The following is a 72,089-nucleotide window of genomic DNA, read 5'->3' as shown; positions in this document are numbered from 1 at the left end:
CACCTTTAATTGACAGGATAGTTCAGAGAGAGACAGGAAATGGGAGGCAGAGAGGGGGGGAATGACACGCAGGATCGACGCGGGATGAAACAGCCCATATCTTACATCTACTGTCTTATTTTGTTATGGCTTGGTACCAAAATGGTGGGTGTGAAGCTACACCCAGTGATCTTGACAGCTGTTTTTAATGACCCGCTGCAGTGATTTCACAAGGTGAGAGTATTGCTGATGTGTAGACCTGGACACCACCTAAACTGCTATGCCCACGATGTAAAGTGGAGGAAGGGGGGTGGTTGTACTTCCTGAAATCCACAATCAGCCTCTTTGTCTTCACCACATTTATGCAGAGGTTGTTGACTCTGTACTTGCCAGATGTAGCCTTGAGGAACTGGCGATCAAACCAAACTCTTCTTCCTCCTCTGTCTTTGTAGGGCATCTTCCCAATTTATACCTTGACCTCGTCTTTTAGTAATACAGATTAATATATAACCTGGTCATGATTAATAATGAATAACCTGGCATAATGTGCTCTCAGTTGTAAGCCTCTTGTTTTGCAAGGCACCGGAAGTGCTCATGATGTTATAAGGGGCGTACAATAAAACTCAGGTGTCTGTTGATTGACAAGCTTTTTGTTCCCTCCGTCGACAATATGTTTTTCTCTCTCTCAGGTTTACACTGCTGGTGACGAACAACTCTGCCAACAGATATGGAAATCCAGCTCCATACCCTGTTGACCTTTAAATGAGTCCAGTCCAGCACCAGCAAATGTTTCAGGATTAATCATGACATTTAAAGGTTTTCCCTTGTTTTCTGTCTTTATGCTAAGCTAAGCTAATCTTAACATTTCCATGAAGCTGATGCCTCTCTTCTTCATCTGACTCCGAGTGCAATGGCACATTTCCCGCACGGTGACTGCTCCTAAATGTTATCAGGATTACTTTCTGCAGAGTCACTCAGAAGTCAAGGCTCCGTCCAATCACCGTTTATCCTGACAGCTGATGTCAGAACAGATTGTAATGATAAATGCCTCACACGCAGTGACTCTCTGCTCTCTGCTGTCTCCTTGGACTGAGTTTATGTGTGTGTGTGTGTGTGTGTGTGTGTGTGTGTGTGTGTGTGTGTTTATATAACGGTCTCTATGGGCGCAGTAATAAGTGAAAAGGTGAATAAAGCTGGGGAGGGGGTGAGGACACAGGATGAATGTGGAGCCCTTCTCTCTGTCATTGCTGTCCCTCTCACACAAGCTAATTAAATTAGCGGGTGCTGTCGGGCCTGAGGAGGCTGCTCACTGACCTTTTGACCGTGGACAAGGTCAAAACTGAAGTTAATCATGAGGTGAAAACAGACGGATAGAGAATTCCAGTCTCTCCGTCAGAGGAGCCCAGTCTGACTGTCTTTGGTGAATCACGAGTCACAACGATTGTGACTGGTTGAAAAAATTCCAAACGGCCGGAGCATTTTTTTCTCTGATCGCAGAATCATAGGCGGACCAGCCAGACTCTCCTTCTTCTTTGGAGGAGGGTCTGGCGAGCGAGACTAAGGTCACAGTGACCTCGATAAATCCGTTTCTGGTCTTGTGAACACAATATCTCTGCAACACACTAAAATGGCGACACCAAGCGGCTACAGTCTCACTCTTGTGCAGTCCGTTTTTTATGTGGACGTGGCCAGACCTCAATCCGCTCCATACCTGCTGCACGCCACAAGTCTGAGCTAAGTTTAATTTTTACATTTGGGAGCCATGTAAACATGACATCCTGCACGTCTTTTTCAGGTCAGTCGTCCCAGTTTTAAAGGGCCCATATTATGCAAAATCTCCTTTCTACTGATTTTGTAGTGGTCCTATGTGTTCCCGTGGCCTTTCTATGACGCCTGGAGGTGAAAAAAGTCTGTTCACTCCCTTCATTGATTGCTACACTTTTTGAGATCGTGGCTAAAGGTAGCTTCCGCTGTAGGCAGTATTTGTCTGCAAACCTCTCAAAATGGTTTCCTGCGCTGGCTGAACAGCCTCCAGAAATAATGCGTGCGCACAGGGTTGGTGCACCAAGAGATTCTTCTTCAAAACCTCGACCACTAATCCTAAAGTGTTTGAGATTCACCGACCGGGACAGAATCCTCAACGAGTCTAGAAGGCATCCAGTCACGGTAGCTGGTCATCAGATAAAATTTGCGCCAGACTACAGTGAGGCCACATCCAAAAGGCGCAAGCCCTGCTACCCGGTCCTGAACAGGGCATGCCAGGCCGGCTTCCAAGCCTTCCTGCTTTACCCAGCGAGGATCTCTCTAAACCGGGGAGGTGAGCGTTACATGTTCGAGGACGTTGCCAAAGCCTCAGCGTTTCTGGATTCCGAGGCCGCAGAAGGATCAACTGGTGTGGAGTAAACCTGGATAAAAGGGACCGAAGACGCGCGCCCTGACGCAGCGGTAAGACTGTTGCTGGACTTCTCGCTTAAACTATTGACCTGACCTAATCTTGTCACACTAAGTGTGGACAACGATAAAACGGAATAACTATAGACAATAATCAAGGTCAGGAATTTTTTTTTTTTTTTTCCTCTCCCCCCCGCCTTTTCTATTTTATTTTATTTTTTAGCCTATTAATTATCATTATTATTATTATTTTTTGTTTTTGTTTTTGCTTTTTTGGGGGGGGGGGGAGCATTAGGTGATAGCGACTCTTATCATGGACAGCCGAGGAGAACAGATTATGGACGATATCTTTATGGACACTTTTGTGTTTGTTTTTTGTTTGTTTGTTTTCTCTCTGTTTTTTTTCTTTTATGTGTTGTTGTTTGTTTGTGTGGCACCTTCTATGTACGTGTACGGGTGGGTGTGGCTTGAGGGAGGACGGGAGGGGAAAAGAGAGGAGGGAGGGAAGGGTGGGAAAATGGAAACTAAGAAGGCTGTTTTTTGTTGTATCCTTATGCATTTGAAAATGAAGAAGAAATATATGTATCTTGTTTTGCACTTGATTTTTAGGTTGGTTTAATGAATAGTACAAAATTAAGAATTATTTCTTGGAATGTGAATGGAGCAAATAATCAGGTTAAACGTGGAAAAATATTAAAGCATTTAAAAAGATTCTCCCCAGATATCGCCTTTCTCCAAGAAACACATGTAAAAACAGAGAAACTCAGTCATCTAAAAAGAGAATGGGTGGGTGAGGTACTTGGTGCTGGACACTCTACAAAGAGAGCTGGTGTTGCTGTTCTGTTTAATAAAAAATTAAACCTCACAGTTAACAATGTATTAAGTGACCCTTTCGGGAGATATATTTTTATTAATGTTTCTGTGGAGTCAAACAACTTTACTCTAGCAAATGTATATGCACCTAATGAAGACTGTCCAGGTTTTTTCAGCACAATTGAGAGTAAATTAGTAGATTTTGGTGACTCAACAATTATATTTGGGGGAGATCTAAATTTAACATTAAACCCACACGTTGATAAAAGTGGGAAGATAAATCAGCCGAAAAAATCTGTATTTACGTTATCCAAGTTAATGAATGCTGTTGGGCTTGTTGATATCTGGAGAACACTACACCGTGATGTAAGAGACTATACTTTTTACTCCCATAGACATCAAACTTTCTCAAGAATTGATTTGTTCCTAATTTCTCAAGATATTGTTAAAAATGTGACACAAAGTTTAATACATCCAATTGTGGTATCTGATCATAGTCCTATTCAGATTTAGCCTGGCTCTCGCCAGACCCTTGTAGTTCCGCAAAGCTACGCTGAGCTCCGCACAAGGGTCTGGGACTGCTCCATAGGCGATTCATTTCAGAAGACGGGGCCTTGTAAAAAAAATCTTGTATGTGATTGGATAAACCACTTGTCCGTTATCTTGAATGACGACTCCTCACTGCGAGCCGCCATTGTTGTTTGACTCAAACAGTCGCTTCAGTACGGAGCCCCCAAAGGGACATGGAAGGAATTTTTTTTATTGCGAGATCTCGCAATACTTTTTGCGAGATATCGCAAAAAAAGTGCCCTGTCCGCTGTCTCAGTGCTGAAATATGAATGAATGACAGCGTGTCACTGCCCGTGAAAGAGAGAGAGAGAGAGAGAGAGATGGTCAGGTTATGTCAGATGAATTAGTCCTCTAACACAAACTACAGCTTGACTTGTCAGTTTTTCTAGGATGTAGTTAACGGACAGCGTATCATAGGGTCTGGGTTGTTTGGGGAGCTCATCCATGCTGATCGCCCACGGTGATTTAATTCGGGAGCGTGCCTATGTTCCCTCAGCCCTATGTTCCCTCAGCCCTATGTTCCCTCTGGACTCTCTCTACCTATCTGGACTCTACCTATCTGGCCTGTCTAGCCTCTACCTGGTCTTTTTACTAAACTTAACCAACTCCTTTCTTCATTGCCTAAACCCAACCAATGGTGGGACCAAAGGGCTGTGGGAATAGGGCCTAATTTTCAGTGACAACAAAAGTTAGATATGAGGGAACATAGGGCTGAGGGAACATAGGGCCTAATTTTCAGTGACGACAAAAGTTAGAAATGAGGGAACATAGGGCTGAGGGAACATAGGGCTGTGGGAACATAGGGATGACCCCTTTAATTCAACAGCGTTATTTTGCATCGGACTGATGTCACCACCATCTCTCCGTCATATTGTCCACTCCCAGAGCGCAGGAGGAGGAGAGGACGGCGCGGCTGCATGGGATAAAGCATCCGGTCCTATCGAGAGTCAATTAAATATCAAAGACTGGGAAAAAGCCACTATCACAATCGTTACACTCTGTTTTCTTGTTATCAGTCCTACTTAATGCTGTTCATCACAAAAACCGAGAGAAAATCGGCATAAATAAAAGCGTCATGTTAATTCTGAAGAATATATTTCAGGATGGAGGACCAGGATCACTAACTGACTCAACAAGTTTTATCGATCAGTGTAATTACTGTAAATAGGCCTATATACAGCGGTGAGCCCCGTGCGTAATGCTGCACCACGGCACCGCTGGAGGAGAATAAGGAGGGAGAGGGTCTTCAGGGACCGACAACTGCCTGGCCCATGATGGTGACTGGTTCATATACAGACTCACTAGAACTGTTGTCATTGTTGTAACTATGTGCCGAACCAGGTCCAGCATTTGAGAGGGCAGTGCACCAAAACAACACAGCGTGCGCTCCGTGCCGCTGACGCCGTTAACAGCTGCAGCAACATGTCACGTTGTCACTTAAACACCTGCAGCTAATTCACAGCACAGACAGAACAACAGAACAACAGCACGTCAGGTTCATTTACATGCAGATTACATTCATGTGATGGTTTGCATTGACCATCTAGGGTTAAAACAGGGCGTGTACAGGGCGGAACGTGAAGCTGATTCAGCTGCGCACACTTGTAGGAACTCTGCGATTTATGAAGGGAAGTTTGCTTGCAAGTGTGCGTGTGCAGGGTTTTATAGAGCAGCAGAGATATAGCCTTACTGCTCCACAAAATGACACAAGAAAGCTGGTGGCAAAACTCTCTACACACTCTCTCTCTCACGGGCAGTGACACGCTGTCATTCATTCATATTTCAGCACTGAGACAGCGGACAGGGCACTTTTTTTGCGAGATCTCGCAATACTTTTGCGAGATCTCGCAATACTTTTTGCGAGATCTCGCAAAAAGTATTGCGAGATCTCGCAATAAAAAAATTTCCTTCCATGTCCCTTTTGGGGCTCCGTACTTCAGCGCTACGTCACACCTCAGAAAGTCCCGCCCAGCGATCCTGATTGGTTCATTATTTTTTGCTCCGGGGAAGAAGTTTGCATTGGCCTCGAGTCCAGACCCTTGTGTGAAGCTGAGCGTAGCGCCTCTGGTGGAGCTTTGCAGAACTACAAGGGTCTGGCGAGAGCCAGGCTAATTCAGATTGACCTTGAATTAAAAACAGCATCAGTGTGCTTTAAACAGTGGAAGGTCAACGATTCTTTGTTCAGAGATCCAGAAATTAAGAAACAAATAAGTGAATACATTCACACATTTATGGATATTAACAAAAACTCCATAAATGATCTGCCAATGATATGGGAAGCATTAAAATGTTGCCTTAGAGGAGAGTTAATTAAGATCGGTAGCTTCAAGAAGAAGACACAGCAGCAAGAGGAAAGCAAATTGTTGTTTTTTTTAAAGTATATTTTTTTTGGCTTTTCATGCCTTTATTCGATAGGACAGTTGAGAGTGTGACAGGAAATGGGAGGCAGAGATGGGGGGAATGACATGCAGGATAGGGCCGTCCGACGCGGGACTCGAACCGGGGCCACCTGCAGCGAGGACTATAGCCTCAACACATGGGGCGGGTGCTCTACCAACTGAGCTAAACACCGCCCCGAGAGGAAAGCAAATTGTTAACCAAAATTAAGCTGTTACAAAGTTCATTGTCCAACGAATACAAGAATGAAATATGGACAGAACTGTGTAAACTAAAAATGAAATATGATGACATTATAAGAGGAAAAATTGAATATAAACTAAAGAGAGCAAAATTGAATGAGTATGAAAGTGGGGAGAAGGCAGGAAAGCTGCTAGCCTCAAGACTGAAAAAACAGATGACAAAAAATAAAATTTCTAGTATTAGATTACCAAATGACTCGATATCCTTCGATCCAGATCAAATAAACAAAACTTTTACTGAATTTTACAAAAACCTTTATGAGTCTGAAGGTGATGATAACCCTGAGTCATTAGAAAGTTTTTTTAATAATGTAAAGCTTCCCTTCTTAACAGAAGAGGAAAAACATACATTAGAGCAGCCCATAACTCTATCTGAAATAAATCAAGCCATAAATTCTTTTGCAAAAAATAAATCTCCAGGGCCTGATGGTTATAATGCAGAGTTCTATCAGGAATTCAGTGGGGATCTATCACCTCTTCTTTTGCAGATGTATCAAGCATCATATGAAAACGTCAGTTTTCCACCGTTATTTAATCATTCACACATTACATTAATCCATAAAAAAGGTAAAGACCCTCTTTTGTGCAAGAACTATCGTCCAATATCTCTAACCAACCTGGATAATAAAATCCTGGCCAAAGTTCTTGCAGCAAGATTATTTAAGGTAATTGGAAAGCTGATACATAGTGACCAAACAGGTTTCATGAAGAAACGATACTCATCTGATAATACAAGGAAATTATTTAATATCATACAACATTCAAAAAAGCTCTCTCTGTCAGCTGCACTGTGTACTATTGACGCTGAAAAAGCGTTTGACCGCATTGAATGGTCATTCTTGTTTAATGCTCTACAGAAATATGGGTTCGGCACTAACTTTATACAGTGGATCAAAATGCTCTACCACAATCCTATGGCTTCAGTAAGAACGAATGACTCCCTTTCAAAACCTTTCACTTTACATCGAGGCGCAAAACAAGGCTGCCCAATTTCAGGTCTCCTTTTTAATTTAGTTATTGAGCCTTTAGCCGAGAAAATAAGATCTGAAAATAATATTAAAGGAATATATATTGGAAGTCAAACATATAAAATATCACTGTACTGTGATGACATAATTTTGTATTTAACAGATGTAGAATCCTCTCTTCTTCATCTTACACAAATCATTACTCAGTATGGCCTCCTGTCAGGATATAAGGTAAATTGGGAGAAATGTGAATTGATGCCCTTAAATAATATCTGTACTATCACATGTATACGGAATACCAAAATAAAATGGAAACAAACAGAATTAACATATCTGGGACTAAAAATTACATCAAGTATCTATCAAACAAGAGATATTAATCTCACTCAAACCTATAATAAAATAAGAGCAAATATTGACCGCTGGTCAAGCCTTCCCATATCTCTGTGGGGTCGAGTAAATATTATAAAAATGAACATTCTCCCTACTGTCAACTATATTTTGAGAATGCTTCCCATTACCATACAAAAAGCCTGGTTTGATGACTTACATAAAGTAATTTTAGCATTTATTTGGCATGGTAAAAAGGTGCGATGCTCATACTTGAGGATGTCAAATCCATACAAAAAAGGTGGTCTGCAGCTCCCTAACTTTTTTCATTATTATTTATCATTTGGTTGCCAGCAAGTAAACATGTTCAACCATTGAGGAGAATATGTTACAAAGCTTAAATATTGACTCAGGATGTCTATATTACATGAAAACATTACCAAAGGTATTGACTGGAAGACCTATTGAAGTGTCATTTAATATTTTAAAGTCATGTGTAAAGGTCTTAAGAATTGATTCAGATACTTCAATAAATCAGCCAATATGGCAGAACCCAAATATAACAGTGAACAAAAGGGTTATTAATTGGAAAAAGTGGAAAGATAATGGAGTAACTAGGCTTTGTCACATACTCTCTAATAATAATTGTAACTGTTTTAAAAGCTTTGATGAGCTAACCACTGATTATAATATTCCAAAGAGTGAGTACTTGAACTATATTACCTTGCGGCACTCTATTGAAAAATGTGTGTCGAGAGACAAGCTGAGAATTTCTGTACACACATTTGAAAAAGTTCTTTACAGTCATAACCTGCCAAATAAAAATGCAGTTAAATTATGGTATTCAACTTTGAATGATAGTATTGGCAATCAATTTGATGTCTGTGCAAAAAAATGGGCCAGAGATCTGCATAAACCAGAGGAAGAGCTGTCCTGGAACGATATATGGAAAAATGCAAGACAACCATTTCGATGTATAAAAAATAAACTAAGACAATTCAAAATACTCAATAGATTATACTACACACCATCAAAATTATTTACAATGGGCTTCCAAGAAGACAGTAAATGTCTAAAATGCGGTAATACTGATGGAACTTTGTTTCATTTACTTTGGGATTGCCATAAAATAAAAGAAATTTGGTTTGGTACAACAAAACACGCTATGAACTATATTAACATAACTATCCCAATAACACCAGAATCATGTATATTAGGAGATTTACATAATTTCACCAAGGTTCCACAAAAGGACAAGAAAGTGTTCCTCTCTTTATGCATGATCACAAAAAAGGTGATCATGAACAACTGGATTTGTTCCAAAACCCCATCGGAGAGGGAGTGGGTCACCGATGCGATGGAGGCAGTGAATTTGGAGAAAGTCGCCTTTGGTTTGGAAAATAATGATGTGGGTTATGTTGAAATTTGGGCTCCAATGGAAAATTATTTGATGTCGTTGTGATGTACATGTTTTTGTCCTCTTGATATTTCGTTTGAGGTCACTTATGAAGTGTGTAGTTATAGCGCCTGAGACCATTTAAGGGGTGGAGGGGTGGGGGTTTGGAAGGGACTGGAAGTGTGCTCTATGTTCGTCCCCTTGTGTTTTGATTTCATTTTTGGTTCTGTTGTTATTGTGTTGTTTTTGTTTTGTTTTATTTTTGTTATTGTTTTCTTATTTGTCTGTCTCTTCTCTTTATAGTGTTATTATTATTGTTTGGAATATGTTTGTGTGTTTAAATAAATTTAAAAAAAAAGAAAAAAAAGATTGTGTCTCCAAACGGGCGAATTGAAAGTGCTGTGCAGCCTGACGTCACGAAGCACCGAGCTCAAGTGACTCCACCTCCCGGTACTTCCTTATCCTCCCCCTGGGCCAGTCTAGAAAAACGTGAGCTCCGCCCGCTGAGATGTAGAGCTGCAGATTGATTTGGGGACAATACAATACAATATGGCTGGACAACTTAGACCTCTGTGAAATGGTTGAAAAACAGCATAATATAGGACCTTTAAACATATACTCATCACCATGCTAACTTCTCTCCACACTGTTGTTGGCTTCTGATACAAAATCACGCATACGTGCAGATGAGTTTTCTGTGAGTAGAGGGCGGGGGGTGAGACTGAGCAGGCTGCTTGTTTGTGTCTCATCTGCAAACACAATCTGTCTGACTTGATTGACAGATGTAAACGCTACGGCAACACACCTTTGACCATCCCATATCGCACATAATGCTGAGTTGAAGTGAGAGAGACAGATACTTGTGTCGCTTTGTTCTGAGGCGTTTGGCTTTTCATCGGGCTGCTGCTCGTCTCTTTGAACCCAAACAAGATGCCTTGTCCCCCTCCTCCTCCTCCTCCTTCTCTTCCTCTTCCTCCTCCGCTGTCATGTCTCATTGAGGACTGTTTTATTTTTTAATTTTTTTTTACAATTTTCTCTTTCCAACCGTCACATCCCCCCACCTCTCCCTTCCTCCCTTCTGTAGTGAAGGAGTGAAGCATCGTTTCCCCTCTGGGTGCTGAGGCCCTTTAGAGAGCGGGGGAGAGAGAGAGAGAGGGGTAGAGAGACTTCCCCTCCGGCCAAGCTAATAGGACATGCCATCATAATGCTGCAGCTGTGTGTGTGTGTGCCTCTGTTAAAGCTCCATATGACCTTACTGAGCCGTGCTTTTATATCTCATGCCTCTGTGTCTGCGGCCGCCGTCTCTATCTCCTCCTCTGAGGCCTTTTCCATCACTGCAGCTGGACTAAACGCTGCTTCAGTGGAGGATAAACCACATTTCACTCATTAGAGCCTTGGATAAGATAAATCGCCCAGCCTGGAGTTTGTGTTTGTGTTTGTGTGTGTGTGTGTGTGTGTGTGTGTGTGTGTGTGTGTGTGTGTGTGTGTGTGTGTGTGTGTGTGTGTGTGTGTGTGTGTGTGTGTGTGTGTGCGTGCGTGCGCGCGCATGAGCTCACCCTCTGTAAGATGGACGCCTGCGTGGAGCTGCAACACCGAGGCCCAATTTGACACAAATCCACAGAGCTTTGCATCAAAGCCAAAGCCATTTCCAAGCAGCCTCCCCTTCAAAGACTCCCTAACTGGTGAGGCAGCTCCAGGGTTTTCAGAGGGGACGGAGGATCGTATCAGCCCGGGCCCTGATGATGGAGATGAACGTCTAAAGGGCTGAGTCATCTAATGACCATCTCTTGACCCCCACCATGTAATCTCTGGCACCTAATTGCTGTTTATTATTTCCAGAGAGAAAGCAATGGATTCACAACAGCATTTTCCTGCTTCTCTTGTTTGACAGCAGGTAGTTTAATACAGTATTTTAGTGGAGGTGAGGCGAGGGCTAATGGACAGCTCGTCTCTCTCCCTCTCTGTCTTTGTGTGTGCGTGCGTAAGTGTGTGTACTCTACCTCTCCGGTCACGGCAGTTCACTCACTGACGCAGGAACATAACTTGATGGAGATTAATGATGCAGCTCCTCTGTTCTGGCTGTATTGAGTTTGCAGCGGTTGGTCGCTGCTTATTTAAACTACTCCATTTTTTCATTATAGAGGAAAAAAAACAGGTGTTAATCAAATAGTGGGTGTTTGTAATTAAGTGAGAGCCTGTGACTGTGGCTGGGAGTGTTTGCAGCCTGTTTATGAAAGGCTATTTAATGTAATGAAAAGCATCTTTGTGTTTCAGGACACTGAAATCTATTTTTGGGGCGATTATGTGTGACAGTGTTTCAGTATTTAATAGAAATACAAGCCCTTTTTATTTATTTATTTTTATTTTTTTGGGTAGAAATGGTAATACCCGTGTGGTTCTTTATCGGGCTGTTACGGATACACTGCAGACTCATTGGGTCTCATTCATGAAACGTGAGTAAATCTGTGTGTAGATTTGCACATAAAAGCTCACTCTACTAAAACTCTACTCCGGATTCATGAACGGTGCGGGAAACTCAGATTTGATCGTAAACACGTGTTCATGAATGCCAACCCATCGTAAACTAACAACACGCCCCCGGTGATCAGCAATTAGCATAGATCTCCATACATGAATAGCCATATAAGGAGATCCTGACCACCATATTAGGAGGTAGGTGCACCCTACTCACCTGCGGCCATGACACAAACGAGGAAAGAGGGAGACAGAGAAAAAAAGAGAGATCACGGATCGAAGTCATTTTGGGTGAAGTGGAGTCCAGAAAAATATTTTATTCTCTTCTGTCAGTAGTAGTGTGACTGGGACAGGTCAAAGGCTGGAGGGAAGAAACAGATTTAGTGAATTAAGTAGGCCTATCCTTGGTTGATTAAAGAACCGTTTAAGAAGTAAAGCCAGAATAGTTCGATATGAAACATGGAAAAAAAATAAAAAAATAAACACAACTACAGAGCTACAGCAGCGACGGGAGGAGGAGGTTCTTCACAGCCTCAGCTGTAGAGGAGCATGGTTGTATGAACACATGAAGTTCTATAGGCAGGTTATATTGTTACAGAAGCACCAGCCGTCTGTCACAGCTCCATCCAAACCGGTGCCGACTGCGCTGCTGCGCAGGGTGAAGTGTGCGCCCACCGAGCGTATACTGTAGCAACACAAAAAAAAAAATTCCGGTTTTATATCAGATTATTATCATCATAAAATGGAGCCTTGACGTGTTTGTGCGTGTCCAATCCCTAAAACGTCTCTCTCTCCAAATATTTCTAATTGTTTGTCATGTTTAAATTACATGTTTCAAAGGTGTCGGCGTATTTTGAACATGAGAGAGAGTAATACGGATTAAAATTGTAATTTTCAACAGTAACAAGCAGTATTTATTTGCATTCCTACATTTACACAAGCGCTACACACAGTCAGGAGCAGGTGTAGATTTTGTGAGTAGCTACGAAAAAATCAGCGCTGCTAAAAGATTGATGAATGCGGAAATCCATGTAAATTTGCGCTGCTCAGGGTTTACACGCAAATCCGTGCTGCTCACGTTTCATGAATGAGACCCACGTATGGAGTTATATTTGTCTCATATATATCTGTAAAGGCACAGAAGGTGATCTACAAATGTTCCTTGGTTTGCACACGTGTTTTGCTATCCACAAATACAAATTTCTAATTTGTAACTTGTATTTTGGTTTTTACAAATAAATGTGTTTTTGTAAATATATTGTGTATTTGTAAATGTATAATTTTCCATTTGTAAAAACAAAAAAGCCATTTGTAAAACCGAAAATTCTGTTTGTGAAGTGTAACTCTGCATTTGTGGATCACCAATCACACACACGCATCTCTTTCCGCAATGACGTATTTCTGAGACATTCCTGCCGAGATCCACACAGATCCACAAACTCACAGCTGCTGATTCACAAAGGGCCGCTCTCCTCACCAGGAGGGGCAGTGTTGGCGAGTAGCTGAATGAAAACTAACGAAGAAGACTGCTACTGGCTTATCTCGAGAAATTATTTTAATTCCCACTGTTATTGCGTCACTTTATTAAGTTTTAATGTTTTTTCATGCGATAAAGTAACTGTTAAGACCCCCAATATGCGGTTAGTTTATCCAAATGACGCCTGTTTGGAAGTTTGCTCCGCCGTTCGCGGAGCAGTGAAGCTCCATCTGTGGAGCAGCTAAGCTAACTAGGCTACCACCGGACGAGCGGTCTATCACAGAGGCTACAGCCGGGCTGCTGTGGTGGTCGGCCGGCTAAGCCGCGGTCTCCTCCCAGGGGAGAAAACGACCTGCATTGTTAATGTCAACTGACTGACCGTTTCATTGTAAAACATTTATTTATTGATGTAGCGGTGGTGACTGTACATAGCCCATTATAGACTAAATAGTTTTGTTTGTTGATATAGCCTACTACACCACTGAATGAGACAACATTTATCTCCTAAAAATAATTCATCCAGCCGGCGGTAAACCTCTAAAAAACTGCCGGTAGATTGATGGGCTCCTTTTCTTCCCTGGGAGGACGACGCAGATTAGCCGACGGACCACCTCAGCAGCCCGGCTGTTGCTTCTGTGATGATCCGCTCATTCAGAGGCAGCAACCGGGTTGGGGCTTGGTTTCTCCCCTGGAATGACGCCGCGTCTTAGCCGGCGGACCACCACAGCAGCCCCGGCTGCTTCCTCTGTGGTGATCTGCTCATCCAGAGGCAGCAACCGGTGTACTGAAGTGCTCGTTTTCTCCCCCGAGAAGACGCCGTGGCTTCGCCAGCCGACCACCATAGCAGCCCGGCTGTAGCCTCTGTGATAGACCGCTCGTCCGGTGGTAGCCTAGTTAGCTGCTCCACAGGTGGAGCTTCACTGCTCCGGCGTCATTTGGATAAAAATAACCACATATTGGGGATCTAAACAGTCTTAACATCTAAACATCTAATCAGATCTAAACAGCAGCCGGGCTGCTGCGGTGGGCTGGCTAACCAGCTTCGTCATTCCGGGGGAAAAAACGAGCCGGGAGAGACCCGGATGACAGCGGAGGTTAGCCCGCCGACCACCACAGCAGCCCGGCTGTAGCCTCTGTGATAGACCGCTCGTCCGGTGGTAGCCTAGTTAGCTTAGCTGCTCCACAGATGGAGCTTCACTGCTCCGCGAACGGCGGAGCAAACTTCCAAACAGGCGTCATTTGGATAAACTAACCGCATATTGGGGGTCTTAACAGTTACTTTATCGCATGAAAAACATTAAAACTTAATAAAGTGACGCATTAACAGTGGGAATTAAAATAATTTCTCGAGATAAGCCAGTAGCAGTCTTCTTCGTTAGTTTTCATGCAGCTACTCGCCAACACTGCCCCTCCTGGTGAGGAGAGCGGCCCTTTGTGAATCAGCAGCTGTGTGTTTGTGGATCTGTGTGGATCTCGGCAGGAATGTCTCAGAAATACGTCATTGCGGAGAGAGATGCGTGTGTGTGATTGGTGAGCCACAAATGCAGAGTCACACTTCACAGACAGAATTTTCGGTTTTACAAATGGCTTTTTTGTTTTTACAAATGGAAAATTATACATTTACAAATACACAATATATTTACAAATACACATTTATTTGTAAAAACCAAAATACAAGTTACAAATTAGAAATTTGTATTTGTGGATAGCAAAACACGTGTGCAAACCAAGGAACATTTGTAGATCACCCTTTGTGGATAGCAAAACACGTGTGCAAACCAAGGAACATTTGTAGATCACCTTCTGTGCGTTTACAGATATATATGAGACAAATATAACTCCATACCCACTGAGCCCAGGACAGAAATAGTCAGAACTGCTCCTCAAGTTCAGTCTAAACTTTCACTGATGTCATTCCAGCTCCGAGTGTGTGTCTCTCCTGAGTCGGATTTACAGGTCAGAGCCCCAGACATTTATAGCATCATGACCTCTGAGTAAGTGAGTAAGCCTGTCTTTTATTTATCTATTTCTGTCTTAATAAGCATGGTGTTTTATTAAAATGCAAATATGGCCCTTTGCGATTAGGGAAACTGCCAATTATAATGGCTCTCTCATTTTACAGCTGCGTCAGGATGACATTTTCAATTGTACGCAGACAAGAAGTATGTGAATCTAAAGAAAAGCTGCCAGGACATGAACTGATGCTCCCCAGGGGATGAAACCTGTCTAGAAAAATGGTTTTCCAATAAATGTGTAATTTGTTGTTGTTTGTTTATGCTCCTCAGAGGATGTTGTGTTTATATTCAAAATGCAATCATTTGACATGTGAATACATACTTGTCATTTACACAAAAGCCCACTCACCCTCCCATCCAGGTCTTACACAAATAACCAAAATAAGAGAGAAAAACAAAACAAAAGCATAAGGAGAAATAAACCACTGCTGTGACCACTGTTGATCTGTGTGTGACAGCAACAGGTTATTCAAATGATAAGGTTTCAAAATAGATGAGAAAAGGCAAGCTGTTTCATTGACCTTCTCTAGCTGTAACACTGCCAACAACTCCTGAATCTATTGTTTTAAACCTTCTAAACTCTTGTTGGACCAACCTGAGAACAACAGTGAGAGGATTGGGTTTAATAGTTGTGTTAGGGATGATTAACTTTCATATATTGAGGAACTAGAAGCGACAGAACCAGGACGTTTGCAATACAGATATCGTGGCACTGATGACATCCTGGATGAGCGGATGGATACATTTTGTCCAATTTTTTTTAAATATTAGACGAGGAATGAATTAGTGTAATGATGCCAGTCCACAGTGTTCCTGACATTTCTTTTCCCGCATCGGATTGCCAAGAAGACTTTATGTTATCTCAAGTGGGACGACATACTTTGTATGATCTCATATTAATCCCAAATTATAAGGTCTGAAGTTAATAATTTGCATAAATTGCATCTTTTGCAGTTAGGGTAGGATGAAAAATGTGTAGAGGCAAAGTTACTACCTGAATTTGACAATAGTAGTGACTTGTTGGGAAGTTGTGTGAGAGTGAATGATCTAAAGGTGTTATCATCTAATAAATCAGCGAAAAACACCACATCAACCAATTATCATGTAAAAAGTATGTAGCAAGTGTAAAAAAAAAAAAAAAAAAAAAATCACATATACAGTGGATGCACCCACCCACAGTTACTTTATTTAATAATAACAGAAGTGCGAGAAAAAAAGTTTGAGGTGCAGCCCTGTGCTGTGCTGTGTGTGCATGCTCCTGGCTGGTACCTAAAGAATTTATAGAAGAACTTTGTATCAAAGCAAACAGTTGAAGCCTATTCTTTTCTTTATTGTGCTTTCTGCAGGAGTTTGAACCTGTGTGTGTGGAGTCCCAACTCCACAGTGAAGTGTGTTCAATCTACAGCAAGGAAAACACTGTTTTTATTGACTTCACCTGCTGAGCTCATTACACTAATACACACCTGTGTGGCAAAATCATTTTATCTTCACTAATGCAGGTTCATAGAAGACTGCTTTTGATCATTCTATTTTGCACCCATCTATTAAAGCAGAAGTAAGCGGAATGTTTGTGTTAATATAAGTCTTAAGACAACGACTTTATTTCAAAAAAATATTTGTAATTGCACAATATTTGTTATGATATTTGTTATGAATTGAAACGTAGGCTACGGGCAACGTTTCAGTGGGCTCATAGTGCAACATAATTGCATTTGTCTCATATTGTGAATTAATCATGGGTAGAGTGCAACATAGTTACAGTAACACACACACACAGCCACTCACCGGAGACAAATGGCCAGGCGCTCCTCAGCTGGGATTGAGCACCTGTAGTTGGTGTCCAACCGGGCAATCCTGCCTCCGATTCTCGGCAATAGCTCGTCAAACTGGGCCGTTGTCAGCCGCGTATACCGTTGAAAACGGTTGGCGTTCAGACGCAGCCCCTGGAATAGCCGGTGGTATTCACCGAGATCGGTGGGCATCTTGAGTATGTCGTGGACCCAAAACCGACGACGCTTGGTTGTATGGCGCTTGTGGGATTTCCACAACAGGTAAACGGCAGCAACAGGTACAATATCAGCCATGCTAGACCAATACAAATGGGAAGAAAAGAAAAGTGCGACTCCGAGCAACGTGAAATTCACTGGAATCGCTTGAATGACGTCATCAGAGCGACGTGTTGAATTGTGCCAAATTGACAAGCGACTGCAGCTGAGCCACGGAGCGTTCTCTTTGGAGCGATACGAGCGACAGCGACAAAAATAAAAAGTCCGGTGTGAACGCACCTTTAGGGCGCGTTCACACCTAATAGTCCGGACCAATATCAGCCATGCCAGACCAAGGTCCGGACTTATTCATTTATTTTTTGTTACATTGTTTCCATATAGTCCAGTAAAGTTCGCTTTCACACTGCTATTATGCCAGCGGACTAAAGGATCTACCTACGTCATGACGTCATTACCTGCAAGGGCTGCGCCTGCTTATAATTGTCAGTGATTGGCTTGTGGATGAGCGTGCGTCTGACGTTAGCGTGTAGGAAGTGCTCTGAAAAAAATAAAATAAAAAATAAAAAAATAGTGCTGGGAAGCACGCTGTGTGTGAGTGTGAGAGAAATAAAAGCTCTGACTTGCTGGGGCAGACGTTGTTTGGTGTCACCCGCTGATAAATATCCGTCTTTTTCAGACTTTTTTTGACGGAAAAAAATATATTCGGGTCAATGTATAATAAAATAGGCTATAGCCTATAAAAATGCATGTATCGTTTGGGGATTTATATTAAACACTCTACTGTTTAATTCCGTGTAAACGTTTACAAGTGTACACTGACACACCCATCCCTCTGACCAAATCCGGATATAATATTTGATCTCCTCTCCCCAAGTGTCACCGCAGCTCATCCTTTTTTTCTGTTTATTCACTTTTTTCGGCACGAGCGAGTGAGACGGGCGAATCTGACGTGACTTCCTGTATTTGGTCTGATAGTTCGAACCTTCCTGTGAGGGACCCAGCAGTTGACACAGAAGTAGCAAAAATAGCTTCAATTTATTTTTCTTTAGTCGAACATAAGTCAAACTCAAAAAAAGTTAACAAAAGATTTAGGGCCCTTTAAAGGTTAACGTAACAAAACCAAAGAGACAAAACACAAACACACCCTCCACCTATCTTCTCCCAAATGAAACAAAGGAACTGCTTAAATACTACTTGACTAAACCAAAATAAATGACAGGATAATTATCAAATCAATTAAGCTTACAAAAGAACCAAAAATTGTGAAAAAGACAAACTAAAGATTTCTACCAAAATAACCTATTTAAACTAATATTTACATATATACACAAAATAATCTAACTCAAATTAAACATAACAAAATCCCAACAAAATTTTATTACCCCCCACGACTGGACAGCAGTTGGATCATGCTGCAGGTCTTAAACTGGCGGAACCTTTCTGCCCGTCTTTTGGCTGGTTTCCGCCCGGACCCCAATCGTCGCCGCACGCCCCACCACGACGCCGGAGTTGGCCAGACTCAGGACCCCCCGCAGCGGGCATGGTAAATAAAGCAGAACAAAAAGAATTAATAACGAATTAGATAGATAGATAGATAGATAGATAGATAGATAGATAGATAGATAGATAGATAGATAGATAGATAGATAGATAGATAGATAGATAGATAGATAGATAGATAGATAGATAGATAGATAGATAGATAGATAGATAGATAAACTTTATTGTCTGTCACGAGTGACAGAAATTCATCTTTGACAGGCTCAATAAAAACACTAAGAAACAAACAGACATTATAATCAATTATAATGATTAAAGCATCAAAATGTGAGTGAGTGCAAGGGGAGGGGTTACCGACAGGCAGACGGTGTTTAATGTGGTGTGGACGCGTCTGCGGCCATCACACACTCCCCCCTTCTGGAGACTCGCCATGGGAGCGAGACAGGAAGTCAGCTGTGGCATTGGACTTCCCTGGGATGTGAGCGACAGTAAACCGGTAGGGCTGCAGTGCGAGGTACCATCTTGTGATGTGCCCATTCGTGTCCTTCATTCGTGCCAGCCACTGCAGTGCTCGATGGTCGGTCTCCAAGACGAATTCTCTTCCAAGGAGATAATATTTGAAGGAGTCAAGAGCCCACTTGATTGCCAGTGCTTCTTTCTCCACCGTAGAGTATCGAACCTCCCGGGGTACCACCTTCCTACTGATGTAAGCCACTGGATGTCTGTCCTCTGGCGGCCCCTGCAGGAGAACCCCTCCAAGACCTCTATCAGACGCATCTGTCTGCAAGACAAAGGGTTGATCAAAGTCTGGGCTGCACAATACAGCGCTCTTACTCAGTGCTTGGCGGAGGTCGTGGAAAGCTGCTATGGCCTCCTCTGACCACTGGACTCTGTTGGGGCATCTCGACCCGACTCGGTCCATGAGGGGGGCTGCTCTTGCCGAGAAATGAGGTATGAACCGCTGGTAGAATCCTGCCATGCCGATAAAGGACCTCAGCTGTTTCCTGGTCTGGGGCAGAGGACAATTTTCAATAGCATGCACCTTTTGAAGCTGAGGTTTAACAGTACCGTTACCAATGGTGAACCCCAGGTACTCCGTTTCAGCCCGGGCGAACACACATTTGGAGGCGTTGATTGTTAGGCCTGCAGACTGGAGACGATCCAGAACTTCCTTCAGATGTTCCAGGTGCTCCTCCCAGGTGGCGCTGTGGATCACTATATCATCAAGATAGGCAGATGCAAAATCAGACAATCCATGAAGTACTTCGTCCATCATTCTTTGGAATGATGCTGGAGCACCGTGCAAGCCAAATGGGAGTACAGTGAAGTGGAACAAGCCCCAAGGGGTGCGGAAAGCAGTCAGTTCACAGGAATTCTGGGTGAATGGAATTTGCCAGTATCCTTTACATAAATCAATAGTGGTCAGAAACTTGGATTTGCCGAGACGCTCTATGAGATCATCGATTCTGGGGGTTGGATACGAATCGAATTTTGACACAGAATTCAAGTAGCAGAAATCAATACAAAATCTCACACTACCGTCTTTCTTTGGTACCAACACCACTGGATGGCACCACTCACTCTGGGAGCACTCAATCACTCCAGACGACAGCATGAGGTCCACCTCTTTCTTCAAGGGCTCCAGGAGTCGCTCTGGGATCCTATAACTCATGCGTCTCACAACTGCATCAGACTTTAACGTGATATTGTGTTCCACCAGGTTAGTTCTGCCAGGATTCTCAGAAAAAAGGAGAGGGTTGCACAAGGCTCTCACCTGGGACTGTTGTTCATCAGACAGATGTTCCAAGTCCAGAACCACTGGAGCAGCCACAGGTAAGTATTGGTCATCCATATCCTCCTCTTCATCAATCCTCCTAATCAGCATTACCTCTTTCCCTTCAGGTTTAGAGATCCACTCCTTGAGGAGATTAACATGCAGCACCTTGGTAGACCGACCTCGACCCGGAGTAGCGATCTCGTAGGTGGTGGGCCCGAGTCTCTTCTGCACCTCATATGGCCCCTGCCATTTTACCAGCAACTTGCTTTCCTGGCTAGGCAGCAACACCAGGACCTTCTGTCCAGGGCTGAAGATCCGCTGTCGAGCTGTCTGGTCGTACCAGGTCTTCTGCTGCTTTTGAACATCTGCCATGTGTGCCTCGGCCAGAGTGCTCATCTTCTCCAGCCTCTCCCTTATCTGTAGGACATAGGACACAACATCAACAGGCTCTTCACCCCCCTGACCTCCCTCCCAGAGTTCCCTAAGCAGAGTCAAAGGCCCCCTCACCTCTCTGCCATAGAGCAACTCAAAAGGAGAGAAGCCAGTGGAGGACTGCGGCACCTCTCGATATGCAAAAAGAAGATATGGTAACCATTGATCCCAATCGGAACCTGTCTCATTGACAAACTTCCTGAGCATATGCTTGATTGTTTGGTTGAATCTTTCAGTCAATCCGTCAGTCTGGGGGTGATACAGGGTTGTGCGCAGGCTCTTAATGCCCAGCAGATGGTAAACTTGCTTCAACAGGGTGGACATAAAGTTCAAGCCTTGATCTGTAAGGATCTCACGAGGGAAACCCACTCTTGAGAACAACTGGACCAAGCACGCTGCCACATATCTTGCCTTCACAGACTTCAGGGGAAACACTTCTGGATACTTTGTTGCATAATCAGTAATGACAAGCATAAAGCGGTTACCTGCTTTGGTTTTCTCGACTGGCCCCACCACATCCATTCCGAGTCGTTGGAAAGGGACGCCGATGATGGGCAGAGGTTGGAGGGGGGCCCTGGGAGGCCCTCTCACTGGAGCCCGCTGGCATTCAGGGCAGCTCCTACAAAACTGAGCAACAGCACCCCCTATCCCCGGCCAGAAGAAGTGACGCTTGATGCATGCGACAGTCTTGTTCTTCCCCAAGTGTCCAGCCCAGGGTATGGAATGACCCAAGGCGAGGACTGCCTCTCTAGCACCCTGGGGAACCACCAACTGAGTAGATGGCCCACACTGGCGATAGAGCACGCCGTCTTTCAGGAAATACCACTCTCCAGCATCCTGATCAGGCCTAGGCTTCCCCTCTTGTTCCTTAGCCTTCTGCATATAGCTTGCTAATGTTGGGTCATCATTCTGCATCTCAATGATATTCACAGGGAGTTTAAATTCCAACGGTGGTGTTAGGGGAGATTCAGAAGACTGATGGCTGACTGTGTACTGGAACTTATCCTGTCTTCTATGACTGCATGACTTCGGAGATCTCCCGGGTGCATTCTCCAAGTCTGCATCATAAAAAGGCAAAACACTCACCCATGGGGGAGACTCCTCACCCTTCTTGGATTGGGACCTCGTCATTGCAACCTTGCACGTCTGCTTCCGCTGCAACAGGTCCGGCAGTACTGGCAGATCTCGGCCCAGCACCACCGGGAACGGGAGGTTGTCTGCCACACCCACGGTCATGAGGTAAGTTTGATCATGTACTTTAAGATAGACATCAGCAGTCGGTATTAGCTTCTCATCTCCATGCACACAACGCACTGGAATACAGTTATTATTCTGAACAAGATCATATTCAATACATTCCTGATGCACCAATGTTTGGTCACTCCCAGAATCCACAAGTGCTTGAAACTCTTTGCCATGCACTTGCACATTGATCATATGAGGCATCTGCTGGACTGTCTGGCCTGACTCAGCCTGTGGCCTAGGAACATGGCATACATGATTTACCTTTGCTGCCCCCCTCGGACATCTTGGCTTTATAGGGCCCTCTTCTCCACACTGATAACAGACAAGAACTCTGCCAGTGGGCTTTGACGCAGAGGTAGGAGTTTCCTGGAAGGGAGGCTTACCAAACCCCTGGGGGTACCGCTGCATATGCTGGCTTTGGGGCTTACGTGGCTCTCTGGGGGTCTTCCAAGCATTATAGCTCCACTGCTGGCCCTTCCTCCTTGCTGCCACGAAGACATCAGCCAGCTCTGCAGCGTCCACTGCTGACTCTGGGTTGTGCTCCTTGACCCAGACCTGTAACTCAGGGGACAGCATACGCAGATATTGTTCAACAATAAGAAGTTCATTAATTTCCGCCACAGTTTTACCTCTTGGTTGGATCCATTTACATTTTCCTTTAGTCACACATAGAGCTCCTTCGGACTCTCTTCCGGCCCAATATCAAGGGATCGAAACCTCTGACGGTAAGTTTCGGGATTAATATCATATTTTCTCAGAATAGCTGCTTTAACTCTGTCATAGTTGAGGGCGTCGTCTCCCTCCATATGGACATACGCACCTCTGGCCTTCCCAGTCAGTAAGAGGACAAGATGCAGGGACCAGTCCCCTCTTGGCCACTGGCAAGCGGCAGCCACACGCTCAAAAGTTATTAGAAAATGTTCTACATCATCTGAGTCGGACAACTTTTGTAGCTTTGGCTCGGCGTAGCGGCCTGGCCGGGGACCACGTGGAGGCGGCTCGTTTGGATCCGCTTCACCTCCTACCTCGTATGCTGGACCACCTCGAGCTCCCCCGAGTGGTACTGGAGGAGGTTGCCCCGCCACGTCCTACCGCAACAAGCCAAATTGTTGTCGGAGGGCCTCAAACCGCCGGTCTTGCTCCCCCAGCTCCTGGATGCGCTGGGTTTCCCCGGCCTCCTGAGCCACGATTTGTGTGCGTAGCAGGTCCGCCAGTTCTCTGAGAGTTGGCTCTCCCGAATTACTGGCGTTGTCCTCTTCCCCGCCACTGCCATCCTCAGAGCCTCTCGCTAGCCCTGCACCAGGAGTTGCTGCTGCTCCTCCTCGCTGGGCGCCGCGCCCTCTGCAGTTACCCCGCATCTGGTAGGAGGTTGCACTCCCAAAAAGGAGAAGAAAAATCGATGAAAAATGGAGAGAGGAGAAAAAAAGAAAAAAAAAATACAAGTCTGCGCCCCCTACTGGCTATATCCCACCACTGCCACCATATGTGAGGGACCCAGCAGTTGACACAGGGACGCAGACTCAGAAGTAGCAAAAATAGCTTCAATTTATTTTTCTTTAGTCAAACATAAGTCAAAAAAAGTTAACAAAAGATTTAGGGCCCTTTAAAGGTTAACATAACAAAACCAAAGAGACAAAACACAAACACACCCTCCACCTATCTTCTCCCAAATGAAACAAAGGAACTGCTTAAATACTACTTGACTAAACCAAAATAAATGACAGGATAATTATCAAATCAATTAAGCTTACAAAAGAACCAAAAATTGTGAAAAAGACAAACTAAAGATTTCTACCAAAATAACCTATTTAACTCATTGAGTGCCATTGACGTCTATGGACGTCAATCAAAATCCAACGCTTGAGTGCCATTAACGTCCATAGACGTCAAATGCACTTTTCTGCGGCTGGTAAATGGGGACGCTCTCGCGCACACTGTGAGTAATTTTGGGGCTTCTGGGATGTGTAGAACGAAGAAGACTGTAGATCAGAGCAAGAAGTGAAGAAGAAGGAGAAGACGAGCGCGATCGGTACGGAGATAAAAAAGTCGGAAAAAGTTTCTATTTCTAGAGAAAAACGACGGGCAGAGCCTGGAACAAGTGTAACGTGGAGCTGGAGGAAAGCTTAGCCACGGTGCTATTAGCATAGCTCCAGCATGAAGTGATCGGAGGAGGCAGGAAAGGTAAACTGATAGATGATCAGTACCAGAAAGCGGATCGCGGAGTCAGTTTCACCAGTTGCTGTCTAACCGACGTGACGACGAACCGAGAGATCAGCGCTGTGCGTCGCTGCAGCAGAGAGGATGAAGACGCCACGACGTCTCCCTCCCCACTTCAGAGACGAGGGGAAGCAGCAGGAGGAGAAGGAGGGGAGGGGAGGGGAGGGAGTGGAGGGGGAGGGGGGCGTAGGAGAGGCAGCAACTGCTCGTACTTGTTGTATTTTAGTTGTTGTTGTTGTTGTTGTTGTTGTTTTTTGTTTAGTCTTTTTTTTTTTGGGGGGGGTAAAAAAACATGTGAAATGAAATTTTCAGATGTCTTACATATTTTTGAAGCCAAAATTAAAACGGATAAATCACTATTTTTCTTGAGAGACTCTCTTTCACAAAAATGCATTTTTCTCAGCTTTCTAGAAAAAAAAGTGGTCTTTTTGGTGCAACCAGGCTCTATTCAACTTAAGATAAATCAAGAATGGAACAAGGTACAAACAAATGGTTTTTTCCCTAGTTAAATAGAGAGTCTCCTCTTTCCTTTGGGCTGTTTGGTGTTTTCAGAGTCATAGTACAAAATACTCTTTGGGTCTTGACATATTACTCAGGATGCCCCAAAACGCTGGCACCTGGCACTGACCATTTTATAAAAGGTCTGGCACTCAATGAGTTAAACTAATATTTACATATATACACAAAATAATCTAACTCAAATTAAACATAACAAAATCCCAACAAAATCTTAAATCCCCCCCACGACTGGTCAGCAGTTGGATCATGCTGAGCAGGTCTTAAACTGGCGGAACCTTTCCGCCCATCTTTTGGCTGGTTTCCGCCCGGACCCCAATCGTCGCCGCACGCCCCACCACGACGCCGGAGTTGGCCAGACTCAGGACCCCCCGCAGCGGGCATGGTAAATATAGCAGAACAAAAAGAATTAATAACAAATAACAGCAAACCCATAGTCAACACAAATGTGTGCACTTTCAAATGTGTGACCATGACGTGCTTAAAGTAAATAAAGTCTGTATGAGGTATGAAATCAAAAGACTATGTGTCGTGTGTTTATTTATGTTCAACGATATATGCCGATCCTAATAATAATAATAATAATAATAACGTGCAGGAATAAACTTAAGTGTGCGAATTATACTAATGATTAAAGCATCAAAATGTGAGTGAGTGCAAGGGGAGGGGTTACCGACAGGCAGATGGTGTTTACTGTGGTGTGGACGCGTCTGCGGCCATCACACTTCCACAAACATGCTTTCACATTACACAGCAGCGGACGGTCCGGACCGTAGTCCAGGGGAACTTTCACACCTGTCACTTTGGTTCGAACTATCTAGAAAGTCCAAAAGTCCAGACCAAACGAGGTAGGTGTGAAAGCCCCCTTAAATAGTTCTATCTTCCGACAGCAATCACTTACATAGAGTGCTTGGTCTGAAACACAGGTCTGTCGGTCACTCTGCTCTGCTGTAATGCTGCCTTCATGTGCTATGGTATTTATGGTAAATACCAAAAGACGACTTGAAAAGTGCACATGAACACCCCCTCATGTGGTATTTTCCACTGGGAAACTCGTAGAATTTTTTGATGCCCGAGTTGCCGAGATGGGATAACCTTTCGCCTTTTCAACATGGCGGCGAGCAACGGAAGATTCGTGAATGGTAAGCAATGTACACTATTAAACGTGTTTTGCTACTGTTAGTGGATAGCTTTTGTAGCCTATAAAGTGTTGCTCGATTGACAATTGTAATATGATGCGTTAACACTCGGTGTCAGTTTTTAAAATACCGTTATGGTTTGGTTTTACCTACCCAGAGCAGATGCTAGCTAGCAGTCAATAGGAGCTTAATGAGCAGTCAGGCAAACTCACGTCGATGTATTTATTTCTGTAGTGTACGCCAGCGACACGATGATTTTCTGGGACCAGGGGATGACCCAGCCCGTAACACAGATGCTTTATCAGCGGGAAGGAGACAGTACCCTGTATGTGGACCAGGACTTCAGCACTGCTCTGCAAATAGTTCCCCCCGGTTCTGTTTCTGAAACAGGTAAGTGTCCGCTCGCTCACATAATAAAATGCAGCCAGCTGCGGCTCCTCATTGTCTGTAACAGAGGTCGGCAACCTGCGGCTCTTTCGTCACTCTGCTGTGACTCTCCTGGTTTAGAGAGGGCAAGCTCATTTTGGGGAGAAAAAAAAAAAGATAGGTTAAATAATGTCCATTCACTTGTTCATTGATTGAGGTGCTCACGTGTTATTAAAATAAGACTTGTTTCAATATTTTGTCGATCGAAATATGCATCAGCTTTTTTCCACCATAAAGTAAACATACGGTAGCTCACGTCTCATAGATGCATTAGTTTTTTTCCACCAGAAAGTAAACATAGCTCACGTCTCACAGATGAGAGCTTGCAATCGTGAAAATAAAAGTGACGTCTTACAATCCATGCAGTGAAGTTATTATTTAATATATTTCTAATATATTCTAATATACCCTTGAACCGAGTCTCATATTCAGGTTGACGGCTACTGTACCTCACAGAAATCAAGGAATGATGGCATATAGACATACTGGCATTTTTTGGGGCTGCCCTTATTAATGAAGAGAATGCTGCAGCTGACCCTACAATTTCTATGCCTATCTAAAGTATGTGTGTCTGTGTATCTATCTATCCATCTATCTCAATTATTAATTAATTATTATCTATCTATCTTTCTATCTGTCTATCTACAGTAGATGAGAACACTACAGCAGAGCTGCCCCTGAACCAGGGTTTCACCAGGGACCAGACCCTTTTTTTGATCGACCTGATGCGCCAACATCTAATCAGAGAAGATGACACTGAGCTTCCTCGCAACCTCACTGAACTAAACGCCAGGATCAGAATGTCCAGGGGGAAGAAGCGATTCTTTTGGCAGGAAATTGCTGCCAAGTTACAAACTCAGTTTCACCAGCAATTTGATGTGGACAAGGTCTCGAGAAAGTGGACCACCCTTGAAGATGGATACAAAAAGGCAGTGGACAACAATTCATCCACAGGAAAAGGTCCTACAAAGTTCCAGTTCTTTAAGGAAATGGCTGAACTTATTGGAGGGCATCATGATGTTGACTTCCCGGTAATCGGGACAGCACAGGGTGTTAACTGTTACCCCTTGGACGCACTGCATGCGGAAGCTGGGCGCGCGCACTGCGCGCGGCTTCTCGGGCGCTTGGGTGGTCGCACTGGGAGCATACTTCTCCTCCTCTCTCCGCGCCGGTCAGACATTGACTGCAGTCGTTCATACTCGTATTCACTCGGTTTTTCACACACACGTCATTTTAAACATGTGTCTGTGTGTCTCATGTGCAGACGCAACGGTCAAATATGTATAGATGGACAAGCAACAACTTAATTAATCATCATTTAATTATTTTATTTTGAAAATTGACCGGATTCTCTCGCCTTTTCTGTGCCCGACTTCCTGTCTGGTACGAACACGTCTGTCCAGCTTGACAGACGGCGCTCTCGGCGCGCGCGTCTCGCGCGAAAAATAGAAATGAACCGAACTGCGAAACACAGCGCGAGATGTGCGGCCAGGCAGACCTGTTAACATGTGCGCCGAACTGAAACTCCCTCCGCTCCAGGGCGCTGCGCTTCGGTTCCGCGTCTAGTGCGTCCAAGCTGTTAGGCGGCCAGAGGCCATCAAGCAACCCTTGGTCTTGGACAACCCTTCTGTTGAAGAAGAAACTCCCTCCATCGCACATTCATCAGATTCAGAGAGCACTTCAGCCATATCCCCTCCTCACACCAGTGCTTTGGTAAGGAAGAGGAAGCGTCGTGAGGGCACAACGCAGGTGATGTCCCGTGTCATCAAAGAGTGTGAGGAGGCTACACAGCGCCGACACGAAGAAATCATGGCGGAAATTAAAACCACTAATGATTTATTCAAGCAGATGCTGCAGCAGTCCCGTGAGCAACAGTAAATGTTTGTTTACTGTTTATGTTTTAGGCCTGTTTTTAATTAAGCCTAAACCTCTGTGTATTTAATGTTATTCATGTTATTTTAAAGGTGCTTCAGAAGATACCTCTTTACAGAGTTAATGTTTACAGAAAATGAGTTGTGTTTATGTAAATGTTTATTTTTACAAAACAAATTACTTGTTTACAAAAGAGATTCACAACAAAGAATACTAAAAGAATACCTCTGTGTATTTTATGTTATTTTAAAGGTGCTTCAGAAGATACCTTTTTTACAGAGTTAATGTTTACAGAAAATGAATTCTGTTTATGTAAATGTTTATATTTACAGAACAAATAACTTGTTTACAGAAGAAATTCATAACAGAATTTATGATTTTCAGTGTTCTGAAATATTTTGTAAGAGAGTTCTTAAATTAAATGATTATAAGGAACCACACCACTGTCTGATTTTTCCTTTTTTTTTTCCATCTGAACATATTGTCAAAATAAAGGTGTGTTAACTACTGTAGAACTGGTTAAAGGATGTTAAAAACCACATCTGATTAGTTAAGATTCATCAAAATCTGAAAACTGTTCAAATAACCAACACATTGTATTGACATGTTTCATTGTTGATGTGTTTGCAAAACATCCCACTGAACTTGTATAACTTATCTTCAGCTCTTTAGTCGCAGATCTCAAACATGACATGAACACAAAGGAACAGTCCCTCTGGTTCTGCTCAGTCCAGTCTTGACAATTCTGAACAAATCTGAACATATTGTCATATTCAAGTACTGTAGCATACAGCTCATTCATTTCCATCCTCTTCACGAGGGCACCCACGGGGGTGCTCATCGCATGTACTTTCAGACTCCCCAATGCACATATTGTGAAGCACACAAGCTGATACGATGACTTTCACTACTACATCTACACGAGAGTTTTGTAGTTCACGGAGCCGCCTCCATTTGCACTTTAAGCGACCAAACGCTTGTTCCACAACTACCCTCCCTCTGCAGATCATTGCATTTCTGTGCAAGTCATCTTCACCCAAGGCTCCATTGTCTCGTTTTGGAGTGACAATGAATGGGAAGCTGTTACCAACATATGCCCCATCTCCGAGTAGTTTGTAGTCTCCCAACTTCTGTACATGAGTGTCAAAGAAAGGGGATAGCCTAAGCATCCGCGCATCATGTACTCTTCCAGGAGGCCCAGCAAAAATATCTGTGAACTTTCCCAGGTCGTCAACAATTCCCTGCAGCAGCACAGAGTAGTATGCCTTCCTGTTTAAATAATCTCCCCCCCTAACAGGTGGCCGCTGGATTTTGAAGTGGCATCCATCTATTGCACCAATTATGCCATCAATTCCACAAGACCTTCGAAACAGAGCTGCTTGGGTAATCTTTTGGCAGTCATTTGGCCAGACAATGTATCGCTCAGCAATAGCGCAGGTACGGTCAAGCATCTCAATGATCACATTATGCGCTGCCCCTTGACTGACATTAAATTTGTCCGAGATCTCGCGGAATGAATTTTGGTTGGCGAGATACCAAAGCAGCATCACCACCTTCTTCTCGGCCGGAATTCTTGCAGGACCTCCTGGTGAATGGTCATCAGTCAGGCCATGTTCCCTTAACTGGTCGCAGAATAGGTGGAAATGTTCTTGGGTAAGCCTCAGGTGACTCTTGAAGGTGCTGTCCTGCATGTCTAGAACTGTCATCCAGGCAGTTCCAGTTTTTAAGACAGCAGGATTGTCTTGCTCCAGGCAGTGTAGTATGGCAAGCCTTTAGAAAACAGTTAGCAGCTATTCAGTGCATGTAGGCTACAGTAAAAAATGCTTTTAAAAAGGCTAGCCAAATAGCCAGTGCTACATCTCCATGAATATTACTGTAATATTTACCATTTGAGTTTTAATAATTCATCTTCTTGCTGTGAGAGATGAACTAGGCAATCCAAAATTGTTTTACCCAAGTAACAAGCCTTCAACTGTGTGTCCACCATCTTTATTTTCTCTGTACAACAACAAAAGCACATGAACTCAACGCACTGGTAAATACCAGATCACAAGTGGAAAATATCATCTGTACCAGAGCACGTGAAGGCAGCATAAGCCGAAGAGAAAACTTTCCTTGTATCCTACAAGCTTTATCCAATGAGGAGAGAGAACGGCATAAAGGGGCGGTCCTCTCTGTGTGTGTGCAGCCAAGGGATGCGCGTGAATGTGGTGACATAGGGACGAGGACCAATAGATCCATGACGAGGGCGGGGACTGCTAACTCCATCTGCTGACAGGAAGTTAGCCAAAACCACCGAATCGCTTACTTCTGCTTTAATATTGTTTGAAGTGGGGGATGGTCTGTCCACACCTCCAAACATTAGTTGTAGTCTGCATGTGAGGCATTTAGAGGAACTCTATATTGTGGAAACTAGAATCTTCTCTATGTGGGGAGTTCAGGGGACATGTGTAAATTGTGAAATCTGCTTGTGAGTGTTTAAGGGACATCTGTTTATCGTGGGATCTATTGGAGTCTCCATGTGAGGCATTTAGGGGACATCTGTAAATTGTGTATTCTGTGAGGCATTTAGGGTTTGGGGGATATCTCTATCCAATGGCATTATTGTGACGCACGGACTGTCCTTCTAGCTCAGACTGTCTTTAATTTACATGTGATTTATTGGTGAAACAAGACAGACCAGGCGACTGAAGGCCACAGACATCAACACAGAACATTAAGAAATCCAAATATTGCAGCAGCTCATATTTGTTCATGTTCATTAAGATTGTGATAAGATTAGATATGATTAATATTAGATTATGAAATATAAATCCTGGGCGTATATTCATCAAAATATTCATAGGGTAATTCAGAGAGGAGAAAGTCAACAGCAGTTTCTTCTCTGATTGTCATTCACTCCTTCCTCCTCCTCCTCCTCCTCCTCCTCCTCTTCTAGTCTGACTCTGTAACCTTGATTCTCTGACTGTCCTCACACTCAGATCCTTTTAACTAACAGCTGTCTGTCCTGGCTCCAAAATTGGATTTCGTTCATGTTGCTCTCAGACCAGAACTGATTTACAGGTGCTCAGATATGCGTTGTTATCAGAATTTTGGCGTCGGGAGGTAATTTATTTGAAAAAAAAAAAAAAAAAAAAAGGACACCCAGACTGAGAGGAGTGGAGACAACCGGGCTGAGGAGACGAGTCAAATAAACACAGCTTCAGGACGAGGACAGCAAACACATTCAAGGACTTCTTCCATTTCTTGAGTTCTGTTTTCAAGTGCATACAGTGTCACATCAAACATGGCGTGCGCAGACTGAAAAGCCCTCGCTGAAATTGTTTCTGTTGTCAGGTCACTGTGGCTCCATGGCAATGGATGCATTGTAGGCTAATTAGTGTTTGTGAACCGATATAATTGAGCAATCAAGGGTTTCCACTCTGAGTGAGGACTGTCAGCTGAGAGAGAGAGAGAGAAATGAAATAAGTGGAGAGGAAGTGATCAGTAGACAGGAGCAGGTTTTTTTTATTTTTTTTATTTAGTATTGAAAATACAAACTCTCAATGAGGACAATATCAACAGTAATACACATGAAAAAAAACAAAACAGGCACGTGTAGAGTGCAAACATGAACAGTAGGGGAATCATGAAAAAAAAAGGTAAATAATAAATAAATCAAGGCAAATAAATACAATTTCCAGGCATACACGTTCAATATAAAAACAGAGCAGCAAAAGATAAGTTAAATATAACTAAAGTTTAAAAGAGAAGGAGACGAGAAATATTTAAGCTTAATTTTGTTGCATATTTGTTGTTTATCTTCTTAAGGGATGAAAAGAATAATTTAAACTCATTAATGAAACATGAAAAGGAAGGTTTAGAGTTTCTCCATTTTGCACAATGGATATGATATTTACCCAAGAGTATAATAACATTAATAGTGTCAGAAACAGCCACGGTTAGATTATCAAAATAAAAGAGACTATCGTATAATTTAAGAGGCAGTACATCATTTATTTTTAAAGCAATCCAATTATATATGTCACACCAAAAAAGATTTGAAGTGGGACAAAGAAAAAACATATGCTCTAGTGTTTCATCTTCATCATTACAGAAAGCACATTTATCCACCTCATAACCAAATCTTTTCTTAAGAAATTCTGCCACAGGATAAATTTTGTTAATAACTTTAAAGTGTGTTTCTTTAACTTTAGGTGAAATAGGCCATTTGATAAATTTGGAGTGTGCTTTGTCTAATGTGTTTGAGTTAACAGAATCAGATCCCTGCCAAATGACCCTTCTGTCATAATCGTGAAACATTTTAGCTTTCAAAAAACTTGTAATAAATTTGTTATTACATTTCTTTTCAGTCAGATTACAAAGTCCTAGAAATAACCTTGGTAGAACTGATGGAGAATTATTGTACATCATAAAATTTTTAATCAAGTCAATCAGAGGCAGTGGAATAATATTACATAACTTGGAATATTCTCTTTGCGAACAGTTTAAGTTGTATTTTTCTGTAAAGTCTGTGTAGCTTAAAATGACACCATTATCGTCCATTAGATCAGTTATATACATAATGTCTTTCTTGAACCAATCACTTTTAAAGATTGATTTACGATTCATTGTTATTACTCTGTTGTTCCATAAAGTTGAGTTATGGGGGGAGAAGTTGTGGGTAAATATCATTTTCCAAAAGTGCAGCATTTGCTTGTGAAAATTAGAAAGTTTAATCGGGATCCTATTCACCTCAAAATCACATTTCAAAACAAAGTCTAAACCTCCTATTTTTTCAAACAAGGACCTAGGAATGTGAAACCACATGGAGTCTGGCTGAGACAGGCAAGATTTTATCCAATTAATTCTAAAAGTACCAACCATTGATTCAAATTCTGGAGCTTTGATGCTACCTTTGTCATACTCCTTCACAAGCTGAGATCTTTTAATGTAGTGGGTTTTATTTCTCCATAAAAATTGAAAAATAACTGTGTTCGCTTTATTCAAGTTTTTTGAGGAAATGTAAAGGGAGTAACAGGGATAGATCAGTTTAGAAATACCTTCAGCTTTAGATAGAATGGTTCTACCAAAAATAGTAAGGTCTCTGGTTAACCAGTGGCTGAGTGATTTCTTCATGTCCATAATACGGTTAGAAATATTGGTGTCTTCTCTTCTGATTAAGTTTTTTGATATCGTAATCCCTAGATATTTAACTTCTGATTCAACTCTAATTGAGGCAATAGATGAGTCAGAGCTTGTGTGAATAGGGAATAGTTCACATTTTTTGATATTGAGAGATAATCCTGATGCTTTAGAAAAGGATGAGTTGATGCTGAGTGTTTTGTCTACCATCGATTTATCTTTAAGGAAGATGGATGTATCATCCGCAAATTGACTTATTTTAAACTCTTTGTTAAAAATTGTTATTCCTTTTATGTCATTTGAATTATGGATTAATAATGTTAACAGTTGTGTTGCCAATATAAAAAGTTTTGGGGAAATAGGGCAACCCTGCCGAATTCCACATAGCACTTTAAAACTCGGAGTCATTCCTGGGTTCAAGGAGACCATGCTACTGATGTCAGTGTATAGCATTTTAACGATGTCACAAAATTTATTCCCAAATCCTAAAAACTGTAACGTTTTCAACAAAAAAGAATGTTCAATAGAGTCAAACGCCTTAAAGAAGTCTAAGAACAAAACATAATCCACCAAATCAAGAATCAGTCTAGTATGATTGTGTATGCTTCTACCTTTCATAAAGGCTGACTGACACTCATCGACTAGTTTTGATAATCCCGAATCCAATCTATTTGAGTATACATGAGCAAGCAACTTGTAGTCATTACATAATAAAGTAATGGGTCTCCAATTATCCAACAATAATTTATCCTTTTCAGGTTTTGGAATTAAAGTGATAACACCTCTTTTCATGGTAGGGGACAAATGACCAGATGAAATACATTCCAAAAGAGCATTATAAAGCAGTACTCTAATATCACTCCAAAAATGGACATAAAACTCTACTGTTAACCCATCCAGTCCTGGTGACTTTCCCTTTGACATTCGCCCAATTGCTAAATCCAACTCTTCAATTCTAAGCTCATCCTCCATTAGTTGCCTAAAATTCTCATCCATTGTTTTGCTATATTCTTTAATTTTTTCAAAAAGCATGTGACAATCTTCCTCAGAAAAGTTGGATTCATATAGTTTACTATAGAAATGTCTTATTTCTTCATTAATTTGGTCTTGGTTATCAGTGTTCACATTATTAATAAGTAACTTATTAATTTTCTTTTTTGTTTGTCTTTGTTTTTCAAGACCAAAAAAATAGGAAGTATTTTTTTCACCCTCCTCAAGCCAGCGAGCTCTTGAACGAATAAATGCACCCTTTGCTTTTTCTATATATAGAGTGTCTAATTGATTTTGTAACTTATTTAATTCAATTTGTTCAGTTAAAGATAGATCTGTTTTTTGACATAATCTATTCATGTCATTAATAATGTCTTTTTGTTTTTGTTTTTTTTCTTTAGAGATGCATTTACTTGTTTCAACAGCAACTTCTTTAATTTTAAATTTAAACCACTCCCATTTACCCAAGGGTGACATTTCTAGTTGATTAATTTCATATAACAAGTTTTTGGTTTTGCAACAAAAATCCTTACTGTCTAGAAGGTTACTATTAAATTTCCATGAAGAGTTAGGGATAGACTTTCAATTACCATCATTAACCAATGACCATTGATGTCACTTGAGTGGTTAATTACATTCCCAGAAAACCTGTTGAACAGGATCATTACTCCAGCTGAATGTGAAGTCCCATGACTGAAGAAAATGCAGTCACCCTATTGTTGTTTCCAAAAATGAGTGTCCGCCTCCACTGAATGAGTCTCTTGCAAAAAAATAATATTGCTCTTCTGCTCCTTACAAAAAAGAAATGTTGCCTTACGTTTAACATTGTTCTTTAATCCCCTAGTATTTAGTGAAAAAAAAGATAACATTCGCTAAATAGCAAGTGTGCGCTAAGAGAACGATGCGCAGGGATGAGTAGCAGGTATGCCCCTATCAATTACCAGCTTTAACATTTATTACAACAACCCTTGAGGTAACTGAATATTTATATGATTGTCCAACTAATTCACAGTACCTGTTATGGACCATAGAGGCAATATAAACTTGTTCAATCTGGATCCACACGGCGGTTGTCAATGAGAGCGTATCCTTCCTTCAGAAACGCTCTCTTGCCCTTCTTTCTGGCTTCCTGGACCAGTGGCCACAGCTTGGAGCGAGCCTCCCGATCTTCTTTGGAGAAATCTTCTTTGAAGCGAATATGCAACTCACTGCACACACGCGCTTCCTTTGATCTTTTCCAAACTTCATCCCGTATGGTTCTCATCCCGAACTGGATGATGATTGCCCTCGGCGTGTTGTTGGAGGTGGCCGCGGTGTTAGGTTTACCCAGGCGATGGACTGTATCCACGGTGTCCCGCAGCCGATCCACAGACAGAGGCACAACTCTTGTGAGTATCCCGATGACGATTTCTCTCGTGTTCTCACCTTCCTTTTCTGGCAGACCGGTCAATCTCAGGTTCCATCTCCTTTTATAACGAGCCTGTTCCTCCGTTGAGGTTTTTAGTGTGCTGTTTTCTTTTTGGAGCTCATCAATCTTTTTCTTGAGCAGGATGATTTCTTGTTTATTTTCTTTTGTGGCTGTAGCATTTGCTTCAATGCGCTTGTCAAGCCTTTTTAACAGTACAGTTTGTTCATCAACTTTTGCGGTCAGAGCTTGAACTGCATGGAGAATGGCGGCGCTGACGTTTTCAGATTTCTCTGTGCTGTTGTTCCCCTTCATTTTCTTGGGGTTTGGGCTTTTAACTGGCGTATGAGTTGGGTTAATCTTACTTGTTTTAGAAGAACTCACTTCCACCTCGATGTCTTCAATGTCACTGTCTCCACAAGCCTCTTGGAGGTCAATTAAATTGTAGTTGTGTTCGGACATGTTTGCTTCCGCGACGTCTTCAAAGCGTTGAGAGAGAAAAACTTAAAAACTTTTTTTTTTCAGTAAATTAAAGAAAAATGTCAGCAGAAAATAGTTCACAGGGTTGAAAACCAGTCAAGTTTGTGGGTTGTTGCGTAGAATTTCGCTATCTGAGGGCAAAACAATTCTTTTTTTATCAGAGCCTGCAAAGTGCTGCCTCTCACTCCGCCATCTTGGGTTCCTCCCAGACAGGAGCAGGTCCTGTTGGAAATCTGCAGGTTTACTTCCTGTTTTCCTCAGCAAAGCTGCTTCTTCTGTGGTATGATTGACTTTTTACAACATTGAACTTCACCTGTTAATTGTTAAGTGTCCATTTATCCTGTTATTGCATCCTATAATTTGGCAGAAAGTGTCACTCAGAGTCAAGCCGGAACTCATTAGAATTAAAGGTCAAGGGCAGTCATGGGCTCTCACTTTGAAGGACCTGAACTTCTTCAAATTTGATTAGAATGTTCACTGGTGGTAAAAGTTCAAAGGTCAAGGTCACTTTTTTTTGGGCCACAACTTGAAGCAAAAACCAGTACAATGGACAAAAATATTTACTGGACTTATATTACAGAAGCTCAGGAACACGCAGGGAAACCACTATAACAACAGGGCCCATATTCACAAAGATTCTTAGGGCGCACTCACACTAGGCAATCGTACCGTGCCCAAGCATGTTTGCTCCCTAAAGTCCGTTTTCTATTGCTAGTGTGAGAGCAAGTGTTCCGTGCTTGAGTACGGTCCACTTCCCTGGCCTGGTACGGTTGGAAGAGGTGTGCTTGAGCACGGTACGCTTGGTCAGGAATGTGCACAAGCACGTAATGCGCTTCGGGTTCGTTCTCCACCACGTTTCTGCAACCGCGTGTAAACAACAGTCACTTAAAGATTACATTGTGCCATGCGTATGTCAACATCGCTAGCTAACATCGCTTTGAGTAAACTTCAAGGTAACCATGACAACCGGTCAAACAGTTAAAAAGCACCGTTCTTTCTGCTGTCAGGTTCAGAGTGATTATATAACATGCAGCTACGTCACAATTATCACGTGAGGCGAGAGGTGACGCCATGACGGACGGCAGAAAGTGCTCAGTGATAATGTACTGTCTATAGACTGTATGGGTGCCGTCCAACAATGTGGCTCGATCACTTCACACTACAACCTCACAGCATTATTTAAAATAGAATATCTACTCATCCGTTGCAATATTCTGTTTGTTTTTTTGTTATTTGCTGTAGGATATCTCAGTTAACTGCTTTTCCACTGGTAAGTGCAAGTCAGTGCCACACTCCCCATACAGCAGCTGCTCCTGTCTTTGCTATATCTGAGTCATATGATATTGACGCTATAAACTCCCCTTAGTTTCAAACACCACTCACAGGTAGCTGTCTTCACAACTTCCAAATTTAAGAGGCACGGAATATAAAGCAAGCCACAGCCTGGGACATGTTTCTTGTGTCTCCAGAAACACTTTTGTGTTGTTCTTTTAATTTGTAGTAGGCTATATTTGTGTTGCATGTATTGTCTTAAGTTGTAGTCCGTTGAGCTTAGATGTCCTCACAAAAAGGAGCACAGCTTTTTTCTTAAAGTTTACAGAAAAGCAGTAGTGCATCAGATTTGAATTTGTCATGGTCTCACTGAATGACAATCTTTCTCTGCTGAGTGTTGTTCAGTGCTGCAGGACTAATGAGAGCTTCCCTCTCCTCCTTGTTTGTCTTCACCTGTCCTCGCAGGTGGCAGATGGCTGCTTCACGTCCGCTTCGTTAAAAAGAGCTTTCCTCAGAGGATGAAAGGATGATCCACATGTAGAGATCTGTTCACAGCCACTCTACAGATGTCCTCTCTGTCCCGCTGCTTACAGCCAGCCCTGCTGTTTCTCTGCTGCTGCACAGGTGAGCGATTTCTGCCAGTGAGGCTTCAGTGATCTGACAGTTCACATTAAGTCCGTGTGTGTGTGTGTGTGTGTGTGTGTGTGTGTGTGTGTGTGTGTGTGTGCCATACAGTCTGCTGCTCAGCCAGCCTTGTGACTTCTTTACTGTGAGGAAGAGGCTCACTTACCACGGCTCACTGTCTGTTACAGATTTGCTCTCTGGCTCTTTGTGGTTCCACACTGTTTGTCCTCATTAAACCAACAGCTGGTTTAATCAAATGTAATCTATCTGTGGTAAATGGATGGATAAAAGAGAGCTGGATGAGGCTTTCCTCGATGTTTGCCTCTCACTTTCTTTGCTAAACTTTTTTTTTTTTTTGTAAAGCCTAGAGACATGTTGTTACTCTTGTGTGCCTAAAATCCATGTGTTCTTGTTATACACATACTGTACTGTACATATACTGTAGTAGTTAGTATTCTCTATGTAGGAACTCTTTTTTATTGCTCATCCTGCTTTGAGCTGCACTCACAGATTTCTCCTCCACCGTCACCAGTGTCTGACACCGCAGAATACAAGAATACACTCACCTGTGGTGCAAAATAACAACACCAAAAAACTAGTAAGATTTTTTTCACACCAAAGTGAATTTATGATTTTAATAGATTTTTCTTTTTTAAAACAAGTGACAAAAAAAACAAAAACCTAAAACAAGTTTTGCTTTTATTGTATCAATAAACTTTAAAGAGCAGCAAATTAAATCTACCTTTGGGGGTTAAAGAGAAAGCTACAGTTTTGTTTTTAAAAGTCGTTTCATGGTGGGGGAGTTGTTCAAGAGAAATCTAGATTTTCATTTTTAAAAAATGTTCTAAAACACAAATATGAAACAATTTATTGCTAAGCCCTACACCCACTCTGCTGTCATTCAAAGAGGCCCCACTCTCAGTCCTCCATACCTTAACTGGTTAATAAAGTATAAACTGGGGAGTTCTATAAACAGTTAACATGAGGGAAGAAAATTAGCTTCAGAGACCCAAACTGTTTTTGTACCAGGCAGTTAACATGTTTATTTCTGCTGTAAAGTTGACAAACATCTTTCCTGTACAGTTCTGGTTTGACTTGATCAAAACTTTCATAAACTCCCCAACTTTCTCTTGAAAGAGGTTTCACTCATCAAAGACCATCATTTTATCACAGATAACCAACCAGGTGATGACACTTAACCACAGGACTGACTCCAGCTTGGTTGTAACTTTATCCTGAAAACCACAGTTTGATGTGTCACCACAGCTGAAATGTGAATAAACATGTTCCCAACATCTCTAAACTCAGCTCAGAGTCTGATCGGACAAAAAACAAGCAGTGTTCAGAGCTTTCAGAGGATTCATTACCATTCCTCTGATTCTTTGTGTCTTTCTGTAGTTTTGAGATTTCACACTCGGCAGATTCCTGTCAAACTTTCTTCCTCCTCCTTCTTAAATGTGAGGGAACTTGTGTCCTTCATGAAGACAGAAACCACAGAGTAACTCAGCTTTTGATCTTTAATACATCAAATCAATGTAGTTGGGGTGAAAAAGAAGAAGAAAAAAAATCATTGCACATCTCGTTACTGTGCTGTGAGCTTTCTCTGCTGTCCCACATTTGATACCTTCCTCAGATTCCTCCTGTTTCTTTCTTCTTTTCAAGGTGAAACAGGAAACACTCCTCCGGTGCTTTTATTCTGGAGGTCACTTCTGTGGTAATTAAGTGAATATGACAGAAGAGGAGTTGTAGAGACCTGCAACAAAAAGCAGCTGCTGAGCTGTTTTTAGTATTTCTTTCGATGTTTTTACTAAATATAAGAGACAAACATTTAACACTAGAACCGCCAACATTCCATGTACTCCTAGAACCGCCAAGAGGTCAATTTGACCTCCATTCATTCTAATGCAAAAATGGTAAATTGACTGCATTTATATAGCCATATATATTATATAAGCAGCCAGACACACAACTCAAAACACTTTATAGTAATGCTTCAAATTCATATACACACACATACTTTACAAAAAATAACAATAGTCGTTGCTAGGCAACCAATATAGACGACTCTTTATTTTTCGAATAAAAATTTTCAAAATTGTTACAAATTTCTGAATTCATGTCAATTTCTCATGAGAGCAAGGGACTGTCATTGTTATGTTCAATGTTTATGAGTAATGTTCATTTTCTATCTGTTTGACACCTGTTTTAACTGTTTGACAACTTTCTAATATCTGAACTCGTGTTGTGTTGTGGGATGAGGTCAAAATGACTAACTTACTAAATAACTAACTATCTAACTAACTAACTGACAAACTGAGTGACTAAATGGACATTCTTTAGCCCAGATTGCAATTATTGGAAAATCAGTTTTATAATTTTTTATATACACACACTGTTCGGAAAATAGAAAAATAAAGAGTCGTCTATATTGGTTGCCTAGCAACGACTATTGTTATTTTTGGTAAAGTATGTGTATGTATATGAATGTGAAGCATTACCATAAAATGTTTTGAACTGTGTGTCTGGCTGGCTATATAATATATATGGCTATATAAATGCAGTACATTTAGCATTTTTGCATTAGAATGAATGGAGGTCAAAATGACCTCTTGGCGGTTCTAGGTAAAATCACTCTTTTTTTCGTTCTCTTTTATACTAGAATCGTGAAAACGCATAAGATGATGTAGAACACACTTTTAGGAAAAGTCACCGACTGGGAGACATAGGGTTTTTACGCAAACAGAGTTACGTGCATTTTAAGAAGCGAGAGAGGTCAAAATGACCTCACGGCGGTTCTAGTGTTAAATATTAAAATGATAAACATGGAGGTTGAAGTTTCTGTGATTGATGATGTCTCTGAAGCCAAGTACATACGTCTTCAGGATTACGTCTGGTCTGCTATAAAAAAAAGAAGAAAAAAAAGAAATTACCAGTGATGAGGAAGTAATCTCACTTCAGGAGTTACCAGTCACAACATTTGCATGCAAAGAAATGTTTCTCTCTTGATCTGGAGTATTTGAGGACTGTGCAGGGAGATTAGCGCTGCACAGACTCTTTGGATTTGAAACGCTCACACTGCTCTGATGAAGGGAGGGAAAAAAGAACAAGCTGCAGCGAGCTCGGTAAATTTCATGGCAAACTCCCAGCTGGATTAGATGACACTGTGACCTGGGGGCAAAGGTGGCATTTAGGTCACATGGTGCTGCTCATAGAAACTGATGGTGAGTCCTGAGTGGAAACATTTTATCATTTGAAAAGCATGAGTAGGCCTATCTGAGATTTTTTTTTTATTTTTTATGTGTGTGTGTGTGTATTTGTTTTACAATGACTGTATTGTGAGTTCCCAACCAACTCCAACTCCCAACTCCAAAGTCTCTTAAAAAAGTTGGCAGCCAACATCCGACCAGATATAATAAGAGAGGTCAAAATGTGTTATTTGAATGAAAACATCATCAAACATCCACATTGAACTGAAAGCAGGGGGAATCAACTTTTCCTTCCATAACAATATTATGGTGATGTATTAAATAATTAACTTGGGAAAAAAATTTTCTTTTATAACAAAAGATGGTTTTCAGTTTTACATTCAGTTGGTGTCTGTTGTACGGAACTCGTACCGAACCGTGACCCCCAAACCGAGGTACGTACCAAACCGTGACTTGTGTGTACCGTTACACCCCTAGTAATAATGATAAAAAGAAAATAATACATTTTAATGAATACCTTCCAACCACAACCTCCATTCATCTGCACAGACATGGATGGTGACTGACTGACTGTCAGAGGAGTCGACCCGCAGGCCGGTGATTCTCGTTCGTGTTTCCATCCTGTTCCTCTCATGAAGTGGAGACGAACCCTCTGTCCGACATATCTGCTGCTTCATCTCCTCACAATCCCATTTTGTTCTGAATTATTAAAGCCACCAGTACTTTAGGCAAGAAACAGAGTGAATTTCTTCCACTTTTAGAAGACCACTTTCTTTCTTTCAAGCCTCCACACTCACACAGACAGAGTCTCCTCCTAAAAGAGTTCCCAAATGTGTTGTGTAGCAGAGCGCTCATGCAGAAGCGTGCACCGGTCGACCTCGTCCTCCTCCTGTCCTTCTGTCCACCCCCTGGTTCCCTGAGCCGGGTCCAGCAGAGGCTGGTACACTTACATAAGACAACACATAGCACTCAGCGCCCATTTTAAACCCCACCTTACTGCCCTCTCCCTTTTAGCTTTACTACTGCCTGGGTGCCTCTCAGAAACTCCGGGCTTTGTCCAGCGGTGTGTTTTATATGATAGAGAGCTGAGGGGAGCCGAGCTCCGGTCCAGAAGGCGCGTTAAACGGCTGCACTCAGACATGTTGCAGCGTCTTTGTCCTGCGCATAAAGATCAAAACGGGCCTCATGGGAAGAAAAGAAGACGGAGAGCTGCAGCTGTGCCGTTCAGACGTCTCAGGCTTTACAGGCTTAAGCCTCCAGGTCACCATGGAGACAGATGTTTCTCTGGCCGTTTTTAAGTTGTTTCCAATGGCCTCAGCTTGTTAAACACTGAGGTGTGCTAATATGAGGCTTTTGTGATCCATTACATCACAGCTCTGTGTGTGAATGTGTTTGTTCGCACAGCACAGCGTGTCACTGAGAGCAGATGGAAGAGCAAAATGATTAAGTTCATTAGCAGAAGGTCATTTCAGGAGGAAATTCTGCCTTTATGGTGACAACTATTGTGAGTGCAGCAAGTGAGAAATGTTCTCAAAGTAAAAGTAGTAGAGTTTTTTCCTTTATGTCCGTATCCTGTTTCTTTTCTTTTTTTAATGCAAAATATAGTTAAATGTCCTAAAGAATTTTGACATTCAGGTCTTTTCCTTCTGCTGAAAGCAAACATCAGATCTCTGTAGCAGCTGGCAGCTGAAATTAGGGCTGAGCTCAGGGAGCAGATGAAGTGAGAACAGGACTATGAGCAGCATGTTGTCATGTTTTCAAATGTTCTGAATGTCCCACAGAGTCGTAGGCTTTTGAATGCACCCTGAAACATAAGGTAAGTGAAGCGAAAGAAAAAAAAATACAGGCACGAACGGACCAGATCTGGATCAGATCAAAGACCTGAACACAAAAAGAATTAGGGTTTCAACTCCGTTTTAAACAGTCAGTACAAATTCTCACTGTTGACAGGTCTCAGTGTGATCCCGTGGAAAATGTTCTCTGCTCACATACCTCTCATTAAAGGTCCCATATTATACTCTTTTTAATCAATTTCACACAGCTGTCAGACGTCCAACTAGGCTACACTGTATTCGAAATGTATTGCCCCAAACTGATCCGTGGTCCTGAATGTCAGCTGTCTAAAAGTCGCTCAAATGAGCTCTGCTGAGAACAAGCTGTTTCTGTGCCTGCACCTTTAAATGTTAATGAGCTCCGTCTGTCACAGCCTTGCCTGCCCCTCTCAGCCAATCAGAGGCCTAGTAAGGCGGATCTTGGCGTGGCCATAGTAGGAAAGATTCTGCCTCAGGGACAGGATGTGGCTAACGGTAGCATGGGCTAATGTTTATGGGTGGATGTATCACTATGGCCAGAGCGATTGATATAACAGCGTGGCGACAGCTCTTGACATCGCCGCCAGTGCGATCTCATGGTTCATGTAGCTCCCAATAGTCCCAAACTAGGCTTGAAACAACGTTCAAAACACACACAGCCAGTATCACAACTAAGCATAAAATCCGCTTAGCTTAATGCTAACATGTAATGTGAAACCTCATAGACGGGCTAACAGAAATTAGCATAGGCTGCCGCTGTTTCGCGGCAAACCGACAGCAATAGAAGCTGCTAAAACCTGTTTTAATTTTGGCTTTAGCACTGTTAACACGTCACAGTTTTAATATTTTTTCATGCAAGAAAGTTTAATCTGTGGTCAGTTTGCTCCGATGTTGGGGGCGACAGCGGAAAAGCGACCAGACTTGCATAGTTTGTTCATTTTAAAACATGTATTGATTGAAATGTGGTGATATCTGATGACTTTGGCGCTTGTGTGTGCAGCCAACAACAGAGCAACCGCTTCTTCCAGGTTGTACATTCGCCATTGTTCTAACCAGAGCTATGTTAGCGAGGGGGGGAAAAATGGCACGGTTTAGAAAATTTCTTTGGGCGTGGCAAACCTTCTCCTGGGGCGGTACCAACCTAGGGGGTGGCGTTGAGTCTGTCGCCGACAGACTATCTTCAACTGGCCTGTATAAGCACACATTTTCTAAAGACAGAGAAAGCAAAAAAGGGAGAGGATGAACTTTTTTCATACCAGGGGGGATTGTAGACAGGCCGGGGATGCATATTATTGATAGAAAACCGCTCTAAAGTGTATTTTGTATAATATGGGACCTTTAACATTAAAACAGCTTACACAGTATTAATGACCAACTAGAAAATTTCCTCTAGGGAAATTTTGAATGGGCCACGGGAGCTACTGCGGGTTGTGCCATCTCTGTCAACATGGGAATCAAACCCACGATCTTAAGGTCAAGACAGAGCTGATCAGACAGACACATGATCATCTTTCTATAAGCACTGATATGGAGGAGCTGTAACCACATTAGGTTAACTGTGTGTGTGTGTGTGTAACTGTAATCACATGAAGCTGGCTCTAGACACACAATAACAGTAGTGCCCGGGCTTTCATAGCTGTTGGGACCAGTGCCCGGTGCGATTGCCCGTGGCCCTAATTATTATACAACAGTTATAGTCCAGTAATTTTAGGCCAAAAAAGGGGTCAACGTTAAACAAATTGCAACAGAAGCAAACTCAACTGATTTTGTATCCTCAGCATGTCCTGAGTGAGGGAAAAAAAGCCCCAAAGAATTCCATTAGGGGAAAGTTTCGAAAAACACCCAAACATATCCCAAATATACAAAAAAAATTTCACCTGTATAGGGTAAAATTTTTAACCTTTAGATATCTCCATGAAAATGACTGAGTTGATTACTTACATTAAGACAAACAAAAAATGTATTACAAGTTTTTTGAAATTCTTTGTTAACTGAAGCCTGACTGAGGGAGATGCTTTGGTTGGGCTTAGGCAATGAAGAAAGGAGTTGGTTAAGTTTAGTAAAAAGACCAGGTAGAGGCTGGACAGGCTAGAAGCATAATGGACATTATATGTCATTACAGATGTAGCCACCTAGAAGTTCCCCCTGGTCCCTGGTGGGACCTCTGTGGGACCGTGATGGGTCCGTGGCGGGTCCGTGACGGGCTCCCACTTGGCCCGTGGCGATAATTTAATCCCCCGCGATGACGTAGCGAACGCAGCCACGACTGTTAACGCCCCTCTGCAGCCCGTGTGAAAATCAGCTGCAGTACTCATTTGTCCACGGGGAGGAGCAGTGATTTTGACCCGAGTTAATCTGTCAATCACTTTTCCTCCTCCTTTCTTTTTTCCCTCAGATGAATTGCTATAATTGCCTCCAAAACAGGCGATCTATAAGTAGCTTCAAAGATAAATAAACACCGACAGAGCACAAATAAAAATGTATATCACTCGCAGTTTACAGTCTACAGAATTTGCATTCTAGTAAATGTTTGCCTTGTGGTGGTTTTAATGTTAACACTGAAGCATACGGTGCGCAAATAAACCCTAACCAATAAATAAACAACATGCCAACGTGTCCGTGAATATACACGCATGAGACTGTATGTGTAAAATTAAAGTGTGATCCTACCCAGCGAGCAAGCCGACGTCGAAACAACGTCTTTTCTACGTCATGGTCCGACGTCGAAATGACGTCCCTGGCGGGTGCAGAATGAAAGTTTTTGTTACGTCTTTTTTGGACGTCTTCTGGACGTTCAGTTTTGACGTTTATAGGACGTCTATACAAGGTTCAAATAAGGTTGAAAAATGGTCGGCGTGGACGTCCTCTTGACGTCTTATATTGACCGAATTTGAACGTAATTTATACATAAAAATTATTTTAAATATTTAAAAATATTGACCATATCAATGGCCTTATGAAATTATGTAGATTAGGCCATGTATCCAATACAGCATTCAAAGTACATTGTAACTGCATGTTATGCACTGTGAAAGTGCACAAATACCATTTGGGTGCGTACATTAAATATTGTTGTTGACGGTGTGTATGCCCCCCCTCCTGTGTCCCTCCTTTCCCATGAAGAAGTCCAATGCAGAATTCAAAATACACTTTTATTATTTTTTGTTGGAAATTAAATTCAATGTTTCAGGAAAGATAATTTGGTTTCATACATGAAACACAGTAGTCAAAAGAGGACTTTGTCTTCAGCTCTTACAAAGAACATCCAAGATATTTTATGTCTGTTGAGCTTGTGTCTTCTCTCGCCCGACACTCACTGCTGTGTGATCACACGTGTTTCAGTGCATGCCAAGCCAAGTAAGGATGTAAAACAATTAAATTAATTGCAGTCAATCAATCCTTTTCTAGGAGTTTTTTTGTGAAATGTAAAACAAGCAAAGCCGACATAAAGTAGCGGGATCTCTATTTAAATGTACACAGGGGTGAGAGGAGGTGAAAAGAGACAACAACACTGTTACCTGTTGTATACTGGCCTCAGGATGTACCATCGCTAAAACACAGAGACCACAGTGTGTAACGAGTCAAAAAGCCGCCGTCACTGAGCTGCCGTGTACGGGAGGATACGGTAAAAAACCGACGTGGGTCGGTGTGTTTATCAAAGCTTGGTCCGTGCTGAGGCACCGGGTCGGTTTGAGCTGCGTTTCAGGCTGCATTAAAACTCTCAGGCAGTGTCCAACATCAAAATATTAAATCCAGCAGCAGTCCACTGAAATTCACAGAAAAAAAACTGTCTGTTTCTTGATCTACGAACAACTCCAATCTGTCACATGAATCCGCCGACAGCACCGACTTGAAGCCCGTGTGCCCCCGTCGCTGGGCGTCCTGCTCGCCGCTGGACGACTCCTGCAGCACCGGCGCCTCCTTCTCCTGCGGCTCCTCCGCGGCGCGCTCCGCGATGCCGGTGAGGAAAGAGGAGGAGGACGCCGTCCTCGCTCGCACTGCTCCGGATCAAACTGCAGAGGAGACGAGAGAGACTTCCGTTACCGAGGCAACGACCTCTGATCCCCCAGGCTCCTCTTACCGAGAAAGTCACCGTTAAATCCCCAGTCTGTGGTCAGTTCATCCAGATACCGCCTGTTAGGATTTGCCTTAGGAGTGACCAAGAGCTAACAGGCTACATCCATGGTAGGGCTAGTCCCATGCTGCCACCTACTGAACTGCATGCGGGCCTACTCCTTCGCCATCCCGCTGGAGATAACAAGCCAATTAACTTTATCTCTATCCATATAAACGCACAGAAAAATATTTTTGCATGGAGAAATTGTAAAATGATGTAATCTGATAACGTTAATCAACAGTAAAAATGATAGATTTTACCTCTTTCAAATGAGGGGGACCAAGGTTGCAGAATATCCCGTTATGATTGTGCATGACAATCAAAACATGCTGTAACGACAGTCTATGGAGCAAAAAACAAAAAGGAATAATGAAATATTAAAATCCTCATGAATTAAAGTCGTTTTGATCATGGCTGGTGACGTGAGGCTATAACTATGAGAAGAAAAAAAAGTTGACGATCTGAGGGTTTTTTTTTTTAACAATAGCAGAGGGTTACTGATACCATGAACACATTATTAACTAAGTATACAAAAGAGTGTGACTTTAACATTAAATAAAAGGTAATGTGCATAACTATAAGATATAGCTACTTACCGTCGATGATCCGTAGTCGTCTGACAGCTTCTCACAAAACTAACCGCTCGTAAATTCAAATTGCGCGGGTTCGCGCATGCGCAGTACACCAAGTTTCAACCGTTGCTAGGCAATCAGTGCCCATCGCAATCAGTGCCCATCGCGCGCGCATGCACACACACACACACACACACACACACACACAGATTACGTAGCCATACCAGACGCCAGGCTTAATTTCGTCAATAAATATATTATTATTATTATTATTTTTATAAATTACATTCAAATTTGGACATAGATGTCAAGAGAGAGTCACACCACACAGCTGAAGATTTCCAAAAAAGATGTGATAAAAAATTATTGTGCACCCGTCTTTTTTAGGTCAGATATTGAACGTCACATCAACGTCCAGAAGAGGTTATTATACGACGTCCAGATATGACCTATTTTAGACGTCAGTTAGACGTACAGATGTGGTCCTGGACCGACCGACGCGATCTGGACCTGATCTGGAGGTCCATTAGACGTCAGATGTTTGCTGGGTAAGTGACCGCCCTTATATTCAAACAAGAGGAAAGAGAAATAATTATGAGGTTCATAAATTAAAACACCATGATTGTGCGTCGTGTGCCCTCGCCATGGCACAGCTGAGACTTAACATACTTGATGTTTTTTGTTTGTTTGTGTGAAACCTGTAATATAAACAGTTATTTACAAGCCCCTCTTTCAGTTTTTGCCAGTCGGCAACCATGAAATCTGCTGTGCATCTCTGGCTTGCTCATTCACTCCCGATCCGCAAATAAATAAATACATTTCTAGTGACCACAGCGCGTCACGTCTCAGAACCACGGGCTACATTTGTGTATTTATTAGGGCTGTGCAAGTTGCGTTATGGCAACTCATTAAACTATTAACGCCGACATTTATTTTATTGCGCATTAATGCATGTTGCTCACATGCTTTTATTTTGTAAAAGTCTGCTGCTGCTGCTGCGGTGTAGGGATCAGAGTCGCCGGACACCGTAAACATGCGCTGTGCACCTCTGTAAAATTCTCAATAAAATTTCATGAATGAGTGTATTTTTCACCACAGAATACTAATATCCCTCCCCCTGCGCTATGCTGACCCGACGCGTCTAGAGTGGTTGACAGCTCTCTCTCTCTTTTTTTTTTTCACTTTTAATGATAAAGTCACGTCAAACCAGCCATTCCCATTAGGAGAGCCAAATGCCTGACGCGCGATCTACTGTAAGACGCGCGATCTACTGTAAGACAGGTGCGTCAGTACGCACCTGTCTTACAGTAATATGGAACTCAACATGAGAGCGAAGGTGCGCTCTGCTCTTATTTCCATCTCACCCCACACACGTCGACCTGTGTCTTGTGAAGACGTACAGCGCGATGGAGAGAGGGAGAGAGAGAGACCATACAGTAGACCAGCTGATCCGCCGGTCCTCTGAGTGAAATATGCAAGTTAGTCAGATAATCAGGGCCGTTGCTAGGAATTCTGGGGCCCCTGAAAGAATACTAAAGTGGGCCCCTGACTTTTCCACTTTTTTTCTTAGACTACGTATGTATGATTTTTTTTATTTAGCCTACTTTGTTTTGATGCTAATGCAGCATTACTATGAGTATTAGTCAGGGTCTTATGCAGAATAATTCAGTCATACAAAGATTAGACTAGGTGCAGCAGGTGTCTTCAACTTTGTGAAGTTGTGATATCAAATCGGAATGGGGTTTATAGGGGGATTGACAGTATAGGCTAGTGCTATAACTAGTAAATTATAGTGAAAAATCAATACATTTAATTAATACATTTAATCCAGAGGAAGTACAGAGTTAAATGAAATTCCAGCACTGACTCCATATGCAAAATTACAACATTTTTTTAAAGATAGATAATAATGTAAGATAATCATGAAAATAAAAATGTTTAAAGCAGGACCTTCTAAGGAAACACCTGCTCATTTTCTAATCAATTCATAGTCAAAGCGGTGGGGGATGCTTGGAGATGGTAATGCTCTGGAGCAGGTGTGAATGTTCTGGGGTTCTCCCCCGGTCCTCCTTCAAAGTTGAACAGCCAGCTCCATTGCAGGCTCTGTGCGATTTGTGTGACAATGGGTGACCAATAGGTGGCCCATTAGGGCAAACAAAAGATTGAGCAATGATAATGCTAATTCCCTGGTCGAAGGCATGCACTGAATACCTGCAACTGCAAACATCTTAAAAAGGCTTTCATCACTCCCTTAGTTTTTTCCTATTTAAATGTAGAGTCACAATAAATAAATTGTGATAAAAAAAATTGACAGTAGGTATTATTAGCTACAACAATTTATTTCCAGATAAAACAGTGGCCAGCGCATCTCCAGTAGCTAGGTCTGTTATAATTTCACTTCTTAAATCAAACATGTACTCGTGGTTCTATGAATTATGTGAATTTCCACTCACCACCAGCGGCGGCACTTTAAATGCCGCCTCTGGCGATATGTACTGTTCTGTGAGAGAAGCGCCATCTCCTGGTCATGTCATGTATTTCATTGAATGGGTGGAGTTCCAGTAAAAACTAGTCACACCCAGGAAAAGGAGGGGGTCACTCCAGCTGCTGGGACTTTGCTGGAGCTCTGCTGGAACTCTCATGGGAACAGCATGGGAACAGCATGGCAGCAGCATGGCAGGGGAATTTCTATGTGGCTCCCACTGTAATATGAAGTAGGCTATTTGCTTGTTTTGCAGTTAATTATGTACATGATCCGTTTGACCCTCCGCCCCTTTGACCAAGCAGCAGCAGGTGTTGCTGTGCTGCTGTGGTTTGACTTCAATCCAGCCAAAATCTGGTGAATCCTGCACAAATTACTAACTTTTTCACATGTGGATGATTTATGAACAGTTACACCAGATCTTTTCAAGAAATTGTTGACTTTTTGCAGTATTTTTTGGAACTTAGTGGCTTTGGTCTGCATTTGGCCTAGTAGGCCTTTCCACCATGCCACCAAAAACCAACAACTCTCCTGAGGAACATGTCAGCATGTCTCAAATGCGTGAGCTGTTGGACCAGCAAAAGGACTTTTATAGAACTTTGCTCGAACAGCAGGAAAAAAGTTTCAAAACATGTGTGCAGATCATCGTCGACTCATCAAACAAGAGGATCGATGAGCTCTCAAAGGAAGTCTATGATCTCAAGGTGAGTCTGGAAATGACTCAGAAGGAGTTTGATGATTTTAAAACTACCAGTAAAACCTGGTCCAAGAACTGCAATGAAACAAGATCAGATCTCGACACTATCTGCAAAAGCCTCCTATCAATTTCTGATAAGGCTGAAAATCTGGAGGGGCACTCAAGACGCCATAATGTTGTTGTTGAAGGAATAAAAGAATCTGGAAATGAAAAGAGCTCTGAATCTGAGGAGAAAGTAAGAAAACTCTTTAGTGAAAAACTTCTACTGGATCATCGGAATATAGAGCTGGACCTGGTTCACAGAGCTGGAAAACCAATGTCCTCATCTGGGAAACCCCGGCCCGTCGTGGTCAAATTTCTACGTCTGAAGGACAAGCTCGCTGTTCTTGACAGAGCTAAGAACTTAAAGGGCACAGGTATCTTCATTAACGAAGACTTCCCCGAAGCTGTCCGGCTAAGAAGAAAACAACTACTGCCAGAAATGAAGGCAGCCCGGCAAAGAGGTGACATTGCTTACTTAAGATATGACAAACTAATTGTCCATCCACCAAGCCTGAATCTACAAAGACAGGTAAACTCATAGATAGCCCAAAAGCCTTGTAGTGTATATCCAGTGCACTTATGTTGCTGAATTTAAGTCCACATCTACAGAATATTATATTACAAATACAATGGCTTTGGAAAAAACAAGCTTTGAAGACATTGTCTTTAATCCTTTTGATTTTTGTAATTTTGATTCATACAATGCAAATCTTGACCCTGATTTGAATTTTTTTTCAACTTTTAATGCTTCAAATTTCTGTAAGTTTTATGATGAATCCCAATTTAATAATTTTTGTGATACTTTACCTTCAAATGTATTCTCTGCTTTTCATTTAAATATAAGAAGTCTCCCCAGCAACTATGATAAATTTATTCACTATTTATCTTCATTGAATCACAAATTTTCTGTTCTTGCTTTATCAGAAACATGGCTCACTGAGATTACCAGAGAGATCTTTAAGGTGCCTAAATACAACGCAGTTCATTATGTAAGAGGGAGTAGACCTGGAGGGGGTGTATCACTCTTTATTCATGACGACTATGAATTCAAACTAAGACATGATCTTACTGTTAAATCTACTGTCGGGGTGGAATCTGTTTTTGTGGAACTCATTGGGGTCTTGGGCCACAAGAAGATTATTGTTGGGGTTATATATCGCCCTCCTGACTCCCCTTTAAGAGATTTTATTGAAAACCTCGCTATTTGTCTGGAGTGTATCAACAAGGAAAATAAGTTGTGTTTTATTTTAGGAGATTTTAATGTAAACCTCTTCAAATGTGTTTCGAATGATGTCATGGGTGATTTTTTAAATACATTTTACTCTAGTTATTTTTTCCCCCTCATCCACAGGCCTACGAGAGTTGGAGATCATTCAATATCTTTACTTGACAATATTTTCACAAATTCCCTAGGGAAAGGAATGAATTCTGGGATTCTGTTATCAGATTTATCTGACCATTTTCCTATTTTTCAGTGTTCCTTAATTCAGGCTGATGGGATTAATTACATTAAGAAACCACAACCAAAGTACAAAAGGATCATGAGTAAGTCAAACATCTCTAAATTTGAATCTATGCTTGTCAACATGTCCTGGGATGATATTCTTGTGACAAATAACGCTGATTCAGCATACAAGAAGTTCATGAATATAGTTAACACTAGTTTTAATCACTGTTTCCCCTTAAGCAGTTCTTCTAAGAAAAACAGCCAAGACTTTAACAAGCCTTGGTTTACAGATGATCTACTTAAGCTACTAAAGAAAAAGAACAAACTCTATAAAAAGTATGCCTTTAATCCAACACCTCTTACCCGTGGTGCATATAAAAGTTGTAGAAATAAATATATTCACTCCATCAGATCTGCAAAAAAGAACTATTTCAGTGATGAATTTAAGAGGTTTTCAAATGATACCAAAAATACCTGGAAAGTGATTAATCAGATATTGCAAAGAGGGAAAAAAAATTCGAAACTACCCTCAGTATTTCATGATAGTGAAAATGCTGTAAATAATCCGCTTGAGATTGCTCAAAAATTTAATGACTTCTTTGTAAATATTGGCCAGGATTTAGCTGACAAAATTCCTGACTGTCCGGGCAGTCCATTAGACTATATACCAGGGACCTTTTCCACTATGACTTCTTTTAAACCACCCAGTAGCCAAGAGATAAGTGACTTAATCGATGACCTCAGAACATCCTCAGCTGGTCACGACAGTATTCCTGCTTTTCTTGTCAAACTGGTGAAACAGTCTATATTAAAGCCCCTCACTCACATCTTTTCCCTGTCTTTGGCTACAGGAGTTGTACCGGAGGATTTAAAAATTGCAAAAGTTGTTCCAGTGTTTAAAGCAGATGATCCAGGTTCTTTTAACAATTATAGGCCCATATCAATTCTGCCTTGTTTTTCAAAGATATTAGAAAAACTTGTATATAACAGAATTCTTTCTCATTTGACTTATAATTCAGTCCTCTACAAACATCAGTATGGTTTCAGGGAAAAGCATTCCACTTATATGGCTCTGCTTCACCTTAATGATAAAATTATTTCTGCACTCGATGATCATCAATTCACTTGTAGTATCTTTTTAGACTTTTCCAAAGCATTTGACACAGTTAATCATCAGGTTTTGCTTCAAAAATTGGTTAAATATGGTTTTCAGAACACAACATACAATTGGTTGAAGGATTATCTTTTCAATAGGTATCAATTTGTTTGCATTAATAATTGCTATTCTGACAAAGCTAAACTTACCTGTGGGGTCCCACAGGGGTCTATTCTGGGACCATTGCTATTTCTTATTTATGTTAATGATTTATCAAATGTTTCACATACCCTCTCACCAATTATGTTTGCTGATGACACAACCCTTGTTTTCTCTGACAGTAATTTTAATTCATTGATTAGAGAAGCAAATGTTGGTCTAACTGCTTATATGAAATGGTTTAAGTTAAATAAATTGTCTCTGAACATTAAGAAATGTAGATTTATAATTTTCAGTGGCAAAAAATCTTACCCAAGAGATTTATCCAAAATTCAAATTAACTCTGTTGATATGCTCCAGGTATCTTCATTTAGATTCCTGGGAGTTCTTGTTGATGAGAACTTAAATTGGAAAGATCAAATTGATTGTGTCAATACAAAAATTCACAAATCTCTTGGCATTATTAGACGGATTAGACATTTGGTTAAAACAAATTGTCTTCTCACTCTCTATTATAGTCTAATTTACCCATATCTTTCATATTGTAATATAGTCTGGGCCAGTACCTTTCCTACAACATTACACAAAATTTTGGTCTGTCAGAAACGTTTTGTCAGGATAGCAACTTGTTCAGATCCATACAGTCCCTCCACTCCTTTGTTTCATAAACTTCATATTCTTAACATTTATAATATAAATATTTATCAGACATGTCTTTTTATTTATAAGGTCTTAAAGGAGGAAAGCATTCCTGCTCACCTCAAAGACTATTTCACTACAAATTCTCAGGTCCATACTCATGCAACTCGTCGAGCGTTAGATCTGCATCCTCCAAAATGTGTTACAACCAGGGCTCAATATGCAATACGGTACAGGGGTGTCAAACTATGGAATACATATTCCCACTTAGCAAAAAAATGCTCATCTGTTCAAGGTTATAAAGGATGTCTGAAACACCATTTAAATTTTGTTTCGTAAATGAAACTGGCATAAGTAATGGATGTACTGATATGACACTTATTTTATCCTTTTGTGCAAATGCCAAGTTGAAGTTATTTCTTGTTTGTTTTATTTGTATTGTCCTTTAGTCGTTGTTTGTTTGTTGGTTTCTTAATTGTTATTCCTTATTGTTATTGATATATTTTGATTATTATTCTTTTTGTGTAATATTTTCTTTTATCTAAATATTTTTCTGAGTGCTCATTTGTATATTTTGTTTTCTTAAGTATGATATAATATTTTATTGTTAGGTGGAGGCATGTGATAAGCTCTTCGAGTTTTCGCCTCTTCCTGCACTTCAAATTGTTATAATTGTTACTTTTACTTGTGTAATTTTTTTAACTGTGCAAACAAATAAAACAATAAACAAAACAATAAAACCCCAAAAAGGAAAAAAGGATCAATGCGCACTGGGGGTTTCCCCCAATAGCCTTTTCGGAATAGCGGGGTCTTTAGAAAAAATAGAAAACCCCGCTATTACGATGAATGGAAGTCTATTGTCGGAAAGGCGGGGCTTCGGAAAGGCGGGGTGTAACCAGTGCTCTGCTCACATATGCTGACTACTGTGACCAGTCTACATGAGATGATGAAATTATTATTTTGTTTGTTTACTTGTTTTTGCTTTGCCTTCATTTACTGAGCTAATGTGCTGCTAACTGTAACCGTAAAATATCGTTGTTGAAGTAGGTAAACAACACAAGCACAGTTTCCACACGTCTGCGCATGTGCAGTAATGCGCACAATATTGGAACTGACCTGAGAACGGTGTGCTCGTCACTATGGCCAGATATAGACAGTTACCCATTCCCAGGACTGTCCAAAATGCACATGCGCAAACCTAAAAACCAAGCTGTCCTCCCTTCCGCTTGACTTTCCCCAGTCTTTGTCAACGAGACACGGTCACGCCCACATAAATGACAAAAGTGACGAGGACCAATGGGCTGGTAGTCAAGCTCTGGTCAGATATCGCTTCCACTTTGGTAGTATTTGTTTTTTCTTCTTTTACTAGTCAAGCACTGCCATGCTTGCCCTGACCGCACGCCACTAGTTAACATGTAACACACACCTGCAGCATCATGTAGCTCATGCAGACAGAAGAAGTTGTCAAGGTGCTGCAGGATGGTGCTGACCTAAGTGATAAAACTACATCTTCTTTATGTTGATGCACTGTCAGCAAATATGTGGGTTCTGATCCAGTCACATATCTCAGGTCGTACGTGATGTGCAGTGAGTCTGTAAAAAGGAGGCTACACTGTGTTTAATGTCTTGGCACTGGAACCAGAGACTTCTCAAATTTATTTCAGGGCAAAATACGATTGTGCGACTGAGGTTACAGTTTAGCTTTAGGCACCACATGATACAAAAGTAGGGATGCATCCTGGGACATTTAAATCTAGTGGCGAGTAAAGCAGTTAATTAGAGCCTGACTAAAGATGCTGCCTTCCTCCTCCAGGCATCAAAACTTTCCTCAACATCACGGGGAACCCAGTTTCAGGCACCGAATTACAATTTGCAGGCAGTCGTGATGAAAACATGTAACTAAGGCTCAAAAAGGGAAAAAAAACAGGAGAGATCAACTGAAACTTGTTCTCAGACATGAAATATTTTAGTGTTTCCTTCTGCAGCACAAAAGAAGAGAGAGACACCGATACTCTCAGAGAATTAGCACCTTTCTCTGCAGGCTGATGCATGTTCATGCACAGCTGCAGACAGGACAGATTCATAGCCCCATCTCACAGATAGAGCATAAAACCAGCTAAACTAACAACTGTGAACAAATATGTCAACTGAGAGGAATATGTTTGATTTGAACCAGGCTATCACAGAGTTTAACTGTTGTAAATTCAGTTTTCTGATTAGCTGGCTATTTTCTGAGTGATCCAATAAAAATAAAGCAGATTTCGGGGGAAAAAATTCAGAGAAACCAAATCTGACTTGAGCGGGGCTTGGTGACTGCTTTATTTTGACATCATAAAGGTATTATCTACCTTTACTGTACAGAGCTTTAAATCGGTCTGTTTGTGTTTGTTTTTCTCTGCACATGTCAGTAGCGTCAGAGAGATAAGGAGACTAAAGAAAGATTCAGCAGCAGGTATTGCACCAACCTGGAAACCTGGATATCAGAACCCCACCAGCCTGCCCTCCCTTCCTATGAACCAGTCTGCCATCCAGTCCCCCCATTAAGCTGGCCTGCTCCCTTGCCTATAAGCTTCCTCCTTCAGCCATTGTTAACATTTTCATGTTTCTCACATTCTCTGTTGTAAATTGTTTTCTTCTCTGTAACAACATCTATTGCATGTCTGTCCGTCCTGGGTGAGGACCTCACCCTGAGGTTTCTCCGATTTTTCCATGGAGTTTTTCCTCAGTCGATGTGAGGGTCTAAGGGCAGAGGATGTTGTTATGATGCCATGTAAAGCCCTTTGAGACAAACTGTTTGTAAAAAACCGGGCTATACAAATAAAATTGCCTTGCCTTGCCTTGCCCTGCCTTGCCATCACTTTGAACTCCAGCCAGTGGCCACTCCATATGAAAAACAACAAACATCTGGGCAGTCGGCAAAGTGCTCAAGCAAGCACATGAGAGTTAAACAGGTCAATATATTTTGCTAACAGATTTGTCACATGGTCTCTCTATGTCGTGTCTCAGTCACTGACGGCCCTGTGTCAGCCTCTGCCTCAGCTGCTCGGTGTCACTGAAAGCTCAGTAAAAGCCTGATGACAGATCGAGATGGAGGAATGGATCTTGGCAGCTGGTCACTCGGGAGACAAGTGGCTGATGCTGAGTGCACTTCACTGTCCTCTGCTCCCTGTTGTCTGTCAAACATCAGGAGTCAATTCATCATTTCAAAACTAAGAAACAATCAACACTCACCCCAGAAGAGTTTTATTATAAAACTAGAGTGAATGCTGCATGGCTTCAATCTGCCGCAGTCTCACTTCTTCCTGCATGCACTTCCTGTCAGTGTGGATTAGTGCTGCGCTGCTGCTCTGCCCTGGAGAGGAAGAGTTTGGATAATTCAAGCTTCAGTCTGTCTGCTGATGTATGGCCAAGATGATGTGACAGCAGAAGAATGAGACACGAGTCTGGTGTCAAAGTATAAACACATCTATACGAATACACATGTTACCTGCCACAGGACATGACACTGTGTCCTGAAGTGCGTCAGCCATGATCAAGAGATGTGATGTTCCTCTCAGAGGTGATCTCAGACACTAATTCCCCTTTAATCAGTTTACTTGACTTTAATTACATTTAATTCAAACCCTTTAATTAGGTTTTATTTTCATTTCTCTCTGATTTAACGTCAGATGATTAATCCTCGTTAAGCCACATTAAGCTCACGCAGCTCATATGTTTTCTGTTGAGTATTGTTTCACTTTTATTTTGTAAACACGCTGCTGTCCTCATCACAGAGGGTCATTAGCTTCAGTCTCCTCTCACAGTCTGATTGTAGATGATTTATTCACAGTAAGGTACATTAAGCGCATTCATTTTATAATTATCTTGTTTAACTGGTGAAGAGATATAGATTTGCTGAGTATCTGCATAAATAAGGCTGGAGACCACAGTGAGGACGCAGCGTAGTGCTCAAAAGACACGAGGAAACCAAAGTGTTGTGTTAAAACTTAATAGGTTCATGTTGTTGTAGGGTGTCCAGTAAAGCGACATTTCAGACTCAAACCAATTCTTTAAAGATACCCCGAGAAGTTTGACTTTGGCTATAAAAGAGTCTCCTATTAATGTGGATGAATCTACATTATGAACACTTGTTAATGTGTATTTTCGATAAATACGCAATGGAGAGAGAGAGAAAAAAGGATTTACCGCGTCACGTGCACACCAGCTGAGCCACCGGTCCTCTGAGTGAAATATCCAAGTAAGTCAGATAATTAATAACATGGTCTGTGTAGCGGATGTGCACTCACTCCACCCATAAAAGACGTGCTAACCAACCCGCCAAGTGGTTGTCAACCTCTTGGCAAAGAGGTTAGCATTGTCGCCTCCTTTGCGGGAGGTCGTGGGATCGAACCCCACCTAGGGCAGGCCGTGAGAAACACAACGCAGAGGGCCAGATATGACATCGGCTACAGTGGTGCCGTGACCCGGATGCCCTGGGTGGAGTGAGTTCACCGGGGGTGAGTGTAGCGGATGTGCACTCACTCCACCCATAAAAGACGTGCTAACCAGCCCGCCAAGTGGTTGTCAACCTCTTGGCAAAGAGGTTAGCATTGTCGCCTCCGGTGCAGGAGGTCGTGGGATCGAACCCCACCTAGGGCAGGCCGTGAGAAACACAACGCAGAGGGCCAGATATGACATCGGCTACATCTGCACCAAAAGGTGGCAGAGTGGACCAGGAAAACCGTAAGTGACTGGACTGATGAGTTTTGTTTTATTTTACCGGACCTTGCTGAGGCTGAGAGTGACAAACTGACAGCTGACGCTGTGTGTGTGCGTGTGTGTGTGTCAAGCAGTCTCTCAGTGGGCTCTTCTTGAGGTGAAGGGGTGTGCAGATGCTGCTGACAGCTGTATTTGTGAACATTTTGCAGATCGGTTTAAAAAGTTGCTCCTTTCCTGCTGTGTGCCTCTTGCTATAGTGTTATTAATAATTCCTTTTTGCTGTTGTGAATATCAGAATATATTCGACACACCTGGGAGCTTTGAACCACTGCTCCCTTCTCATTGTCTTCAAAAACTGTCCAGTATCCAGGTATTTATTTCCCAGTCACACTGAATTTTTGGCTAAAAAGTTACTGGATCGATTTAAAGTCACTGAATCGTATCGGATCGTATCGGTAACCACAAATCGTGATTCTAATCAAATCGTCACACCCCTAGTACTAATAGTGAGTGTGTTTATAGATGTTTTATAAAGAAGTTATTATGACTGCATTTCATGGTTAATTCAGGGAGCTAGTTACTACTTGTTAGCTTAGCATTGTACAACAAATACTTGATTTTAACACAAGGAAGTTGAAATGACTGAACTTATTACAAGCTAGAAATGAATCATTTTCACACGATAACCTTGGTATGACATGAATGAATGTGAGAATGAGGAGCAACATGTTGGATTGAAGACAGGTATATCACCATATTTCTTTGTGACTTGTCTGCCAAACCAAATCTCTGAGATGTGGGCAGCAATACAGTGCAGTCTGTTTAGATAGCTTGTTCTATGCCTTAAAGGAGAACTATGCAAGTCTGGTTGTTTTTTCGAGGTTTTGGTTGCTTTTTTTTCTCTATGGAGCTCCCCCTATACAGTATTGGATTGCATGTTTTCACCGTCATAAAATCTCACTTTTAACCCCCCCCAAAAAAAAGAAGAAAAGAAAAGAAAAAATTGTAGGTATCTAGTGAAGTTGGGGCTCATTCATGTTCACAGACTGTGGTGTGTTGTGCAAACTAACTGCAAATGAAACTCCCTCTGAGACAGTGACCATGTTTTGATATATGTTGTTTTTCTAAAACATATGTAAATATAACTGAGGATGGTCTCCTCACCGAGCCCTCAGGTGCCCTTGAACACAGCACTACCTGCGGCTCCCTGTCATACTTTGTGTAACCTCGAGGCCTCTCTACAGCCTTATGGGAGCTCTCTCTCAGTGAATATCCGGATCTTCAACAGCAGGAGGAGACACTCAGAGTGAGATAACAGCAGCTGACCCCCAAAGGGTCTGCTGGAAAGGAGAGTGTGCTGTAAACGACAAGAGGAGAATGAAGATGTTGTCAGAGACAAGGAGCAGCGAGAGCCGAGGACAGGACAGGAGGAGTCGAGGGACGGCATTAATGAGAGAGTGATCAGAGCGTCAGAGGAGACATCGAGGGCCACTTTACTCCGAGAGGGGAGATTAACATGGGTGTCTGGGCCCCTAATGATACAGAAGGTGATCCATATGAAAAGGACATCATGGAATTAATGAAGGAGATGCTTTACAAAGACAAGAGGAGGAAGATTATTCTGTCCAAAGAGGATGTTTGACATTTTATTTTATATTATTCAAGTACTAACAGAAGGAAGTGTAATATATACTATATAGCTATGTCATTATTATGTATATCACATCTGATAATACATCTATGTATTTTTATATGTTTAAAATTCTGAAGGGGAAGGGTTCAGTCTGTTGATATTCATCTGCTGCTGCCTCAGTAAAATGGAGGTGGATGGAACAGTTTCTACATACATGTCCCTGTGAGCAGCTTCACACAGAGCACTAAGTGAAAGTGAAAATCTTGCAGGATCAGAGGATTTACTGTTTCACAGAGGACAATGTGTAATGTATGTATGTTTGGTGGTGGTAGTGCATCATGTTCATGAGACTTGACATCACATGCTTAGAAGAGGTAATGTCATCACCAGGCAACCAATGACCCTGAGCGTTACCATTAGTAAAATCACAGATTTCTGTGGTTTGAGAATTGATGGAAAATTTAGTGATGATATACAGCAGGAACACAACTCAAAAACATACACTTACTGACCTCTCTGCAAATATCTAACAGGCCAATTACATGGCAGTAACAATTGATTTAGTCATGTAGACAAGGTGAAGATGATTGAAGACGATGATCAGAATGAAGAACGGTGATGTACAGTAACTGACTTTGAATGCAGCACAGTTATTGGTCTAAGTGTTTCACAAACTGCTGATCTATTGGGATTTTCACCACACCATCTCTTGAGTTTAACTCATTGAGTGCCGCGCTCCTTTCCAAAGTTTTAGTCAAGTGTACCGGCAATTTAGACAATTTTTGTAGAGCCACAGTGTATTCTATATTATTGCCACCAACACATACTGTGGCTCATTTGAAAGGTGAAACATTATGCTTCAAATGGCCACAAACCATTTGTTTCTACGAGCCTCCGTTCCTGAGAAAACTAAAGCTAAACATGGCTGGGTTTCACCAAAATTAGGGCTGGGTATCGTTTGAAATTTTTCGATACCAGTACCAATACCAGTACCCTTAAAACGATACCGATACCAATTGAGTACTTCATTCGATACTTTTTTTTCAACTTCATTCAATATTAATCATGTGAAAATAAAGCAATCAGTTGCATAAATGTCACCACTTCTCCCCATTCAAAAGCTTTTCTACACGAATGCATTTCAAAAGTGCTTAAATATTTATTAACAGCTGTACAAACCTGTACAATGAAATATTTTTCTCTCTGTCAATATTACAACCAACACAACAACACACAACAACACTGACTCATCAGTTGTCTCATCAGTTGTACAAACCTGTACAATTAAGTGTTTTTCTCTGTGTCAATATCACAGCCAACACAACAACACACAACAACACTGAACCATCAGTCAGTCCTCATTAATTATTAACAATTTTTTTTCAGAAATATTAACATGTCTGCCTTCTCTGGCGAAAGGCAAGCCCTTTCCCGGCTGATTGTGTCACCAGCGGTTGAAACGTTCAGCTGGAGTGGAGGATGCCTGGGCACAGGTGTATTTGGAGGCCAGATTAAACAGCATAGGGAATGTCCCTCTCCTCTCCCACCACCACTCAGCTGGATTGGTGGAGGTCAGCTCTGGAGGAAGAGCTCTGTAGAGCTCAAGCTCCTTCCTTGCCTTCTCTGACCGGTCGATTAGTGGTGCTGCCTGGCTGCCGGTTTTAAGGGCCAGGTCCTCCTCTGCAAACAGCTCCCCCAGTGCAGAGTGACACATGGAGTGGCTAGTCACAGCAATCTATAAAGGTAAGTATCAAGGTAAAAATTGAGAGAAAAACAAAAAATAAGTGAGACAAAACCAGAGGAAAGCACTCAAGTACTGATTATCTTAATGTAAAGTGCTTAGGTTTGTCTGATTAAGATATGAGTAAGTAAATAATGGTAAGTATTACGGAAAGCTTACATGTGTTGTGTTCTCCAGTGATGCAGCCTCTTCATCCCCTAATTCCTCCTTCATCCCCTCATCCAGTTCTTCATTAATTTCCAGTGCATGCTATAATACAGTTTTATATCACTATTCTGTGTGGCATTTTAATAATCAATATCTTCATCCCAGAATGTACAGTAACAATAGTCAAAGTGAAGGTAACAAACCTGTTCAGAGTTTTCACCACATGCCTTCTCCTCCAACCGAGACCAAACGGCAGCATCCAGGATTCTGGTCTTAAACCTGGGGTCGAGTGATGTGGCCTCTTCCAGGAACATCCTGATTTCTTCATCCTGTTGTAGGAGACAATTAATATGCCAGTACCAGAGTTAGACCCTTTCATAATGTATGTTACTGATTTACTACAACAACAACAACAAAATACATACCGTGTAACGCTTTGAAAGGTCATCCCAGACCCTTTTCTTAATGGCAGCAGTAAAGGTGGAGTCTGCATCCTGAACCTTGAAGTGGCCCCTCAAGCTTCTGCAGGATGGGCAGAATTTGGCCACATGCTGGAGCCCTTTCTGAGGACACACACAGTGTTGAGGTGTACAGGATTCGCATCACTCTCACAAACTCCTCTGCACGCCTGAAGTCCTGGTCTGTAATTCTCTGCAGCCTGAAAAAAAGAAGACAACCACCACACACAAAACCAAAGCAGTTTTAATGAAGATATCAAATTAAAGAAGTACTGTGTCAGACTAGTGATAATGTCATGCACATCAAATCTTACCTGTCCCTTTCCATTGACCTCCTGAGCCTGGGGTCCAAAGATGCTGCCTGAATGGCTGAATACTGCTCTACAAACCGTTCAATCATCAAGTAGAGTGTATTCCACCTCGTTCGCACATCAAGCACCATTGCATGCTGTGGGAGATCTGAAAACATTAACAATGCACAATATGCATTTCATTTACATGTTAAGAGTTTTGGAAACATTTATGCTGCCAATAGAGGAATAGACATACTTAAGAGGTGTTGTTTCTCCGTCATAACTGGCTTGGCCAAGCTCGCCTTCCTCAGCCACACAACCACTGCCCGGATTCTTGCAGCCCAGTTTGACACTGTTGGTTCAGTATACACCTTTTGGGCAGCAAGGTTCAGAGAATGAGCAGAGCAGCCTATCTTGAGCATCTTTAACCTCCTTGCAGCCACGCCCATATTTGCAGCATTGTCGACTGTTAATGCTGCCACCTTTCCCTGGATATTAAACTCTGCCATTATGTGAGAAATCTCTTCTGCCACAAATTCTCCTGTCTGGGCCTCATAGACAGCTTTGGTGTGGAGAACCCTTTCTTGCAGCTGACCTCCCTTAGCAAAGTGGACAGTCACTGTGATGTAATGATCCTGGGCTACACTGGTCCAACCATCACAGGTAAGTGCCACATGCTCAGTCTCCTCCAACTCAGCCTGCACTCTCTCCCTCTCTACTGCATACCATACTGGTATCAGTGTGTTAGAGAGCATGTCTCTTGATGGCAGTTGATACCGTGGGTTAAGGGCAGCAACCATCTCTCTAAGTAGTAAAACACAGGACACAGAACATCTTGAATGATTCATCTCAAAGCAGTATGTTAGTTGTTGAATACTTCCATTTTCTGAGCATAATTGAGTGAGCTATGAGCTCTGTGCTGGCTGGCTTACCTAAACCAAGGTGACTCTACTGTAGAAAACGGCTGAAGCCCCTTCACAATAAAAGCTGTAACTTTCCTGTGGCATTCTTCCTTCCTCTCCCTCGTCATCTGTGACCTTGCAGCTAATGTGAATGGTGTAGTGATGAGACTGCTGCTGCTGCTGCTGCTAGAGTCTGTGGCACCAGCCGGTGCAGTGGTGGTGGTGGTAGTAGTAGTTGGACCTTAACATAAGTATGTAATTAAGCTGCCACAGAAGCTAAAACTACCAGTAAGTTAACCACTGAACAAAGACTGAGTAGGGTGCCACACTGCTAATTTGCTAATTAACGTTACGTAAAATTAGCGAGCAAGCTAAGGCTAGCATTAGCACACATACCTAACATGCCCAAAACGATTTACTTAACAATAATTGTTTTAACACACAGAAGACGATTACTGTTAACCTAGTAACCAAAACATATTACCTGGAGTTATCGACGGTTGCTCTATGTCGTCCTGAGATGACAATGCCGGTGTCGAAGCCGGCTTCTTGCCAAACACCGTACAGCTCTCCACTCGGAAGTTCTCGCCATGTATTATCAGATGTTTGATCATGTTGCTGGTGTTCCCTGACTTACCAAAAATATGCTTGCCACATTTTTTGCAGGCATTTATCCCCGGCCCCACGGGCTCGTAGAAGAGCCATACTCTTGAACGTTTAGGTGGCATTTGTTTTTGTTTTTTTGGAGAGCTGAAAACACCGAAATAAAAAAAATAACGCAAAAAACGTTGCCTGGATCTGATGAGTCTTAATTTCGGTCTGGTTAGAAAGTATGGATCCATCCTGCCTTGGATCAACAGTTCAGGCTGCTGGTGGTGGTCTGATGGAGTGGGGGATATTTTCTTGGTTCACTTTGAGCCCCTTAGTCCCAACTGAGCATCATTTAAACACCACGGCCGACCTGAGTATTGTTGCTGACCATGTCTGTCCCTTTGTGACCACAGTGAACCATCTTCTGGTGGCTACCAGGATGACGCTCTAGGTCACAAAGCTCAGATCATCTCAAACTGGTTTCTTGAACACAATGATGAATTCACTGAACTCAAACGTCCTCCACAGTCACAAGGATGACCGATTAACACGGTGTGGAGTGAGAAGTTTGGGTGCTCGTGCTTCTGTCCTTTAACGTTTTTAAAGTTCTATAAGAGTTTTAATCGCATGGAACAAGTGCTCCGGGGCCTTTACCAATTCGACATGGATCTCCTTTCTCTGATCGTGCTGTGGTTTCTTCTGATTGGTCCTTTTTCCAGCAGCAGTATCACCTAGGCAATAGGCAAGACGGTGAGGATCAAGTACACCAGAGACACACTACTGCAGCTAAACACTACTATAAGTTTGGCTCTGGAATATTAAAGTGGGACAAGAAGAAGAGGAAATGGGGCAAAGGAGGAGGTGTCAGTTTACGCGACGAAAAAGTTGCTTCAACGGATTCCTCTACCTCCACTCATCATGGGAAATAGATAGAATTACAGCCAATCCGAAGGCAAAAGTTACAGATAAGAACTCTGGTCAACAAAACTCAGGTTAATCAGCATGTAATTAATTTTTTTTTCTGAAATATAACATTCAGTAAAAACTTTAAACAGGGTTGAAGGTTTATGATTTAACTGCTGTATAAACAGTCAGAGGAACGACTGAGTGATGGATAGCAGCTCGAGGTTCGAGCCACCTGATTGGTGCTCCTTACAGGGGGAGGCTAGTGTGTGTGTGTGTGTGTGTGTGTGTGTGTGTGTGTGTGTGTGTGTGTGTGAGAGAGAGAGAGAGAAAGTCTTATTAATGCTCTTTTATTCTGCCGATCGGATAAGACTCTCCCCTCAGTGAACTGAATAAATTGCATTTCCCTCCTCAGCGAGAGGATGGCCAAGTTGTGAATGAAGCGCTGAACCTCGATAACACGTCTCCCGTCCTGATTATTGTTTCATTCCTTCAGCGGGAAGGTGAGGTTGAAAGGTTCGAAGGGAGGGATTTCATTTTCTCCGTAGATATTCATGGAAAAATAATGAGACATCTTTGTGCGTTGGGGCTTTCATTAATAAAACAGCAGCCCGCCACTTGGTGGGGGAGCCGGAGAGCATGAACACGATTGGATCTCCGTGTTATTATTGTAGTAGCACTGTATTCTTTCCACACGGCCGCCCAGTCGGGGTTAATGTGGAAATGTAATACAGAAGATTTGTCTGACCTCAACCTTCATTATTGGTCTGACATGCAGTGTTTAACACCAGCTCTCCTTCTTCTGTGCTACCTGACACCTGCCGCTTATCAGCTCGGCTCCACGTTACGAGAGAACTCGGGTCAAACAGTGACCCTGGGGAACATTACACACAGATTAAAGCCTTTGTTTTCTCAAGTGGCTCTTTGTTTGAACTGTGAATGAGTAATCTTCCCCACTGGAAACATAATATGCCAAATTCTAATATCATCCTTCATCCCTCCATGGGCCACATGTGTCTGATTGAAGCTATGTCACTTTACTACTAAAGTCCAAGAAAGTGTTGTCTCCAGACCATCACTAGGCGCGTTTCCACTTAAGGAACTTCAGGGTAATTTGATTGGAGCCAGGGCCGTTGATGTGTGACTCCACTGCAGGAACCTTCCCCGAAGGGCCATCTCCTAACCAGTGGCGGCTGGTGGTCAAATTAGTTGGGTGGGCTAATAAATAAATTATACCCATTAAATGGTTAACACAGCTAAAAGTTAGGTTATCCCATCTCACAAAAGTATAGCAACTAACTAGGCCTACACACTGCATTAAGTAGAAGGGTCTAATCCAAAAAAAAAAACAAAAACAAAAAAACTTCACCTGGTTATCTCACACATACACACACAGTCTCTCTCTCTCTCTCTCTCGCACGCACACACACACACACACACACACACACACACGTACGTACGCACGCACGCACGCACGCACGCACACACACACACACACACACACTCACAGTACGCACGCACACACACCCGACGATATTGCTCAATTTAAAAAATAAAAAAAAAAGACGATATATGCAGCTCATATCGACGGCCTTTCTGGTCTGTTATCGCCATGTCATTTAAGTCTGGTGCTCCCGGTGAGTTTAGAAACTAGATTCTCCACTTCGTTCATGTTAGCGAAGACAGTTTAGAGCAGTAAAGTAATGCTACCTGTGATGCTAGCGCCTAGCGCCGCTGTTTCTGTCTTCTCCCTCCCACAACAACACAACTTTTCCTCCGGTTCCTGTCATTGGTCTGAAAACAGCGGTGTTGGGCTAAATGAAATTAGCCCCAATGACAAGTGAACCAAGGGGGCGGGACATGGCACCTGTCAATCACTGACCCTGCGTCAGCCCCCTGCTGATTGGTCAGAACCGCTCGGCCTGTGGGCTGAATGAAATTAGCCCCAACAGTCGGTCAATGGCGAGGGCGGGACAGGGCACCTGTCAATCATCCACAGTCAGAAAATGAATGAGAGCAGACTCGGTGAGCTGGGGCTGATTAAAATTAGCCCATTTAGAGATATCCGGTGTTTTTCTTGAAACTATTTAATATTGTTGCCAGATTCCGATTTTACTAAGACTTAGAACAATCTTTTGTATGTTATTTAGAGAATATAATATAGGCTATATATAATATGTTTTCCTCATCTTTTGTTGTGTAATGCAGGGAGGGCTTAGCCCCACTAGCCCATTGATACCAGCCGTCACTGCTCCTAACTGAAAGGAGTCCCTGCCTCAGGGTAGGTACCCTAAAAACTCCCAGATGGGGCTTGAGGTTTACTCTGTGCTGATTGGTCATACTCAAAGCGGGATGTGACACCAAGAGAAAACTCCAAAATAAGTGCCATTTTTAAAAGCCAGCATACATTTTTTAAAGCAGAAGTAAGCGATCCGGTGGTTTTGGCTAACTTCCTGTCAGCCGATGGAGTTAGCAGTCCCCGCCCTCGTCCCTACGTCACCACATTCACGCGCATCCCTTGGCTGCACACACAGAGAGGACCGCCCCTTTATGCCGTTCTCTCTCCTCATTGGATAAAGGTTGTAGGATACAAGGAAAGTTTTCTCCTCGGCTTACAGCAGAGCAGAGTGACTGACAGACCAAACACTCTATAGAAGTGATTGCTGTCGGAAGATATAACTATTTAAGACTTATATTAACACAAACATTCCACTTACTTCTGCTTTAAGGGTCTATTCACACCTGTTTAGTGTGCGGGGACGGCTCTCCATTCCGACACACCTCCACTTCGACACACCGCTGTTCCGAAATACCCCCACTTCGAAACACCGCTGTTCCGACACCCCCCCCCCCCCCCGCAGCTGTCCAATGTCCAAGGTGCTGAACCGCGTGACGTTGTTTACACTCTGTGTTGCGGCTTGTCTGTGAAACGTGCAGATCTTTCCCATTTGCTTTCTCCCCGACTCCGTTGTTGGAGATCTCCCACACAGTAATAGAAATACACTCCCCCCCCCCGCTCCGCTCGAGCGCGGCTGGACCCGGCTTGAGCTCACAGGGGCGCGAGGCTGCTGCAGCCGCCGCTCGTGCTGACAGCTGACTGAGGGAGATGCTTTGGTTAGGCTTAGGCAATGAAGAAAGGAGTTGGTTAAGTTTAGTAAAAAGACCAGGTAGAGGCTAGACAGGCCAGAAGCATAATGAACATTATATGTCATTAATATGAAGTAGGCCTATTTGCTTGTTTTGCAGTTAATTATGCACATGATCAGTTTCAACCCCAAAAAGGAAAAAAGGATCAATGCGCACTGCGCACTGGGGGTTTCCCCCAATAGCCTTTTCGGAATAGCGGGGTCTTTAGAAAAAATAGAAAACCCCGCTATTACGATGAATGGAAGTCTATTGTCGGAAAGGCGGGGCTTCGGAAAGGCGGGGTGTAACCTTAGTGTGCACCCTGGTGCGGGGGGCAACCGCCATTCCGACATGCCGCCATTCCGACATTAGGCCTAACACGATTTTGCACTAATGATATGCCGGCGCAAAATAGCAGTTTGCCCACGTTTGTCCAGTGCATCTCATTAAAGCACACAGATTAGTCAGATAATTCAAACGGCAGACGATTTCAAAGCCTCAGATTTTAAGCAGAGGGACTCCACAACCTCGTAAACCAACAAAGGAGGAGATAGGCTTGAACGGGAAGCAGACCGTGCTTTCAATCACACACTCCGAACCCACTTGTTGCACTTTAGAAAATATAATTCGGGGGGGGGGGGGCTTACAAACATGTACCAAAACGGCTCCAAAATACGCACAAAAATCCAAAAGAAACGAAAATTAACTAAAATATTAACTAAACAGGTCGGTGTTTTACGCATGCCTCTGTGCGTCTGGCACACGCGTCTTGGAGCTCTCCCACATTGGTTTGTGAATGAAAACTATATGTTCAGCTCCCCTAACATGTGAAATTTATTACTTATTATTATTATTATTGTTATTATTACCATAATCATTATATTATTGCTGTACGAGTCAAATACGACGCAAAGCCAGTCGCTCGAAACGTTGTCTTTTGAATTAAAAAAATAAATATATTTTTCAACTTCGGGAGAAGACAGTGTTGAGTTCTCTTTCTGCCTCATAACTATATGGACAGTGCCATGGATTTATCAGTTAAGAGTGAACTGCTGATATTTTGTAGTGCTGAACTATGACCAAGCCGCTGTCCGCTGTCTCAGTGCTGAAATGAATGACAGTGTGTCACCGCCCGAGAGAGAGAGAGAGAGAGAGCGAAAGAGAGAGAGAGAGAAAGAGAAAGAGAGAGAGAGAGAGAGAGTACGTTACAGTACGCAACCAAAATGTAATTTTACATGTAAGCAGAGCTGAACAGGCAGATGCGTAAAACACATATTTTGACTACTATATGCTGTTGCTATTTTTTTTTTAAGTTACCTTTCGTTTCCTTTGGATTTTTGTGCGTATTATGAAGCCGTCCTGGTCCATGTTTGTAAGCCTTTTTACCAGGAGTAAATTCCCCAAAGTTGCAACAACTTGTAGTGATCCACTGGGTTTTGCCTGGCCAGCTGGGGTAGTTGATTTGCAGGTTTGCTCCCCAGGTTTTCATTGTGTATTAGGCCAGGGAAATGATCAATTATCCTTGTGGTTTGCGCACGGGGACGTGCGGACCTTTAATGAATGAATGAATGTTTCTTTTTTGCTGTAAGTTGTGTGCGTAATGCGTAAAAGTGCATTAGTGGGACCGAGGGTTTAACACTAGAACCGCCAACATTCCATGTACTCCTAGAACCGCCAAGAGGTCATTTTGACCTCCATTCATTCTAATGCAAAAATGGTAAATGGACTGTATTTATATAGCCATATATATTATATAAGCAGCCAGACACACAACTCAAAACACTTTATAGTAATACTTCACATTCATATACATACACATACTTTACTAAAAATAACAATAGTCGTTGCTAGGCAACCAATATAGACGACTCTTTATTTTTCTATTTTTTGAACAGTGTGTGTATATAAAAATTTTCAAAATTGTTACAAATGTCTGAATTCATGTCCATTTCTCATGAGAGCAAGGGACTGTCATTGTTATGTTCAATGTTTATGAGTAATGTTCATTTGTTATCTGTTTGACACCTGTTTTAAAGCAGATATCAGTGGCACGGCCGTTTCGGCTAATGCTGTGTTCAAGGCAGGCTTTTGAAACCGTAAGTTACAGCTTCAAGTCACAACTACGACTTGGTAGCGTTCCAGGTAACCCGTAGCTCGTGTTTTTACCGTCCTGTTGTCTGTGAAAGTTCCCTATAACGGCCACTCGTAACTTCCGACCCGTGAACTCGTACCAGATCGAACTGGTATGACTTCACAGGAAGGAAAAACACAAAGTACGAGTTTCCTTGAACGCACCATGAGTTAGCAGCCCCCGCCCTTGTCAGGCATCAATTGGTCCTCGTGCTACGTCACCACATTCACGCGCATCCCTTGGCTGCACACACAGCCCTTCATGCCGTTCTCTCCCCTCATTGGATAACACTTGTATCCCACAAGGAAAATTTTCTCCTCGGGTTACAGCAGAGCAGAGTGACGGAGAGACTCGTGTTTAGGCTGAAATACTTCATGTAAGTGATTGCTGACGGAAAATAGGACTATTTAGGACTTATATTAACAAAAACATTCCACTGATATCTGCTTTAACTGTTTGACAGCTTTCTAATATCTGAACTTGTGTTGTGTTGTGGGATGAGGTCAAAATGACTAACTAACTAAATAACTAACTATCTAACTAACTAACTGACAAACTGAGTGACTAAATGGACATTATTTAGCCCAGATTGCAATGATTGGAAAATCAGTTTTATATTTTTTTATATACACACACTGTTCGAAAAATAGAAAAATAAAGAGTCGTCTATATTGGTTGCTTAGCAACGACTATTGTTATTTTTGGTAAAGTATGTGCATGTACACTATATTACCAAAAGTATTCGCTCACCCATTCAAATGATCAGAATCAGGTGTCCTAATCACTTGGCCGACTGTGAAATTTGGTGGAGGAGGAATTATGGTATGGGGTTGTTTTTCAGGAGCTGGGCTTGGCCCCTTAGTTCCAGTGAAAGGAACTTTGAATGCTTCAGGATACCAAAACATTTTGGACAATTCCATGCTCCCAACCTTGTGGGAACAGTTTGGAGCGGGCCCCTTCCTCTTCCAACATGACTGTGCACCAGTGCACAAAGCAAGGTCCATAAAGACGTTGATGACTGAGTCTGGTGTGGATGAACTTGACTGGCCTGCACAGAGTCCTGACCTGAACCCGATAGAACACCTTTGGGATGAATTAGAGCGGAGACTGAGAGCCAGGC

At 42.2% G+C, this 72,089-nt stretch overlaps 1 protein-coding gene and 1 pseudogene across 1 annotated transcript; both read right to left on the bottom strand.

Annotated features, from left to right (window-relative positions):
- Positions 1-28,977: 28,977 nt before the first annotated feature.
- Positions 28,978-30,887, bottom strand: LOC146990120 (uncharacterized). The gene is made up of 2 exons (XM_085772967.1): positions 30,864-30,887; positions 28,978-29,928 (listed from the first exon to the last, which is right to left on the bottom strand). Exons 1-2 carry the CDS (start codon positions 30,885-30,887, stop codon positions 28,978-28,980), a joined length of 975 nt encoding a protein of 324 aa, XP_085629093.1.
- Positions 30,888-62,121: 31,234 nt separating this feature from the next.
- LOC146990119 (E3 SUMO-protein ligase ZBED1-like) lies at positions 62,122-64,116 on the bottom strand (annotated as a pseudogene).
- Between the last annotated feature and the right edge of the window lie 7,973 nt (positions 64,117-72,089).

The sequence above is a fragment of the Trachurus japonicus genome, chromosome 3 (assembly GCF_045865225.1).
Source record: "Trachurus japonicus isolate A0001 chromosome 3, Traja_1.0".
In the NCBI taxonomy this organism is placed as follows: Eukaryota; Metazoa; Chordata; class Actinopteri; order Carangiformes; family Carangidae; genus Trachurus; species Trachurus japonicus.
This window is presented reverse-complemented; position numbering and strand designations above follow the sequence as displayed.

Excerpts from the sequence above, each read along its gene's own strand:
- LOC146990120 (XM_085772967.1), bottom strand. The coding sequence starts at position 30,887 with ATGTCTGTGGCCTTCAGTCGCCTG. Across the intron at positions 29,929-30,863 it reads CTGTGGCCTTCAGTCGCCTG|CAAGACAATCCTGCTGTCTT; the intron begins GTCTGTCTTGTT and ends CACTGCCTGGAG.